This window comes from Ursus maritimus, unplaced genomic scaffold, assembly GCF_017311325.1.
Source record: "Ursus maritimus isolate PB19 unplaced genomic scaffold, ASM1731132v1 scaffold_18, whole genome shotgun sequence".
Taxonomy (NCBI): Eukaryota; Metazoa; Chordata; class Mammalia; order Carnivora; family Ursidae; genus Ursus; species Ursus maritimus.
The window spans coordinates 15,078,710-15,150,798 of record NW_024424230.1 but is presented as its reverse complement, the minus strand read 5'-3'; the positions used below and the strand labels follow the sequence as shown (position 1 = coordinate 15,150,798).

The 72,089-nt window shown below is 37.2% G+C and overlaps 1 protein-coding gene across 1 annotated transcript; it reads left to right on the top strand.

Moving 5' to 3' along the window:
- Positions 1-20,421: 20,421 nt before the first annotated feature.
- LOC103676246 (glutamate decarboxylase 1-like) lies at positions 20,422-64,704 on the top strand. Its single transcript, XM_008705411.2, has 16 exons — positions 20,422-20,523; positions 21,739-21,892; positions 37,445-37,561; positions 38,184-38,426; positions 40,884-40,974; positions 43,799-43,911; positions 44,439-44,554; positions 46,135-46,214; positions 49,180-49,234; positions 49,751-49,867; positions 51,025-51,089; positions 51,192-51,270; positions 55,233-55,382; positions 60,531-60,638; positions 62,479-62,568; positions 64,531-64,704. Exons 1-16 carry the CDS (start codon positions 20,422-20,424, stop codon positions 64,702-64,704), a joined length of 1,854 nt encoding a protein of 617 aa, XP_008703633.2.
- Positions 64,705-72,089: the final 7,385 nt, after the last annotated feature.

Below are 72,089 nucleotides of genomic sequence, written 5' to 3'. Positions count from 1 at the left end.
CACTTCAGTGGAGATGAACTAAAGGCCATTTTGTCACTGACATAAAGCAAGCAATATATCATGTGTACCCAGATATAAAGGGTACATTTCAAATAATGTTATCTATCACACACATTGTGTCAGAAATCAAGATTCTTAGCAGTGGAGGAAAATCAGCAGGCAGTCAGCAAATGGGCTTGTTTTCAGAACAGAATATTACCCTCCTGCTCTGCACTATTAACTTACACACACTATTTCTCAGAATTGTGTAAATGCTACATATTTGTTGCCTTGCAAATGTGGCTTTGTAAAGTGTCATCACATGGTGTTCCCTGAAATTCAGTCTTAGAGCCAGCCATCAGTTTCACCGCATTAGAGTGGTAAAATAGTCTTTGTTACTTCTCGTCCTACTGCTTTATCCAAGTGCATTACTAAAGGGTGATGGTGCTCTATTTATGATTATATCCACTTACATAACCCATTAGCCGTAGAGAACAAAATGGTTAGAATCTTAGTGTAGTCCCATTCATTCACTTCATGGATTTTTAGGTCCCTGCAAACATCAAATTGTTTTCCTTATAAAAATAACTGTAAAGATTATAGAGGCAAGCCTTTTTGTTATTACTGGCACTGTCACAGAGTTGTCAATTTCTTGAAACTTTCAAGGTGCTCCTACGTTAAGGGTAAATAATTGAGGCATTCACAGTGGCTTAAAAGAAGTGGCTGACTTCATGAGTCAAACCTTTGATCACCCATTCTTATGTATGTAACCTTTTCTTTCCCATGACACCACTGTTGGACAAGGATGTTGGAAATCTATTCCCCTTCATGAGTGTGGCCATTATAATGCTTTGGAATTAAGCAGATAGGGATTTTAATCCAAGTTTCACCACTTACTTATGTAAATGGTTATATCTTGGGACCTCATCTTTAAAGTGGAGAAAATGGCATATAATTGGAAGAAGTGTGTTTTTTTTTCAGCTCTGAGGAATCAGTTTAATAACTAAATGAATTGATTAGTAATAAGTTCTTATCGTCTTAAAATTCACCTAAAATACTGGAAAACAAAATATCTTTAAAATAGCAATGTTTGGAGGGGGGGGCGTGCCTGGCTGGGTCAGTTGGTAGAGCGTATGACTCAATCTCAGGGTCATGAGTTCAAGCCCACTTTGGGCAAGGGGCTTACTTAAAAATTTTTTTAAAAATAAAATAGCAAAGTCTAAAATAATATTTATCTCTTCTTTCTTGTATGTGAGATTTAATTTCAAATTTACCCCTTTACTAAATCTGTGGCTCTCAGTTTATGAAGTCAAGACCATCATTTTATACTTTGTATCTACTAGAAAATGTGTATGTCTTTAGGATGCATATGGAGGCATCATAGGGAAATAAACTGGCAGTTATAAATAGCTTTATAGTTGTCACTGCTATTTACAGAATGAGTACTATTTATTAGTAATTCAGTAGCTGATATAATAATGTTAAGGAATTTTTTTTTAAAAAAAAACAACAATCAGAATACTGAATAGCACAAAATAATCACTCATTAATTTTTGATCAAATGAGTGAGTGAATGTGGGAATATTATTTCATTAGATCTTCAGAATGATGGTTAAGGAATATATTCATCTCTCTGATGTTAATGAAGTTTTCTAACTGACCCAAATTCACACCGTAAGTCACTGTTGTTGTTGTTGTTGTTTTTGCAGTTGCCTATTGACATCCTCCAATGTACGAACAAGGGTTCCCTTCCCCAAGGAACAGGGTTGGTTGCTGTGGTTGGGTCAGCAGTAAAGTCCCTGATGGGGCTGTTTCTCCAGTAGGTGGACACTCTGTACCTCCACAGGTTACTGGAAGTAGATTCTCCTACGCTCCTGTGAGTTAGTGACAGGAGGATGGAAAGATTTTCTCCTTGAAGAGTCTGTTACTCATTTCCGGTTCTCTCCTCAGTTAACAGAAAACAAAAGACAAGGTTACTTGGCTTCCATTTGCTATTGTTCCACAGGCATATGCATATTACCTCCCTCAGGAACTCCTGTATGTGTGTGCTTGGGGGGCCAGTGAGGCCCTGCAGTTGGGGTCAAGGACCTCTCTCAAGCTCATTTATGAATCTCAGGTTAAGTGAAAATGTTACTCAATTAAATGAAATTCAATTTATTAATGCAACTTTCAAGCATGTGTATTTTTAGGGAATTTAGTTTAGGCAGTTGTTCTTCCCATCCATATTTCATGTCATGTATGAAAAGAAAAAGTATAAATCATGGATTTCACTTTGTTTGTGGTTTGTCTAAGGGGGAGGAACAAATTTGTGAAGCCATTTAATCTTACTAAACAAAGTTGTTTTAAATTTGCAAAGCAGACTATTTCATGCTGTGCCGAAAGACCTAAATTAGAATTTCTGTAAAACAAAAGACAAGAATTTCTATGAGCTCATGAAAATAATTATGCTATATCTCATCATTTGAACCAAGCTCGGGATGGGTTGAACAGGAATGGAAGGCTTCGTATCACCCATCATTCATTAAAGAGCTCCAGGTGACTATAAACATCATTATTGTTTCTGCTTTGTCAGAGGAAGAAACATACTCAGCAAGTCCGAATACCGTTTTCATATGTCAGAGTAATTTCAGGGAGAAATCTAAACTAAAACCTCATAGTCTTTTATTCCAATTGGGATTCTCATTAAATTGTTTCAGTTTTAAGCTTTCTGTTATCTGATTCCTGACAAATTTATCCTAAAATACCAATTTTATTATCTCTTTCTCCGACCGAAAAAAGTGCAATGCTCTACTCTTTTTTTTTTCAGCACTCAAGTCAAGGCTGTCTATAATCTGACCACAACTTTTGTAGTGAAACTAATGTCCCACTAAGCAATTTCTGGCCTGTTTGTTTCCCATACACCATGTATCATTTTGTTTTGGGTTTTGTTTTGTTTTGTTTTGCCTTCCTAAATGCTATTCTCCTTGGTTCTTTTACCTTTTGTTACCTCCACCACATCATTAAAAATAACATTGAACCAGAAGTCGTGATGCCTTTCAATTTTACTTTTACAATTTGCAAAATGAAATTGAAATCAACCTTTCCAAGTTGTTAATAAGATCAAATGAGGCAGCGTGGATGCAAGCTCCTGATAAACCATAAAGCACTCTTGAACTGTAAATTATAATTATCGGCTGTTACTCAGATCACAGCACAAACCCTCCTTGTCTGGGTGGGTTTTCCGTTTGCTTCAGGTCACACTGATGGCAGTAATGGTGCTCTTCTAGACACTTACTGTAGCCCTGACTAATGCAATGCCAGACACCATTCTAACCGCTTTACATATTTGAACTTGTTCCTTCCTCATAACAGTCCTCGGAGGTAGGTCGTATTACTATCCCCAACTTACAACCAAAGAATCACAGCCACAGAGAGGTCAGTAATTTTATACATCTACTAAATGGTGGAATTGAAATTTGAACTCAAGCCACCTAACTAGAACTAGTCCTGACGCAGGACTGGAATGTCAGTGTGATCTGTGCCCCCCCCCCCCTTGCACAGAAACACGTGAAATTCTTCAGAGAATGCTGCAATTGACCTACCCAGTCACTTTATACATCCTTGAGAAGAAAAACCACGTGTTTCTTCTCTATAGCCCATACGGCAGAGTGTGTAGTGTATGCACATCCATTACTTTATAAAACTAACTGGTCAGAGGAAGACACTGGCCGAGGTTGAGTTCCCTGGGAAACAGGTCATGAGATAGAAATCTGAGTGTGGGAGGTAAGGGGAACACTCTGGGGGGCATCTGTGGAGTGAAGGGAGGAGAGGTGGGTGGAGGGAGATTAACAGCAGTGCAGTCACAACAAAGGCTTTAGCAGATGCCCAGGAGAACTCTGAGTTGGTCCCGGACCAGGACTTTGAACGCCTGCACCTAGCAGTCATGAGATGTGGGTGTCCTGCACCCTTACCCTTGGGAAGTCCATGACATTAAGCAAGACAGCTTTCTCTGGCCAAAGGCAAGTGACTCAGCTCTAAGCCATCAGCTGCCAAGGCTGCTGGCAGCTGGGGTAATTAGTGTTTCCAACGGGGGCGGGTGCCACGGTGTCCTCGCCGGTTGATCTCTTGCACCACTCAGATGGCTTTGTATAATAAGTCTGCGCCATCTGGAAATAGCTTCTTCAGAAATCTGGTTGGTTTCATCTCTGGGAATCTTGCAGGAGTCATAGAGTGTTCCACGACTCTAAGCACTACAACTGGTCTGAGGACTGCCCCTGTCACTTCTCCCTGTCTTCCATTCTACATTCCTTCTTGCCATAGTGGGCACCTCTTCCTGCCTGATACGGTGGCCCAAGTCCTCCTACCTGAAGGCGCAGATCACAATGCTCTTAGCAGACTGTGGCTGTGGCATGTGTTCGTTTACCCTCAAGATCGAGCAAGGGGGTAGAAAGAAATGACACATTTGGTTACCTAGATGTTAACCACCCCCCCTCATGGGACAGCATACCTACCTCATCCTGATGGTCAGGGTCGATTACCACGGTCAGGGTAGTGACTGCTTTCTTTGCAGTGGCCAGGTGGCAGCTGTAGTTTGAGGGCATCTTGCTACATTCCTTGGTTAAGAATTCTCCCTCTGGGAGGTAAAACTTCCCACCCTGCACAGATAAGAGTTCCAGGGGAGGAAGCATAAAGTCTCTAAATGGCTTACTGGAAGCGATGATAGTCTGGCTACTTCTGCCTGTTTCAGAACTTTGTGTTCTGATTGGTGACATCATTTTGTAAGAGAATTGTTGACTTATAGTAGACACGTTCCCCCAAAGGAGAACATTAACCTCACAGGGTATAATCTCCTAGCTACCCATCAGCTGGACCTTGGACAGATTTTCCCCCGGCTCTCTCAGGCTAGAAGCTGATGGCTAATGCAGTGTGTGATTAGAGCGGCAGATCCCCTGGTGGCATGTGACTGCTGCCCCTCCTTTGCTATATAAAGTGGGTTCTTGGGTTTGACGAGATGTTATATGGAATTCCATGTCAACAGAGAAAACACTTAAGACAGTAGGGCTGATGGAGGCCCTGTGACTGAGAAGGAAAACCCTGTAATATATGTCTCTCCCAAACAAAACAAATCACTGCCCTTTTGAGGCTAGAAGAGGTCCAAACTGATCGACTGCCATAAAGAGATTTTTAAAGTTCTCTAAAAGTTCTGGGAATAGAATAAGGGAGATAGTCATGAAAAATAAAAATTATGAGACATTGTGATTGGTGAACTAAGTTCATGTAAAGAAGAATTAATCAATCGAGTTCAAAAATTCAGAGAAGTGGAGGTTTATGAGGTGGGAACTTTAATTGGTTAGTACTCTTTTTATTTTAAAGATTTATTTATTTTATAGTGAGAGAGAAAGAGAAAGTGGAGGGGGAGGGGGAGAGGGAAAAGGGAGAGAGAGAATCTCAAGCAGATTCCCTGCTGAGTGCAGAGCCCAATGCAGGGCTTGATTCCACCACCCTGAGGTCATGACCTGAGCCAAAATCAAGAATGGGATACTCAGCTGACTGAGTCACCCAGACATCCGTGTCAGTACTCTTGGTGGAATGAATAATTATGTTGAGAAAATGAAGTCTCTTACATTTTCATACCTGACTTTCGGAATTCATCAATACTGAAGGTTCTAGAATGTAAACATACTTAATTCAGTGCCTGGCCAAGTAGCTGATGCCCCATACAAACCAGTCTCCTTTTTCTTGGCTGTTGCTGTGATAGGTTCTGTTAACAAATCCTGTATTGAGTAGATCCATTAACAAAAGTGATTATTCCCCAAAGTGGAAAGAATTCATTCTTATGGTTAGAAATATGGTTTGGGGGAAGCTGGTAATGAGATAGGGCCAAGAAAGTCAAGCTTATTGAAATAGAAATTTCTTTTTGACTCAGGATTATATGCTGTGTTGACAAAGTCATTTTATCTTAAATTTAGTTTTGAACCTAAGTTTTTGTTTTCTAACGTTTTGGTCTGAACTGGAATTTCTGAGATCTATAGTAATTGTAGGTGCTGAGTACAATATGTTAGCATGAGTATCCACCTCACAAAGAATATAATTGTATCTCTAGAAAAATCTAAGAACTACATGAAATAAATTTAAAAAACAAGAAAAAGATCAAGAACAAGACAAAAATGAAATCATTTTTTTCAGTTTCTTAATTTGAATGAGATGTGCACATTTGTGTCTTATTAAAAACTTGACTTATCCATTCATCAGTTTTGAATTAGTATTTTTGTATTCTTGGTGTAAATACCTAGTAGTGCAATTGCTGGGTCGTGGGGTAGCTCTTGTGATGAGCACTGGATGATGTATGGAAGTGGTGAGTCAGTGTATTGTACACCTGAAACTAATACTACACTGTATGTTAACTCTACTGGAATTTAAGTAAAAACTTAAAAAAATTAAAAATTCATTTATTATATCTGTTAGAATAATAAGGTATTAAATATGTTTAATTAAATAATATATTTAAGCAGAAAGTATTGAGGAAAAAAGAAATGTAGGATTTCAGATAATACAAAATAAATGCTTTCAGGTTATGTATATTATAATTTTTAGAACGCATAAATTTAACTTTAAATGGTAAAATTTGAATAGTCAAGTCGCCATATTTTTTGTTTGTTGTTCAATTCAACATGGATGAAATTAAATAAAAATACTTGAAAATGTAAAGATCAGATAATACATTTATAAGATTTTATATCAATAAGTAAACTTTAGAAATAAAATATTATAGTTTTTACATGTGGACTTTTTCTTCATTTAATTTGTGAAATTATACAAATAACTCATGCTTGTTTGTATAATTGAAAATTCCAGTTTTGACAAATACGGAAATACATAAAAATATGTAATCTCTCTCTAATTCTAGCTCATTGGAGTTAACTGTTTTCTATCTACAAGATTTTCTCTACCTTCATTAAAATGTACTCATTTTCCCTCGTCTTTCCCTTCTGTCCCCAAAAATGTATTTTATTAGAAATATTTAACCTGAACTTTATTTCATCCTTTCAGATATATGTATTTAATAAGCAGAATGATGTGCTTGATGAATTTTTTAAAGTCATGCCTTTTAAAAACTGCATAGTATTCAATAATATGAAGCTACCACTATGTATTTAACCATTTCCAAACTGATGGAAAATTGGGCTGTTTCTCATTTCCTGCCACTAGAACAATTTATGATAAACACCTTTATAGATCGTGCAAAGTGGAAAGGCATTGCATATCTAGATATTCTTTTTTTTTTTTAAGATTTTTATTTATTTATTTAACAGAGATAGAGACAGCCAGCGAGAGAGGGAACACAGCAGGGGAGTGGGAGAGGAAGAAACAGGCTCCGAGCAGAGGAGGCTGATGTGGGGCTCGATCCCATAACGCCGGGATCACGCCCTGAGCCGAAGGCAGACGCTTAACCGCTGTGCCACCCAGGCGCCCCCAATATCTAGATATTCTTAACTACAAATATTCCTTAGTACAAAGAGCGAAAGAACAGAGAGGCTTCATTTTGACTATTAATGCCAGACAGAAACAAAAACAGTCTCTCACTTTGAGAATCCAAAAACATCTGCAGAACAGAAATAACTGTAGTAATTATGTACATTTTGAGTGCATAGGGTCAAGTCCTATGCTGGTTCCTAAAATCGTAAATATGGGTAATACCTAGAAAGAAAAATCTGTTTAATTCGAGATAAAAATTGTGGTAGGAAAAGAAAAACAAGAAAGGGCACACAATTTTATTTCACACCTGCTATTCTGCACCAAACACTCTCACTTACGTGAAGTTAGACTTCATGGTGACCTAGAGGGGATGGTATAGTCCGCATTTTGGAGATGGGAAAACACGGGATGTGAGTAATAGAGGTTAGGGTAAGAACCCAGTTCTGTCGGACTCCTGAGCCTTCCTCTTCCGCAGATTCCAAGACATCATTTGTAAAGGCTGATAAGGCCGTATTTAAAGTTTGTGGTTTCACATTAAGATGGGATGAACATCCATCCCATGGCCCAGGACAGTTCTGATTTATACCTATCATAATTTTTAACAATATCCTTTCTATTCTCAGAGTGTTTAAATGAAAAATGGTCTATTTCCTTTACATAAGGAGGACCATCCCAGGTAAAATACCAAAGTGAGATGTAGGTCACTCAACTGGTGGGAGAGGGAAGAGAAGCCTCTGGATATGATCACAGGGGTAGAATAAGGGGGCTAAAAATGGAAGATAGACAGATTCTGTTTTACTTTGGCAGATGTGGGCCTTGCCTGGGCCTCTAGTCAGGAAGGGCTCTTAGCTAAGCCCAAGAAGCACACATTTCTGATGTTGGTTCTGGAGTCTCTGGACTGAGGCTGTGTGAGGGTGGCTCTCAGGAGTCTAGCAAGAGGCTGACACGTTCACAGATGACAGTAAACAGCAGACATGCTTTGTGAGAGAAATAAAGGAAGCATGATTAGATTGCAGTGAAGAAAGAGACTTTGTAAGTCACAGGTACCAAAAGAGTTGGGAATTAAGATGGAATTTTCGTTGACTATTAGTGGTTTGGCAGGATTTTGGAGTAAGGAGAAGGGATGGGATAGAGAACACTCATCTCCATTAAAGGGGGCACTTAGTTTCTAACACCTGCATCAAGAAATGAGTGTTATGAACAAACTGAAGATTTTACTAGGAGTGGATTCAAAAAGGATTTATCTTATCGTGGAGATCCTGGATCAATCATATCGCTTCTCCCTGAATTTGACTTCTCCAAGCCAACACATATCTTACCCTGGATTGAAAAACAGTACTGCTTGACTCACTGTAAATCTCACCACCTTATTTTATTTTACTTTATTTTATCTAATTTTATTTTATTTTATTTTAATTTTTTAAGTAGGCTCCATGCCCAGCATGGAGCCCAATGTGGGGCTTGAACTCAAGACCCTGAAATCAAGACCTGAGCTGAGATCAAGAGCTGGATGCTTATCCATCTGAGCCATCCCTCACCACCTCATTTAATTAATAATTTTATTAATGATTTCATTATGTTGTAAGAAAATTCCTGTATAACTTATACAACAATTTGATTTTCTGACTATACTGTAAGAGTTAAAGTATAATTTGACTATCAGATAGTCAAAAAATACTTTTGCCTTTTGTTCTGGTAAACAAAGTAAAAGAAACTGATCCTGCTGAATTAACTCCTTGAATTTTATTATGCATGGGCTTCCTACGTCTGATTGTAAGTACAACAGTGCCCTCTACATCCCATTCTCTGTACAGAATTCTAACAACATATAAGGATCAAGGATCAAAACCCTATTCTCAGATTTACAATTTATGTCCTCTGTAATAAGAAATAATAAGAAAATTTTAGTCATGTAATCTTTAATCCAAAATACATATTCTCAGTATTTTCTTTCAAAATAACAATACCTTCTGGTTTCCTAAGAAGACAGATGCCAGGTAGAGCTTATATTTTGTATTTATTTATTACTTATAATATTTTCAAAGCTGTATTTGAACTTCTGGAAATTTTGGAATTTCTTCCTTTAAAAATATGATCTCTAAAATTTTTCACTGCTGTGGAATGAATAAGTCTTGGGACTAAAAGGCACAACATAAGGAATATGGTCCATGGTATTGGAGTAACATTGTGTGGTGACAGCTGGTAGCTACACTTGTGGTGAGCACAGTAAAGTATAAGAAGCTGAATCACTACATCGTATGCCTGAAACGAGTATTACATTGTCTGCCAACTAACTCAGATAAAAAAATTATGAAGTTTGTCACTGCTAAGAACTAATGGAACTGGATTTTCAGAAATTCGTGAAGTTGAAATTAGAATGTAAAAAACCAAAGATATCAACTCAGACTCTTTTCCTAGATGTAGTATTTCAACTTACTCTTTAGTTCTAACCTTTGGTGGATTAAGGGAAAGTGATTTTAATATTTGATCTGATAGTTCACTCGTTAAAAGAAAAAACAACAACAACCTGTTTTTAGCCTTTCAGTTGACAAGTCTCCACGTTGTTGGGTGGGAAGGAGATGAAGGGGACATAGGAGATGTAGACATATTTGTAAAGCTGTCTTCCAATTGTAACAACTTTGTTTTGTCTGATAAGGACACCAGTTTGACGCAGCAAGATATTTTGTTTGAAGCTTACCGTATGGTAACCGAAGTGGTTGGTTCTATATGATGAAGGGTCTGAACTGCTAAAATGCCATTTGTTCAAATTTTATTTGAATAGTGACTAGTTTCGAGATATTAAAATTTCTAGTTGTGATTTATCTGAAGGTAACCAAGTGGGGGTAGGAGGAGAGAATGCGTAAAGAATTTGAATATCTCCCATGGATTTTGTAAAAGTTTGGAATTCAGATATTTTAGCAGTTGTTCAATTATCCTTTTTGGGGGGGGGAATAATTCGTAACTAGATTGTTAAAACCACATGTAAATGGTTTGACTGAGGTCTTTCGTTTGTATTGAATTAGTGAGTTTTAACTAAAATCTGGTACCATAACATAGGTAAAGCTAGGTAAATTTAGATAATCTAAGTAAACAATCAAATATCTAATACTTATTCTTGCTTTAATTATCCTCTATTTATGTTTAGCTTCAAAATAGTCTTTTATTCTTAAAAATAATGTTTGAGTGTAACAGCCAAATGGAAATTTTTTGCCATTAGCCACACCTACTCACTGATAAGGTTGTAAGGACGGATCTGTTGCTCATCTGTAGACATTGTGCTTGACGTCAGCAAAGTGCCTAAGTAAAAGACATGGCTATTTCTATAAGACCCACAGTTTACATTTTAAGGAAAAGAAGCCTAAATTTAGTCCCAGCATTTTTAATACATGTTGAAATTGAAGGTTTATGAAAGTCAAACTACAATCCTTTCATGAAAACCAATAATTTATTCTATATTTTTCTAGGCTGATTAAAAAATTACAGCTATTCTCCAAAACAACCATAATCCACCATGTGGAAATTGAGAGTTTCAAGGGGAAGACTGATCTAGTATTCTCACTGCTGCGTAGAGGATGAAGTTGTTTGGGTACCAGAGAAACTAACAAGAAGGCAGATTCTGGTGTAAGAGAGGATGATGTATCATTTGACATCAAGTATTTCAGAGGAGATGCTTTATCTTTGGTAGAATAATTCAATGAGATTGATCTCATGACAAAATGTGTTGCTAACTTATTTATACTAAAGATATTGGCTATAAAATACAAGCTAAAAAACTTGCTGGGTTGATATAGGTGACCTAATCAAACTATTCAAGTTTATTCTGTTCTATTATTCTCTCTCTCTCTTTTTTTTTTTCTTGGAGACCAGGCTTCAAAAAATAATGGAATATAAAGCTAATTATAATTACAGGGTAACAATGCCAATTATATCTCTCAACTGGGAGACACTCTATTTCCTTTTCATTTGTTAAATTTTACAAAAGAACAAACTTGTATAGTTCAAACAATACTTGAATGAACAGTAATTGAATTTCATGCCCCATCAGCCAGTCAAATTTAAGGATATTCCCAATTATTGTCCCCGAGCACAAAGCATGGATTTCATTATATTCAACATAGAACAATGTCCTTTAGTGCTGCTAACCTGAGCTTTGAGAGACTGCATAAGGACAATTGCCTTTTAGAATTCAGCAAGCCTTCTGATGTTTCATCTAATAGTAGCCTCTGGTAGAATTAAACTCCACCCCAACATTCATCCTTCTGACACTGAAAAAGTTAAGATAAATGCCTGTGTATTTTCAGCATTAGCTGTAATTTGAAGATAAAATAGGCTCTAACTCTCTGACCTTCCAGACACCCGCTTGCACGCTTTCTGTCTCTCCACTCTGTGTGTGTGTGTGTTAGAGGTCACTTCAGCTTTGGTCTTCTTCTTGGTTCTCATGGTAAGAAAAATGATTATTGGGACACCTGGGTGGCTCCGTCAGTTAAGCGTCTGCCTTTGGCTCAGATCATGATTTCGGGGTCCTGGGATCGAGTCCCACATTGGGCTACTTGCTCCGCAGGGAGCCTGCTTCTCCCTCTCCCTCTGCCAGCCCCTTCCTCTGCTTCTGCGCTCTCTTTCTCTCTTTCTCTGTCAAATAAACAAATAAAATTTTTGAAAAAAGAAAAAAGAAAAATGATTACCTTGGCTCTACAAACAGACTAATCTCTTCTTATAAGGACGCCAGTCATGCTGGATTGGGGCCCACCCTAATGATCCCTTTTAACTAAATCCCTCTTTAAAGATCTGTTTCCAAATTCAACTCTAGCAGGGTTTAGGACTTTAACATGAGTTTTATGGAGACACAGTTCGACCCACAACACACTTCATTGGAGCTCTGTTTCCAGTAAAAGGGAAGAGGTGGGGGTCATAAGAGAAAGAGGGGGTTCATGAGAGTGAAGTCCCTGCAGGACGTAGGCTAGAACAGGGTGCTGAGGAGGGTCACCCATAGAGGAGAGACGTTGCTCTAGATACTAGGGATTGAAAAGTAGGTAGAGGCGAATTCAAGCTTATGGAGAAATCACAGTCTGATGGCTTTTATCTTTGTTGGGAGAGGAAGTATGGTAGTAGTTGGGGTGAAGTTTTGCGGAAGATTTGCTGAGTGGGAGAGGGCAGAAAACAGTAACAAGAGGTTGAGACTCTTGGCAGGAAGTAAAACCATGAGCCATGGGCCTGATGCTGGCTGGGGAAGGAATGGAAGATGGGAAGACATTCAAGGGAAGGTATTGACAAGAGTGTTGAGGGCCTAGAGATCTCAGGATTTAGGATTAATTTGAAAAATAAAAACCTAAAGGATGATGTTTTCTCCTTACTTTTATTATTAGCTAGATCTGTCCATGTTTTATCTTCTCCAAACATCGTTAAACTTTCTACATAAGAAAGTTGCTTGTTCTTTCATAGAGGTTAATATGATCACTCAGTACATCCTTTTATACCAGGTACAAATATAAATAAATGTTAGGCATGTTTACTCACTGTCTTATGATGTTTTGAAAGATGTTGCCCTTGGGTAAAAGAATATAATACTTATTTTGAAGGAATAGAACTGAGGGTTGACATGTCCGTGACTAATAGAATGAGGATTGTTGCCAAGAACAGATTGCACAGTATACCTCCAAATGGAGAGCAGAAAAACACTTCTGGAAGAAATGTCTGGAAAAGAAAAGAATGGTGCGTGGGGGAGGGGGGTGGTCAATCTCACTTGCAAGGGCACCAAAGTAATTCAAATGAGAACTGATGAGTGATCACAATGATGTCTGCGTTATAAAGGGTCTATTTTAAAATTTCTGCCTATAGTTTAAAATGTTTAACTGTTTCCTATATGCAGTAATCATAAATCAGTACTGCACTATTATGAAAGTCTCTTAAAATTCATATACTTTAAAGCAGGAAAAGTAACAGGTGAATTTATTAAATATGTAAGTGTCAAATGATGAATTCTGTAAAAAAAAAAAAAGGCTTTATTTTCCAAAAGTATAGCTAATGTGTGATGAGATACAAAAAAATCACCCTGATTATTCATCACTCCTACCAGCTTCCCCTATGGCTCACCGCTGCCTTTACATGTGATGTAAATTCACAAAACGCTGTAATGAAATATGGATCCTTCCGCAATCTATTTAGTAGCTCCACTCCTGCTTCAGCTGTTCTACAGTGAAAAAGACCAAATAAATTATTTTGATGATTTAAAATGGAATAAATGAATTGTACACATTCATGCTCATTCCAGTCTTTCTCCCTCAAGGAGTGTCACTTCTTTTTTTTCAAATCGGTAGTGAACTGCACTGTTAGCTTTTACACAGTGAAAACCAAGCAGCCTGTAGCTCTGATCATTCTCAAAGAGCATCACTCATATTTTCCACGTTCCTTCAGATTCCTTCCTCCTGTCTTTTCTTTGCCACCCTTCTTCAGCCTTCCTTAGACACAAGGGTACCGCGAATCTGCTGACATGGACACAGGTGGAATGTGAGACTCCAGGTTAAGTAATTTTGGGAGCCAATGTTCGTTTTAAAAAGCGGATTTAGGATTTAGGCCCAGATCTGTCTGGACACAACCACATTTGCATTATGGTGGCTGGTTTGGGAGGGGGCTGCTTTGGGAAAGATGGAAAAAGCCAGGTAAAACTCGTCAATAAAAAGAGGATGACATAGGGACCCTCCTAACAGCTTCTTTGAGGGGAAGCGATTCTTACTGTCAGAGATTCAGTTCTGAGGCTAAGATAATTTTTTAATTCATTTTGAAGGAGTCTTAATGGAACACTTATTATGTGCTAGGCATATGCTGGAGGCCAGAAATACAGAATAAAACAAGCACCCTTCCTAACCCTGAAAAGATCATATTTAAGTTGGGGACATTATTAGGTTTGTGCTTTCTGGTTGGTATGACTCAATCAGTTATGTGATTGTTGTGGTTCGAAGGTCTCTTGGGAGAAGTGGGTAAAGTGCAAGTAATTCTAGGAGAGGTAGGGAGTTTTCACAAATATGATAAGATTATGATTTTGAAGTATGAGCAATTGGTTTGATATAAAAAAGGGAAAAGTCCAGGCAGAGGCACTAATATGAATAAACACGCACAAGGAGACGTTTAACTGCTCAAACATAATTTACATCTGCTCTAAATGGGTAAGATTTTTATTTCCCCCATGATTTTTCTCCAGAAAGAAACAACTAATCTTTATGTGGCTGTTTGGATACATTTTAAAAATCTTTAAGATGATTCTCTTTTGAAGAATTAAACGTAGCAGGAAGGGAAAACTGATGGGGGCGCTATAACAGACTGGTGGAAACTAATCTGGAATAAAATCAAGCTGATGAGTCCTCTTCTAGAATAAATTGTGATTTTATCAGTTAAGTATATAAAATACTATCCATGTATGGAAGTCTCTCCTAAATATAAGGAAAAAATGGTCACTAGTGCATTTACAACACAATCACTTAAATAATATTTACTACAATTATTTTGTATGTTTCATAATTAAACTTGGCTGTCAATAAAAGCCACAATTAATCTAAAAGCAATATGGGTGGGAAAGTCTAGATTCCATGATTGCCTGAGGTAGGTAATCAAAGAAAATCGGTGTAAATGTAAATGTCACTATTTGACTGATTAGAGTGTCTCTGGTTTATAGTAGCAGCAAGGAATTCTACATATTTGATGTTATCTATTTCAAAATTTTGAAAAATCAAAGAGCAAATCTATAGCTGTTTTTGCAAATCTATAGCTTGTTAGGAGGAAAATAACTGCTCCACTTTGCATAAACTCCAGGTTGGTTTCTCATCTGGAATGCTCATTGCTGCTTTCTGTGAAAGTGAGAATTTGCTCAGGAAGTTTGTCAACAGGATAGTGTCAGAGGACGAGACCTTTCCAATGGGAGGGTGTGGATGATGAGACAGAAGACTTGTGGCAGAATGAAAAAAGTAAAAACAAACAAAAACCCTATATTTTTTGGTAGCAAAGGGATAGTCATAATAATAATCATGGTAGGAGATTGGAAGCAATCTGTGCTCTCAGATCCGAAGAACTCCAATATGGAATGAAACAGGAAGACAAGTTCACCTTACATTTTTTTGAAGGATAATGATGTAATTCTTCAAAAATTAAAGAATTCATTGATTTGCATTGTAATAACTATTTCCTTTAACCTGTTTTTTAAAAAAGATTGATTTATTATTTAAGAGGGGTGGTGAAGGGCAGAGGGAGAGGGAGAGAGAGAATTTGAAGCAGATTCTCCAATGACCACAGAGCCTGATGTGGGGCTTATCCTAGAACCCTGAGATCATGACCTGCGTCAAAATCAAGAGTTAGATGCTTAACCTACTGAGACACCCAGGTGCCCCTTCTCTGACCTGTTTTTGAGAGCAGGGTATTTTCCCTGTTAATTTCTCTTCATCTTGTTCTGTAATGCATCTGATAAATTGAAGACACGTTTCCATTTAATTATCCCATTGCAGATTCCAGCTCAGTTTCATTGGGTGGAAATTTCTTGCCACCACTTGATATTGCCAAGCTTTTACATTTCTGCCAGTTTAGAGTACAACATTTTATCTTCTATGGGTTTTAACTTGCCCTTTGACTGATCATTAATGAGAATGAGTAATTTATCAATGCTATTGGTATTCAGGTTTTTGTTCTATGGATTATCTTTTCATATTTTATGCATTTTAATTAAACTTTTCTCTTTCATACTTAAGTCATTAATAAGTTCCATATTGTTATTTGTGTATTGTGTAAAAGATCTAACTTCTAAGTTTTCTATTTGAATTTGACTGTTTCAGCCTCATATTGTTGAATAGCCCATCCTTTCTCCACTGATATGCAGTGTTGCCTCAATGGTGCGTCAAATTTCCACGTATGTATGGGTCAGTTTCTTGTCTCCTTATTCTATCCCAATTGTTTGTGTATCTCCACATGAGTAAGATGCTTCTGTAATGTTGGCTTTATAATAACTATTTCTGCTAGGATAAATTCCCTTGTCTTTTTCTTCTTTAACATTGCCTCATCCATGTTGGATCCTTTGTTCTTCCTTACTAATTTTAGCATTAGCTGGTCAAGGTAAGATTTTATTTTTATTTTTATTTTTTGTAGAGCGGGCTTCATGCCCAGCATGGAGCCCAACACAGGGCTTGAGCTTACGACCTTGAGATCAAGACCTCAGTTGAGATTAAGAGTTGGACACTAAACCGACTGAGCCACCAAGGCACCCCTGGTCAAGTTAAGTTTTTGTTTTTGTTTTTTTTTTTATAATTTTTATTTTGTTATATTAGTCACCATACAGTATATCCCCAGTTTTTGATGCAATGTTCCATGATTCATTACTTGCATATAACACCCAGTGCACCATGCAATATGTGCCTTCCTTAATACCCATTACCAGCCTATCCCAACCCCCCACCCCGCTTCCCTCAGAAGCCCTCAGTTTGTATAAAGAAAGGGGGAGGGGTAATCAGAAGGAGGAATGAAGCATGAGAGACTATGGACTCAAGTTAAGTTTTTGATGATAATTCCAGTGAATGTATAGATAAATTTGAGAAGAATTGCCATCACGAGACTAGGTCATCTTGTGCATGAGGCAAATAATTCTATTTATTTAGATCTTTCCTTATGCCTTCCAGTAAATGTTTATTATACTCTCTCTAGACTAATTGCATCATTTCATTAGATTTCTTCTTAGGTAGCATTTAATTTTGTTGCTATTATAAACGTCTTTTTTGAAAATATAATTCTTAGGAGTCATTTGTGGTATATAGGAACATAACTGATTCCTGTAGATTGATTTTAAATGCAATAAACTTGAATTCTTATTAGCTCTGATAGTTTTTCTATATATTTGATTGGATTTTCTGTATTGACAATGATACTGTCTGTGAGTAGTGTAAGTTTTAATCTTTAGAACTTATTTTTGTTTTACTATGTTTTCTAGGACCTAAGAAAACTTGGAACACAGTGAAAAAATTCATCCTAGAAACATCCGATTATTTTTTCCCCTTACTCTAAAGCCTATTTTATCTGATACTAATTTAACCACACAGTTTACTTGTAATTGTCCTCTCCTAGTTTTTCTTTTCCTACCTTTGACTTTTCATCTTTGGTATCCCTATACCTTTATGTGTGTTTCTTGTTAATAACACATATCTGGATTATGTTCTTTATCCAATTTGATTAACCACTGTCTTTTTTTAAAAAATAGTTTTATTGGGATATAATTCGTAGAACCATAAAATGCACCTGTTTAAGTTTACATTTCATTTTTTGTGGTGAATTTATAGAATTGTGTAAGCATCACCAAAATCTAGTTTTAGAGCATTTTCTTTTCCCCTGAAAGATCCCCTTCAGTTGTTATGGGTAGTGCTGCAATGTACGTTCACATACAAAGCTCGTGTGGACATACCTTTCATTTCTTTAGGAAAATGCCAAGCAGTACAGTTACGGGGTCTGATGGCAAGTTTATGTTTCACTTTTTGAGAATCTGCAAATTGTATTATGAAGTCACTGCACTGTGTTACATTCCCATCAGCAACATAGGAGGGAGTCTCATTTCTCTACATTCTCCAACATTTGTTGTTGTCTGTCTTTTTGGATACAGCCATTCAATTATTTGTGAAATAACATCTCATTGTGGTTTTAACTGGAAATTCTCAGATGACTCATGATACCAAACATCTTTTCATGTGTTTATTCACCATTCAAATACTTTTGGTGAAATGTCTATTCAAATATATCCCCCATTTAAAACATTGGGTTGTTGTCTTATTATTGAGTTGTTAGTGTTGTATGTTTTACAATAAGTCCTTTGTAAATGATATGATTTGCGAATATTTCCTCAGAGTAGGTGGCTTTTTTTTCTTCATCTTAATGGTGCCTTTTGAAGAATGTTGTACTTTTGATGTTATATATTCAAGAGCTCTTTGCCTAACCGAGATCACGCAGAAGGTCCCAGAAGGTCCTGTATTTTCCAGTGCCTCTCTTTGGCTGATGACTTTAGTCCATCTATTTTCATTTTTTTCCTGTCAGATTAGTTTTTAGATCTATCCTTTATCTTTTTTGTTCTTTAATGTCACCTTGTCAGCAGTGAAAGGATTCGTGAGTTGGAAGGATGTTCGTAATATTATAAGAGAACAATAATATTCCCTATTGTTCTCTTACAAGTGGGCAGCACGGGTTTTTCAGAGGCCACATGACTGATACTGAAGGCAGAACAACATGTGAGGATCTGTTTCTCTTCTCTTAAGTCATCTTTAAGGAGATGGGCAGAAATGTGAAACAATGGCACCCTTAGTAGTTTTGGAAAATATAGTTATTTTCATATGAGTGTTTGTGTTAACATGGAAGAGGCTTGTTTTGTTTTCTCCAGTGACTTGTAACACTGCAGGGTACTGAGGCCAAGGTGTTTGAGAATTGCTGCACTGCTCGTGTCGTGCAGAGTGGGCTTTGTTTGTGTGTGTGTTTGTTTGAGTCCTGCTCACGACGACATGTTCTGTGGTATGAGGGCCCAGAGCTTCCTTCTCTTTCTGGAACATCGGCCGTGATCTCTTCCAACAGCGTCTTCCCCTTTCTCCTCATTCTAGTCTTCCAGCCTATTTGCTAGAAATATTTAAACCCTCACGTGCTGCCTTCTGTACCTCCCCATCTCTGTTGTAGTTTTCACTTCCGGGTCTCGGTAATACATCTCGAGTGATTTCTTCATGTCTGTTTTGAAATTTGTTAACTTGTCATTTGTTTTTTTTCAACATTTTTTCTTTGTTGAGGTGCAACTGACAAATTAAAAAAGTATATATTTAAGGTGTATGCGGGGTGGTTTGATATCCGTATACCTTGTGAAAGAATTACCACAGTCAAGCTAATCCATCCATCACCTCACATAGTTACCTTTTGTGTGTGTGTGGTGAGGATCGTTCATCATTAGCGGAGCTGTATCAAATATGTTGTTTAATTGTTCCACTTGATTTTAAATGACTGTAGATTCACTTCTAGGAATAATATTTGGTTCTTATGAAAATCTGGTTGTTTTGGTAGTGTTTTCTTTTGCCCATTTAAAAAAAAAAACTTCTATTGAGTGATTTTGACCCCTTTAAAAAACGTTAATAATTTAATTATTAAAATTCTCAAAATACAATCCTTTTATATATCATTTCTAGAGATTACCATTCACAGTGGGCTGTTCTTTCATATTTGTTGCAATTTGAGACTGGAACTCATCTTCTCTGGGACTTAATTTGGGAACACTGCATGGCTGGAGTGAGGACTTAACTTGGGGATACTGTGTGGCTCTGAGTGAGTCTATCTCCATCCTTAGGAGTTTTGCCTTTGCTTCTGCCAAGTCCTCTCCAGTTATATCCTTATCCAGGGATTACTATCCTATACGTTTTAGGCATTGTTATTCCTATCAAGTGAATTCAAACCCTAAGCTCGAACATAGTCAGGACTGTGGTTCTAAATTCTCAAAGAAGACTTTTTTCCCCCCACAAGAAGCCCAGGATGAGAAGGACATTTTGTCTTCTGAGCCTGATGGACAAATAGTTTCTAGTTCATCTTTTACTGAAGGCTTCTAAGGGTCTCAGGTTTCAATGATGGTCTCAGTTTTAACTTGCAGCCTTAAGAGGAGTCTATCCCTACCAGTGTGCGGACATATAAGCTCTTGGTTCCTGAGATGAGCAAAGGCCACATCCTCTAAACTTCCTTCCCAGTGATATGACATTGTCAGCTCATGTGCATGTCTGTATTCTTTCCAGACCTGCAAAAATTTCCCTAGTTCTTTGAAAGGGCTCATGAGACTCCAAAGGCCATAATTATGTAAGGCTTTTACTTAAAGGCAGAGAATGTGGTGTAATAAGAGAAAGAGAATGCAGCAAATATCTGAAGTCCTAGACATCTCAAGGGCAAGATGTCCAAGGGTCCTGTTCACTCCTACATGGACTGCACCGTGTCTCCAGGTTGAACCCCAGAATCAATATGAGAAATCATGGCTTTGTGAAAGTTCAAAGAGAAGCTTTCAAGGAGGCCCTGCAAGTCATCAAGCCAAGCTTATCAAAGCAGGTAGGCGACCTGCAAAAGGTAGGTGAAGAAGCTGACTCTGAAAGGTACCAGGGAACCTAAAATAGGGCATCCTAAACAGTGCAATTAAATTCCACTGCCCTGATTGTGACTCAGAGTAAAAACCAGACATGCACACTTCTCTTGAGATAAGTGCAGAGCTTTTTCATTCTATCAGAATGAAAATAGATCTCCACAAGTTCTCTCTTTCCTTTGGTTACTGGAAGTTTCTCTTACTTTCATATGAGCTCAGTTATACAATTAAAGGTATGATTGTTGTATTTTATACAGAACTTGTAGGTGATTTTTAATAGGGGACTTTCCAAGTTGTCTTGATGTTACTTAAATCAATAGTCCTCCATTATTTTTAACAATGGGAGTGACCACAGTTCATTGGGTTTACTATAATCCCAGTGGGCTGCAACACTTTTTGGAATCTGTATACTTTTTTTTAAGGTTTTGTTTTTAAGTAATCTCTACACTCAATGTGGGGCTCGAACTCACAACCCTGAGATCAAGAGTTGCGTGCTCTACTGACAGAGCCAGCCAGCGCCCCTGAATCTACACTCTTTATTGTATGTCTAACCTTCTAAGGTTACTAGATCCTGTTTCTTATACTTTAGGCCACTGGCTAGATTGCTACTTAAAAGAACTGTTTGCCATCTTACCTCACCAATTTTATTAAACTTCTGTTAGTAGAACTTGTCTCAATTATGCCTATTTCTTTTCTTTTCTTTTCTTTCTTTTTTTTTTTTTTTTTTTTTTGGTGTGTGTGTAGTGGTGGTGGTGGGGTGTCCTTGTAACTAGAACAGCTCCTTTGGTGCCCCAGCAGTCTCTTGCCTTCCCAGGCCACCACTGCTGACATTTGATTCATTGAGCACACTTTATAACAGGGAATTTAAAAATTAAAGTTTCAGTGAAAGCAAATAACATATTTTGATCTGTTTTTTTTCCTGTATGAAACAAATGTTTTTCTTCATTTATCTTGTTGGAATTAAAAATTCCATTAACAGAGATTCCTCTACATAAATATGGAAATAAAACCGATTTCTTGTTGAATAAGCGTAAGAGAGAACATACATGTAGGTAGGCCATAAAGACTATAGAGCCAAAATAAACTTCTACACAATTTATTTGGCAAAGCAGGTACAAAGTTCGCTTGGGAATGAGATAGCTATTTGTTTAGTTAATTGACCTCGTCCAAAAGAATAATAAAACTTCTTTTATCCTCCCAAGAAACTAATGGTTACACCTGACACTGTGCACCTAAAGATAGAGGAGCGAACGAATGGCAACATTTTTTCCTACACTTTCATTGTCATGCCCGAGCCTTACAATTGCCCAGTGAAGGAGGAAATCACCCCATTTCAGACCGCAGAGACCCCAAAAGGTTGAAGTGACCTGTGCTGGAACATGCAGTCAGTGGTGTAGTGTTATGACTCCCCTCCCTCCCTCCTTCCCTCCCTCCTTCCTTCCTTCTCTCCCTTCTTTCCTTCCTCCCTCCCTCCCTCCCTCCCATCCTTCTTCTTTTCTCTTTAAACAATAAGTTGGAGTTTATTTTTTTCACATCAAAGTAGCACACAGGGATGTAAGTTTGGTAAAATACTGCATTTGGCCACTCTTTCACTGTTTGGTTTTCTTTTATATCTTTTGTTCTCATTTTTATTCTATATAGTTAAGTTCATTCTAATTTTCTATACATGACTAAGCTTTTAAATTACTGCAACATGTTCAAGGCTCTCTCTCATTATTGGGAAAGTGGAATTTTCCCTAAGGGGAAATTATAATTAACTCGATTACCTTTTATACAGAAAATAAAAGAAAATAATATAGAATTATTTTTTAAGTCAGGTTTTTAAATAAACCTTTCCCATAATTGATTAACATAAGTAAGATGTTAAGTGTGCCTTGAGCTCTATATTATTTTTATAAATATTCAAAATTATTCTCTTTATAATTTTATCAGGAATTTTTTTGGTGCTCATTGATTCTTTATTCTATTCTATGTATTATATATAGATATCTACATATCCTAGGCCTTACATACACATGTAATTTGGAATATGTCAAGAAGCGATTTTGAGTGGTAAAGCTACAGCAGCAAATAAAGAAAAGCTCAGCTTTCAAAGAACATATAATTCTGGGGCGCCTGGGGGGCTCCGTCGGTTAAGCGTCTGCCTTCAGCTCAGGTCATGATCCCAGAGTCCTGGGACTGAGCCCTGCATTGGGTTCCCTGCTCAGCAGAGAGACTGCTTCTCCCTCCCCCTCTCCCTTGGCTGCTCCCCCTACTTGTGCTCATTCTCTCTCTCTCTCTCTCTCTCTCTGTCAAATAAATAAATAAAATCTTAAAAAAAAAACAACCTTATACGTCTTTGGGGGAGAGAGATAGTATACAATTAAATATATTTTAGGTACAATACTCTGCGGCAGTAACAAAGAGGAGCAAGTTACAGCTGTGCAACATAATAGAAATCTAGAGAAATTCTCAAGTTTTGCACAACATTGCTGCAAGCATGTTGGTTTATCCCTCTTAAGGGAACCTGCAATGGAGTCCAGTACCCTCTCTAATAATACCAATGGTCAAGTGCTTTTTCTTATTACCATACACACTTGCAACTCTGAGAACTCTGAAACACAAATCCGATAACGTCATTTCCACGAGAAACTCCACGATGGCTTCTTGTATCCTAGAATCCTCTTCTCAAGCTTTTCCCCCAAAGTACCTCAGTGAGTAAAGGATGCAGTGAAGGGTATGATAACCAAGGCTTGAATGATTGTTGAAGACTGTGAAAATATTTAAATCTTGTATTTTGATATAAATATACCAGCAGATTTACGCTCTATACATAATATGCTTACTTTAAAATAATATTTTGTTTAGAATTGCATAGTATAAGGAGAAAACTGTCATCTATTGATTTGTGGGTGCAATGCTGGCAAATTTTGCCTATTAATTTTAGAAAATTGAATTGAAAATTGACATATTTTCATTTCAGTTTAATTTTGATTCTCAGATTTTGTATTGCAATTTTGTATTAATCTTTGTTTATTAGCAAATTGAGTAACATTCATGATAAAGGAAGATATGTGTGACAATATGCTCCTTTCAAATACCAAGATTTTACTTTATCCTCTTTTAGCTTTATAGCTGTTAGAAAAAAGACCTTCAAGATAATTTATATTCTTTAGCATAGCAGTGTTGTTTGAACTAGCTTAGTAATAAAAATAAAAAGAAGGAAGGGGTGTTGGAAGAATATTAAGAATATTGGAATAATTCACAGAAGGAAGCGTTCTAGAAAGTAGGGCCACTCTGTTGCTGGGTGAAGTGGGGAGATACTGGGACCCTGGCCAGCCAGAACTGAAGGAGTCACCAAAGGTTCTTGGTCTTGTCATGAGAAGGAATTCAAGGACAGACATGCAGCACAGTTGATGAATAACAGAAGTGGGAATGTTTATTAAAGTGAAAAGTGCACTCTTGAAACATGACAGCAGGTGAGCTCGAGAGCCAGCGAGCTGCATGCCCCGGGGGTTGGGTTTCTTTTATTGACAGTTGTTAGTGGGGAGTGGAATATTGATTACTTGGGGCAGGGAAATAGTTTCTGGTTTTTTCTTCCTAATTTGGTCAGGGGTTTCCTGTCATGGCCACTGCCATCCTGGGCCTGTCTGGTTTGTTCCCTCTTGTGGAGGGAGGCCAGGATAAGCCTTGGATTTTCTAATAGCTGGCCATGACTTCCTCATTGCTGACCCTCAGAGTATCTTGTTAGAACCTAATTGCTTACTCTAACAACTCTAGAGTCCCTCAAAAAACTGAACCAGAGGTGCTTGGACCATTTTGGGGAATGACTCAGTTTCTCCTGGATATGTCCCGTTGTATAAAGGAGGTATGCGTGTTATTAAACTTCTTTTCATTTTTCTCCTGTTAATCTGTCTTTTATTATGGGGGTCTCAGCCACAAACCTAGAAGGGTAGAGGGAAAATTATTTCTCTTCTCTGAGCGATGCATCAGTAGAGGTCGTTTGACTAAATCAATGCAGGCATGTAAGTAACACTCACTTGGCTGTGGTTTGTAGGATGAGAAGAAAACAAGAGCATAGAGAAGAAATTCAGTTACGAGATATCGTTGGCAACGTAGAAGATGAATGAGACAAATTTGTGATTAGAAGTTGACTCCTCAAAGTGCGCCTTGATTGCACATGCCGTAGGTGTCTGAGCTCTAGGTCGCGTCTCTAACACTTCATCTCTCCATATAGCCTAGTACTTAGTAATTAGCGCTTTGACATAATTTAGAGGGAAAAAATAAAAGACTGTATTTAGTATTTATCCCAAGATTTAAGAACATAGATTTTATATTTTTTTCGTTTGCAATAGGAAGGAAGGTATTCTTTCATTCTTTTTCAATAATAATACAAAATATGACGATGGTACTCTTGCCACTTGACTTTCTCTGGGTCAGGTGTATTTTTTGGCCCTCACAGCAGGCGAGTTGAGCTGAGCTGATAGACCTTGCTGAGGGTGTTTAATTTGTTTTAACACGAAATAGCCATCTACTAAGTTCTTTGCTGTGCACCAGATCGATACAGACAGAGCTGAGTAAGGCACAAAGGTGGATAAGACACAATGCTGGTTTACTTCAAGGAACTGATAATGTAGTCAATGACGTAAAATGCATGTAAATAAGTATAGTCCAAGATATTTCATAAGCACTTTAAGGTAAAAACAGAATAAAACTTAAAATACTCCATGTTAATACTGAGGAAACAAAATTATTTCCTCTTAAGGTATTAAGAAGGACAGAAGAGACATAGGAATAAATAGGACTCAAATAATAAAGGAAATTTGAGGAAGGCATGCAAATTTGAGTTAGCAGTTTTCACAGAGCTTAACCTTTAATTTATGAGAGTAACTTTCACAAGGAATAAATGTATTTTGGACAGATACACAAGACCCGATCATCTGGTGTATACAGAGCACACAGGAGGCTAAGTGAATGAGTGTGAATGGGTAGATAGAACTCTGCCTCACTCCCAAAAAACTGAAGAGACGAGAGATAATGTACTATGCTCTGCTCTTTCCTAGTTAAGCATCGCCATCTCTTTCAGTTTTAAAGTTTCCTAATATGACAGGAGTCCAACTAATATCTCATTTTCAAATGGTTTTCAATTGTGTAAATCTCTATCTTTCATCTTTGCTTTTATTAGCATAGCAGTGTCCAGTGATTATAATGAGAGAGCATTTTTTTCAACTATTCAAATGTCATTTATTTAAGAAGCAAAATTTTTGCATAATACACTACAAAAGATCAAATAGATAAATAATTCAAGGAATATTTATGAGTTTATTCATTTGTTTTGCTAGTCTTCCTTCTCAGTAGGTGAATTAATGTGCGAATTAAATATTCATGAGCCAATTTGTGTTATTGGTTTATTTTGTGATATCCAGATGTTATTTTTTTCCCTCTTGTATTCAGTAATGATCATTTGAGATTCAAATGCAAACACTAGGCATAGTTGTCATACCTATATATCATTAAAAATGAATAATAAGGCACCATAAGAAAAAGCATTTTACTTATTGCTTTCTTTTCAATAAGACAATACCATTGGAATCTTATTTTCTACTTAAGAATAATTTTGTATCTACAACATCTATGCTTATAAAGGCAGCATTTTATAACATGGTAGTTTTAAAACTTTTGGTCTCAGAATCCCTTTTTATGCTTAAAAATTACTGAAAATCTCAAAGAAAACCCAAAGAATTTGTTTTATCTGGGGTATAACTAATAATTTTGGCTGTATTAGAAATATTGTAAATTAAAATTGGTAAAGTTAAAAATATTTATCAACTTACTTTAAAATAATAGTTATATATTATATTAACTATCATACATATTAACATTAATATCTTTATTTTATAAAACTACTCCTCCTTTCCAAGACCAAAATAAAAACCATACCACCATTCACTTGTCAACCCACCAGAATGGTTTCTGTTCTCAATATTTCATTGACACTTGTTTGGCAAGGACAACCAATATTCTTTATACTGTCAAATCCAACAAGTACTCCTTGCCCTTACGTTCTTATATTACAGGTTTTCTCTGTTGCACCTGAGGAAAATAATTCCTCCTTTCCAAGACCAAAATAAAAACCATACCACCATTCACTTGTCAACCCACCAGAATGGTTTCTGTTCTCAATATTTCATTGACACTTGTTTGGCAAGGACAACCAATATTCTTTATACTGTCAAATCCAACAAGTACTCCTTGCCCTTACGTTCTTATATTACAGGTTTTCTCTGTTGCACCTGAGGAAAATAATTAAATAAATAAATAAATAAATAAATAAATATATATGTGTGTGTGTGTGCGCGCACGCGCACATATGTGTGTGTATGTATATACATTATATATGTGTGTGTATATGTATATATATACACATATATCTATTTTTTGCTTTAAACAATGAATTGTTTTTTAAAACTTAAAATAAGAAAAATACCTTTACTCACGTATTTATCATTTTCAGCACTCTTCATTCTTTGTGTAGAGCCAAGTTTTTGAAAAATCTTTTCATCTTTTTTTTTACCCTGAAGAATATCCTTAATTAAGTATCTTGTAGTACTGTCAACAAAGTCCCATTTGTTTGTGATGGAGAATGTGACACAAAATTCTAGTTAGTGTCTAGTTAGTGTCTGCTTGGTTTCTTTCAGTACCTTAAAGAAGTCTTTTCTATTTGTTTATTTATTTATAACACAAGTAGAGGGAGGGGCAGAGGGAGAGAGAGAGAGAATCTCAAGCAGACTCCGCACTGAGTGCAGAGCCCACCAACACAGGCCTTGATCTCAGGACCCTGAGATCATGACCTGAGCTGAAACCAAGAGTCGAACCCTAACTGACTGAGCCACCCAGGCTCCTCTAAGGAAGTCTTTTCATTGCTGACAGTATTTCTGATGAGAAGTCTGGTCATTATTAACATTAGTCCCCTGTACATAATGAATCTTTTGTTGACTGCTATAAATTTTTTTAAAATAACTGCTTTCAGCAATTTGATATATGTATTCTGGTATGGCTTTCTTTCTGTTTATTCACCTTGGATTGTAGAGCATTCTGGGATCTGTGTGTTCATAACGTTGATCAAATTTGGACATTTTTTTAGCCATTATTCCTTCAAATATTTTTCTGCATCTCCTCTCTTTCTGAAACTCCAGCTAAGGATATATTAAAATGCATTATTTTGCTGCACATATCACTAGATTCTGGTCATATTTTTTCAGGATTTTTTATCCTTGTGCTTCAGTTTGGATAATTTTTATTGCCCTTTCTCCAAATTCATTAGTCTTATCTTTTTTTCCTGTAACCTCTAACCTTCTATTAGACCAAGCTAGTGAATTTTTCATTTCAGTTGTTTTTTTTCACCCCTAGAAATTCTATTTAATTTAGTTTATTGTTTCCATTTATCTTTTCATTATGTGCATGTCTTTGTCAAATCCTTGAATATATTTGTAGCAGATGTTTTTTGAAGTCCTTACCTGTTAATTTCAACATCTCTGTTGTTTCTGGTTCTATTTACTGATTTTTTTTCCTGGTTGCAAGTCACATTTTTTTTTCTACTTCTTTGTATATTTTATAATTTTTATGGGATGCTGGACATTGTGAATTTTTTGTTCCAGGCTGGGAGGGACTGATTGATTCCAGGTTATATAACCTGATAAACACTAATAACCCTTAGTTCTTAAAAATACCAAAAAAGTTGGTTGGTTTAATAGCCAGTTGTTCCATATATATTTCATTCAGTTATTGGATTAAGTTGTCTCTGAATAACAACAGTCATAATGAGATAGGTACTAGTTAGCTGTTTTATGGTTTACATAACTGGAATAACTCGAGGTATGCGTTGATTTTCCAAGGGTGCTATGAGTCAGTTAACGTAGATGTTATAGATCTGGTTCAGGCCAGATTATACTAAAACCTGTGAGATTCAACTTGGAATTATTTGTCCCTATTAGTCCATATTCTAAAATCATTCTTTGGGGCACCTGGCTGGCTCAGTTGGTTTCAGCTCAGGTCATGTGGGATTGAGCCCCACATTGGGCTCTGTACTCAGCAGGGAGTCTGCTTCACTCCCTCCCCCTTTGCCCCTCCACCTGTTCCCATACTCTCTCTCTCTCTAAAATAAATAAGCAAATCTTTAAAAAAAATCATTCTTCATAATTCAGGCTTGGAGAAAATGTGGAACTTCTGAGAAAAAATATGAATTACATGTGTCAACAAATAGAATGTGGAGTTATGAATGGCAGTTCAATCCCCTCAATGTAGACAGCCATTTAGGAAGGCTTCATCGAACTCAGGTGAGTGAAAGAAGTAATGTTGAAAGCAACGAATCAGTATTGCTTTACTTATTAATATTTTATGTTCAAGTAAAAGCATACATTATCTGAAAACAATTTCAAATTTTGATAACATCACAGGATCTATTTACTAAGTCACTAGATGGGCAAGAATAGTTAGTATGTTATGTTGTTTTAGCAAAATGAAGAGATTAAGGTTGGAAGATCTAGTTTTTGGTCAAAGATCTAGTTTTGGGGTCAAAACTCTGCCCTGACAGTTGCTACTTGTACTTTGTTGGGCAAACTCTCTTAAGTTTTCTGTAGGTTTCTACACTGTGGATATTGTGTTAGAATTATGTGTCTGTATAATGAATTATATATTTGTATAATGCAAATGGTGATCTACAAAAACAAAACAAAACTCTTTCTTTCAACTTTAAAGAGCAAGCTAATAAAAGAAAGATATCCTGTAGTTATCCGCAGGAAGTACAAAGAACAATATATCGTTTCGAGTATATTATATGATTGTGATCTTTTCTTCTTTCGGTATGTATAAACAGTAAGTTTACAAGTGCTTATGGGAAAATGAAGGTGAAATGAAAGATGAAAGAATCACATGAATGTAAAAGACCAGATAAAAGCATGAGTGATTTTCTCTGTACTTTGTGTATTTAGAATATCATGCTTCATGGTATTGTCAAAAACAATTTCTCAGAGATGAAAAGAAATTTTCCCAGAAGACATCAGTGACTTATGAAAACAGATGAAGTCAAACCCTACAAAGTAAACACGTATCAGTGTGTCTCTGGGTGTTTACAGAGTTATGTCTTTCTGTCCCACAAATTTAGCTGTTTACTCTATCTTTAAATTTGTCTTTCTCTTTGAACCCATATAATCAGAAATTATGTGGAAAGAAAGGCTGATAAATATGACCTAGGTGAAAGGAATGATGTAACCCTTCTTTGGATATTACAGTGTGACAACACATATAAATGTGTGAAACATTACATGATATTAAGCACTGTGAAAGTGTATAAGGAATTGAATTATACTTTTTCTCACCTTCAAAGTTTATACAATCTAAAGTCTCTAGAGTATCGACATAGGTAAGTTAAGAAAGAAGAAAATATTAGGTAACAATTTTCACAGTCTTCCATGCTTAACATGTTGTAATTCAAAAAATTTTTTATATCATGGTCCAAATATAATTTTTTCAACTTTAGTAGCTAATAAATGCACAAATGTGGGCAAGGCGCATAACCTTTGTGTGCCTCCCTTTCCTTATATGAAAATTAGTACCGCAGTCTCTGCGCATGGCCTGGATTGTTAATGCTTCCCAATATCCGTCTCATCTTTGTATTAGTAATGGTAAATCTCCTCTTCTCTGCTCACCTCTTCCCTCCCTTCTATACAAAGTGTTAGCAGGGAAGATGTCCATCCAGCAGGAGACTATCATTTCTATGCTAACCTCCCAGCAGCTCTGTGTGGCCATGGCCGCTCTCTGGTCATGTGACTAAGTCCTTGCCAATAAGACGTGCACTAGTTCTAGATCACACCTCTAGCGATAGTCTAATTTCTCTTATTTCCCTTTCCCCCATCCCTTGGTTTAGAATTCAGATACAGTGCTAACAAGCTAGCTTTGTGGATGAAAAGTGTGTGAAAGCAACAGTTTTGACCCGAGCTGTCCAGTCAGTGGTTACCAGCCTCTTGTGGCTGTGCAGCACTTAAAATGTGGTTAGTGTGACTGAAGAGATGAATTTTTTATTTTATTTGGCTTTAATGAATTTAAATTTAAAAATTTATACTCTAGTTATCAAAGAACTCTTTAAAAAATTTTTTATTTATTTACTTGAAAGAGAGAGAGAGCACAAGCTGGGGGGTGGAGCAGAGGGAGAGGGAGAAGCAGAGCCTCCCACTGAGCAGGGAGCCGGAGGCAGGGCTTGTTCCCAGGAGCCCGAGATCATGACCCAAGCTGAAGGCAGCTGCTTAAAGGACTGAGCCACCCAGGGGCCCCTCAAAGAACTTTTAAGTATGTTTGAAAAACACATAAATTAATCTATTTTTTAATCTATTTTTTTTCAACTGAAGCTTTTATGAAATCTAAATATGGACCAAGTATTTCCCAACTAACATGTAATTAAACATCCACTTAACATCCAATCGAGATGCAATGCATGTTTGAATTATAATATTTTGGATATAGTGGGTTAAATTGAATGAATTTTTAAAGTTAATTTCACCTGTTTCTTTTTATTTTTTAAAATGTGATTAATAGAAAATTAAAAATTACATATGTCCTTTACGTATATTTCTCAAGAGAGCACTGGTCTAGTGGATTGGAGAGCCACAAGATAGAAGGAACCCTGGTCTTTGGATGACCTCACGGACAGAATAATACAACAGCCCCGAGCCATTTACCAGTTTAGACTTGTATGTAGGAGAGCAATAAATCTTCTAATTGGCTTAAGTCACTATTTTGGTTTCTGTTAAAGTAGCCATGTACTGTTTTAACTAATAAACTACTTCATAGAGTTTGGGAAGGACTAAATGAGTTAATTCTCATTTTTTTAGAACAGATCATGTCTCAGACCAAAGGCTCAATGCCTATAAATTATTATCATTATTATATCTCTCGTTTCAATGAAATTTTCTACCCCCTTATAATTCTATATCATTTTATGTATTTGTATAATATAGTGCCATCATCATGATCAATTCCATGCATTTTTTAAAAGATTTATTTATTTGAGAAAGAGTGAGTGAGAGAAGCAGAGGGAGGGGCAGAGAGAGAGAGAAGCAGACTTCCCACAGAGCAGGGAGCCCAACGTGGGCTCAAACCCAGGACTCCAGGATCATGGCCTGAGCAGAAGGCAGACCTTTAACCAACTAAGCCACCAGGCACCCCTCAAATTCATGTATTTAAATTAGAATTCACTTTGGAAAATTTCTCAGATGGCATATGTTCCTGTTCTATAAGCTGTTAATCTCACAGATGATAAACAGCTCTTGCTCAGAGTTTTACTAATACACTTACTATGTTCAACCACCATCCCTTCACCATTATTTCTACAACCATACGGAAACCACAGTCACGTCACTGCACACCTCAAGGCCTTCTCTGGTTTTCTTTTCCTCTAAGGATAAGCACCAAACACATTCACACGCTCTTCCCAGATCCCCAGGATTACGTCTCCCTGTTGGTTTTCTGGGCTGTTCTCTACCCTGATTTTCTCTTATTTCTTCAATTGACATCTCAACATCTTGTGGATTTGTTTGATTCTTCCTTGAATATGTTCTCTTCCTTCAACATGTGGTTAAATGATACTTATCCTCCATGTTTTAGCTCACATGTTGTTCTCTTTAGAGAGGCCTTCCATGTTCGTCTCCTGCTAAATGTTCGCAGAGCACCTTGATGGCACCTTCCTGTACCACCCTGTCCCATGTCTCTTCTAGAATCTATGATTATCATCCTTACTATAAATGTAGCACTTTTCCCATTATTAAAATATGACACTTTTCTCTCCATTACTCACTTTTCTGCCAAGTTATAACTTCTTTAAGGGCAATATTTAATGTATATTTTGTACTTCCCCTCCCACATCAAGACAGAACTTCTTTTGTTTTTCTTTAATGTAAGCTCTACACCCAACGTGGGGCTTAAATTCACAACTGCAAGATCAAGAGTCTCATGATCTACTGACTGAGCCAGCTGGGTGCCCCAAGACACAACTTCTAATAAATGCATTGAACTGACAAATAAACTATACAAAAATTGACCAATATTTGTTGTGATAATTCAGAGAAAAATAAAGATCACATCAGCTTAGTGATGGAGATAAGAACATATTTATGGAGCTACTAAGATGTGAGTTGGACCTTCTAAGATAGAATTCAGGATAGGGTTAAGAGAGTAGATTCTAGAACCAGAATGGCTGGGATTGAATCTTGGGTCTGCCAATTAGTAGCTATGTGAGTCTTAGCAAATAACATGAATTCTCGGTGCCTTAGGTTCTTCATCTGTAAAATGGAGAAGGCAAACAGCAGTGTTATTTGTAAGGTTTCAGGGAGAATTCAATGAGTTAATACAAATTGAGCTTAGAAGACAGCTTGACACCTAAGAAATACTTGATAAATGTGTGTTAAATGTGACCTTTGAATTAGAAGAAAGGAAGAAGAAAGGCATTTAAAACAGATTAAATTTCACAAAATATAATGAGGGGAAGTAAGAAAAAGAATGAATGAACTTACTTTTGAGATGCAGAAAATTTCTGTAAATGAGGAGTAAGAGGTAGCATAAGGAAAGCGTCAGTAAAGGACTTTATCATATAGTGGTTGGCAAGTCAGTGCACACTTTTTGTCAGAGCAAGTGGCATTCTTAAAATTATTTTTTGTTTGTTTTTGTCTTTCAGGATTGCCAGAGAAAAGAGTGACATAAAGAATTACTGTTAGAAGACCTTAAGAAGCATTATCTCTTGATACCGCAAAGCCCTGAGTAAGTATTAGTACCATGCCCGCCTTATTGATGGCAGAACTGAGGTAAGGAGACATATGAAACAGAACAAGCTAATGACAATACCAAAATCATAGACCTTCTATGGAGATTCAACATATGAAAAATATTTAACACTGTACGAAATACAGCAAGGATCCAGGGAAAGAAATCTATAGGTGTTAATATTTCTGCCAATCATAAGAGGGGAGTATTGTCCTCTTTTTCCCCTTTGTAGTCCCATATAATGTCGTGTAATGTAAGAAATCTTTCACATTCTTTGTAGAGACAAAGTGTGGGTTTTAATTTCCATTTCTATGTGTTTACAAACATATACAATTAGGATAAGGTGAAACAAACAACAACATTAATTTCCCCTTGGGCTGGGGAGGGTTCTGTGCTGAGCATGTCTACAAATACAAGCCTGATTGCCAGCAGTGAGGACATGAAAGGGAAAAAAATGAGTGACAGCTAGAGTAATTTATGGCTCAAACCCATTTCCTCAGAATTGGGATTGAGTCTTGAATATTGATTGCTGGTGGTTATTATGTGTGAGAAAGGAAGGGGCGGGTGAGGAGCTTCCGGGATGAGCTTGGAATGTGAGGGACGATGCACTGCGCGAGCAGTGGGCATTTGTGGGTGGGCTTATTGACAGGGACAAGGGCGAGACTTGGAGTCATGAGAAGGGTTCGCAGTGGGCATTTGTGGGTGGGCTTATTGACAGGGACAAGGGCGAGACTTGGAGTCATGAGAAGGGTTCATCTTTGCAGGATGAAGATAATGGGACAATCTTCCTTAATGGATGTCACGACACTATTAGAGCAAAGTAGCTCTGCAGAGCATTGAAAGAAATGGAAAGACAGCTGGGGACTCCTTGGGTTTATTTTTTCTATTTTCCCACATCTAGTCCACTTCTACCATCATCAGTCAATTCCACTGGAAAGCAATGAAAGGGGGAAATGGTTTTCAAATCATCAAATGTGTATACTTTTGTTTGTTACAGGCTCTAAGTGGACTCCTTAATGAGGAAAAAGTTGCAGTAACTGTCTCAAATTGGGTTGGAAGTTGTAAATGGCTTTTGATAAACCACAATGTTTTTTCCATTATTATTAGAATATATTAAGAGTTACTTAATCATTTTATAAATAGCACACAATAGCCTAGGATAGAGGATAATGTATTCCAGGTGATTTTCTTATGTGAATCATCAGTGTTTTCTTACTCTTTCATTAACATGCTCAAACTTGCTTAATAAAGAAAAATAATGTTGATCAGCACGTTATTCAATAGTTGTAAATCTCAAGGGATAAGTGGACATTTGATTAATTCTGGAGAAAATGTGTACTTGGAAATGAGGCTCAGAAGTGATGACCATTATGTATTTTTGGATTATTTAAAATGTTAAAGTTTTCAGGCATCTGGGTGGTTCAGTCGGTTAAGCGGCTGCCTTCAGCTCAGGTCGTGATCTTGGGGTCCTGGGATCGACTCTCGCATCGGGCTCCCTGCTTGGCGGGGCGCCTGCTTCTCCCTTTCCCTCTGCCTCTCTCCCCTGCTTGTGCGCTCTCTTTCTCTCTCTCAAATAAATAAATAAACTCTTTAAAAAAACCTAAAATGTTAAGGTTTTCAATCCAAAGGCAAAAAGTAATACCTGTGTTACAAGTGTGTGACCTGTATCATTAACATGCCTGTGCATTTTTTCATTTCTATCCTAGAATGTTAAGTACTTAACACTTCACCCTGCTGATAAAAGTTGTAATTGTCACAAGGGAAGGTGAAGCCATTCCTTTTTTGACATGAAATCATACTTTTAAAAAGCCGTAATGTTTAAACACAAATACATTGCAATCGTCTTTTGTTTAATTCTCTAAACAAATAAAAGCATTGTCTCCCTGCCCTTTTTACAAATAATGAAATTGCTTCATATTTCTGTGCCATCAATAAAAAGGGCTTGAAGAGAGTCTATGTTATAAGTTACAGCAGGTCAAACCTTTCATGTTCAGGTTCTTTTCCATCACATAAAAGCACGCTCTGGCCCCAGGTAGTCTTTGAAAGCAGATAGTATTTTTTCACAGAACATGGATGTCAAGGAGTGTGGATATAGCCTGACAAGTAAGTGGAAATTTTGTGAGAAGTGGGAATTCAGTGGCAATTATTATTAACTGAAAGAGTGGGATTTTGAGTGTTACTTGTCAAAAAGTGCAGACTGTAGAACAAGTCTTATTTTATATGATTATTAATCACATATATTAATCATATATCACATATTTTGACAAAAACATATTAGCAGTCTTTGTCTTACTTACATATTTAAAACAGTCATTTTGTTATTAAATATAAATTTAATATAGTTTTATGTTGTAGGTTCAATGTGTAGTTGCACTATTAATGGAGGATAATTCTTATGCCAATATATCAACTCTTGGTTTTTATATCATTTCTTTATAAACATTTCTTTATAAACATTATAAACATTCTTTATAAACATAAACATATTCTCTATAAACGTAGATTTTTTAAAAATTTCACTTTTTCTTGTAATTGTTTCCACTATTTATTTTTTTAATAAGATTTTATTTATTTATTTGTCAGAGAGCAAGCAAGAGAGAGCACAAGCGGGGGGCGCGGCAGGCAGAGGGAGAAGCAGGCTCCCTGCCCAGCAGGGAGCCCGATGTGGGACTCGATTCCAGAACCCTGGGATCATGACCTGAGCCGAAGGCAGATGCTTAAGTGACTGAGCCACCCAGGCGCCCCTCCACTAATTATTTAAAAGGAGTTATGCTTCTAAAACTTTAGTTACTTTAGAATTTATTTATGTTATTATTATTCATTCTGTAGAGCACTGAAACTTTAAAAAGCAATTTTCCTCTAGAAAAAAAATTTTATAAAGAATTAACCTAATATATGTCTGTCTACAGGGTCATTATGTAATATGGAAATTTGTTTTTAAGTACACTGCATGCTTTACAAATCATCTCATATTTCTGTAATTTCTGTCTTACACAGTTTTTTCATATATCAGGTTTTTATTCTTTATGGAGAAAGCTCTAATAGAACATTTTTATCTGTCATACATAAACACTTTAAACTGCTTAAACACTGTATCAAAACTAAACCAAATTGATTTTGCTACAGTCTGAAAAAAATGCAATCTGAAATATATAGGGATTGGTTTATTTTATTTTAAGAAATATCTATTAAAACTGGAAGCATTTAATACCACTAAGCTTATAAAATCAAAACTACAAAATTTAGCTAGAAATTATTTTCTGATTACTTCCTATTTTTCTGTCTCGCTGTAGGCAAACACCTTGATATTATGAATTATAGTTTATACTTCCTTTTCCCCCCCACATTGCCCAGAACATTGAAAGATACTTAAGAATGACTTGTTTGCTGGATTGGTTGTTTGGCTTAATATTTTTATTGAAGAGGACCTCAGGATGTACTAATTTTTAAAGGATAACTTAATGGTCTTTGGATTCAAACATCTGTCTATAAATCCTAGTTCTACCATATAAGCTATTTTTGTTAATAATAATAGCATCTATATCATAACCCTGTGTTATGAGGATTGAATAGAACAATACATGTGAGATTTTAGAATTATTTAGAATTATTTAGATTTAGGATTATTACTATTACTTAACTTCCTTAAGTTTGTTTCTTTATCCACATACTGGGGAAAATGGGATTATGTTGTAGGCTTATTGTGAGGATTAAAATGTGTGCAAGGCACTTAGAGCTCTTAATATATAGTGGACATTATTACGCATTGTTAAATGTTAATGACGGGATCTTATTATGAAGTAGGCATTGTTTTTTATAATTAAACATGAAAGGTCTTAATTACTAAATTCTTAATCCTGTACACTAAGCTAATATGAAACTAACAACCACAAGTTGTATCATTTGTTCTCTATCTGGTTATAAAAGAGCCTTACATAATTTCAGTAGTAGTAATGCTTCGCTCCAGTTTATACCTACCCACCAGAGATCACCTGTGGATGTAAATCAGAATTTCAATGATTATGAATTTCTTGAAAGCATCTATTTACAGATAAAAGCACTACATGCATATTATCAGCATGCTTAAATAATCACAAAATATTTCCTTTTTTAACTTAGATAAGGAAGAGATGAGAAAAAGTTCTGGTCATACTTTTCAGTCAACTGAGAAAAATGTGATAAAAGGTGCTCAGACTGAGACTGTAACGACTAATTTATCAAACGCTTATGCTTCAGGTATGGATGTCAGTAACATGTTGTCTCATTCTTTCCTTCTTGTCATCTACTTACTGAAGCAATTGTAATTTCCTAAAGATCTGATGTTTAACTGTTTTTTGTTTTTTTGTTTTTGAGAGAGAGAGAGAGAGCGCGCATACAGGGAGGGACAGAGGGAGAGGGAGAGAGAATCGCATGCAGGCTCCATGCCCAGCCCGGAGCCTGACTCAGGGCTGGATCTCACAACGCTGAGATCATGACCTGAGCTGAAAGCAAGAATCAGCCGCTTAACCAACTGAGACAGCCAGGCGACCCTTGATGCTTTAATTTACTTATAAACGTACAACTACCAGCTCATTTTTTGACAAGGCAATATAATAAGGTCCACCTGGGGGATCTTGAAGGTTCGATTACTCCAATGGCGTTAATCTAAAATGGCTTTGTGTGTGTGTGTGAGAAAATTGTTATCCAGTGGGACTTTCAATGAAGATTATAAGTAAGATTTGGACACATGTTACTTGTTGTTTGACATGGCCTTTTAATATCTTTAATTTCCAATGATCAAAACTCTATCCCCATGGTGATTTTCTTTGGTTCTGTAGTTACTGATCTGGCTGTTTTATCTGTTTTTTTTCCCCTCTAGATTTGTTGCCATCCAAGGATAGTAAAGATTTAACAAAATGTTTTTTGCTACAAGTGGTAAATATTCTTCTGAATTACATCAAAAAAACTTTTGATGTTAAGAGTAAAATACTGGACTTTCATCATCCTCATCAACTTCTTGAAGGTTTGGATGGGTTAGACTTAGAACTGTCTGACCACCCTGAATCTTTGGAGCAATTACTTGTTGACTGCACAGATACCTTAAAATATGGTGTTAAAACAGGTGATTTTCAAATCGATGTGTTTGAACTGGAGATGTAATGAGTAGTCTTAAGTTTATGTGTATGTTGAAACTGGTCCAGTTTTACTCATTTTTATTTAAACTATTTGTCTAGTTTATTTTCAAATTGGTGTTATCATATATGAATTGTTTATTAATTAACAAAGAAAGGTAAAAATAGTTTTGTTTGGGAAGTTATATCCAATGGCAACTAAATGTACCATTTTAACTTATTTTCACTTACCTATTTCATTTGGTCATATTCATTTTTGATGCTCAATTGATTATCCTTTTACACCAATAAAATATATAGATAATATATATGTATATATTTAATAAAATATATATATAAAATAAAATATAGAGATAAAATATATATGTATAATTATGTATATATACATCCCATATTTTAGAAATTGTGTTTTCTGATTAACTTTATTGTAACTTTATTCTTAACCACTTAAAGCAATGATACTTTCAGGAGCTAATACTGTTTGAATAGGCTCTATGGACCCTTTTCTCTAAAATCTTAGATGTATACTAAATAATGTATCGGAAACAACATAATCTTTGGAAAGAGGCACACTTAAAATAGTGTATTTTTGACATCCCAGAAATTTTATGCATCACAAATATTTAATCTTCAAACCAAACTGATCAACCATGCCAACAAACAAAAATGACTTATATTTAAGAATGCTCATTTCTACATCAATTTTAATAATAAAAAACAAAACAAAAGTATACTCATTTTGACATTTACCTTATATAAACTGGATATCCTTTGAGAGGATACTATGCAATGTTACCATTTAAAGTCCCAGGAAAGTCATGGGGAATTTCTCACAGAATTTTAATCCTTCTAAAAAGACATACCACAAAATAATATGCGCTATATGATTTCAATTATATTTAACTATATTTTAAACTCTGTGTGAAAGTGTATATATGTATACAACACATATAAAACTACCTATTTATAAAAATACATTCTTAAGTTATACCTTCCAAATGTATTTATTATAAGTATTTGGATAGCTATGTAGATAATTTCTCTACATATACGCATAAAAATTCCTGTTCTGTATGTATCGTTTTCTATTCTATGCACTTGTATAACATATAGTATATTTACAACTAGAAAAATATTATTGAATAAGGCAAAAAGAAAGCCTCATAGGATTCTGAAATAAAAGGCATGTTTTAAGACTAAGGTCAACCATATAAAGTAAATGTGAAGTGGAAATAAATTTTAGTTAGAAATAAAAATAGAGAAAAAATTGCCCTGAAAAACAGCAGGGCAATTGGGAAGCACTCTGACAGATGTAAATCAAGTTCTTTTTCCTTCCCTTATTCGGCATCGCAAGTGTAGATGAATCCCTAGGGGCCCATTCCCTGCGTTTATTTCCCAGTATCAAGCACGGAGGGAAAAAGCAAAGATGCTGAGCAAGCGAAAAGTAAATAATAGAAAGAAACACTCCGTGATGCAGCCACAACTTCCAGGCATTCCGTTCCTTCCAATTTAATGAACATTTACTGAGCACCTACGCATTAAAAACCATGCAGATGCTGTGGGAAGAGGGGCGCTGCAGGTGGGGGAGAGTGACCGGAGAGAAAAGGTTTGCAGAGAGCTGGGAGGCAAGTCATCCTTGAGCTCTGTTGTCAAACAAGTGTCAAGCGGCTAAGGAGGCATTAATTTAAACTGAGTTGGATATAGAATGTTCAATGTGGCAACTAATGCTTGGTGATTCTTTATTAATATAAAACTTCAAAATATCATTGTGAATATCAGTCCAAAATATCAGTCCAAAAAACGTGGAAGCGGTTTTGAGAAAAAATGATTGAATTTGGTTTAGGTGGTCCCTTCCTCACTCACTGAGGTGGTTTCATGCATTCCGGCCTGGGTCTTTCTACTTTCCACCCAGGATGGGTTCCTCCCCCCAAGCTTATGAGCTCTTTCTCAGCTCGGTGACTTCTCCCAAGCTGTTCCTCCTACCCATGATGCGTCTCCTCCTACCCATGATGCGGCTCCTCCACCCTCTGTCTGGAAGCTAACTTCAGATCTTACCTGAAAGATCACTTCCTCCAAGAAGCCTTCTCTAAAGATTGTCCCTGCTCCCCTGACCACCTTAGGCCCCCCAGGAATGGTCTTATAACATCCCGATCTTTTCCTTTGTGGTGCTTTTCACAATTGCAGTTGAACAGATTGGTGTTTGCCTCCACTGGTCAGTAAGACCCGCACAGCGGTGGCTCCGTTCAGCTTGTTAACTACCGTGTCCCCCCATGTTAAGCACTGCCCCTGCCTGTGAGAGCTCTCAGTAGTGCTTATTGGATGAAATAATTAGTTTATGTGTGCGTGATCCCTGAATACCTGTTCACTGAGAAACTGCTAGAAAATTGAACCGCTTTTTAGCCTTGTATTTTTATTTTGGCTCATTTATAGTTTTGTCTGTTTTCTAGGACACCCTCGCTTTTTTAACCAGCTCTCCAGTGGCCTAGATGTCGTCGGACTTGCCGGGGAATGGTTGACCGCCACTGCCAATACCAACATGTGAGTGTCCTTCTGGGCCAAGGAACGTGAGCCTCAGAGACATGCGTAAGCAAGAGTGAAGGTGTAGATTGTGTATTTTTGCTGGATACGATGCTTGCCGTATCAAAAGCAAATAGCCCGTACCCTGCGAGAAATGCAGAGAAGCTGCTCCATGTTCCCTGGGTAAGGCTGTTTGAGGTTTATCCAGTCCTCTGGCCAGTCTCCAAAAACTGGCAGGATCTGAATTCCTTGGTGAGGAGTAGAGGTCAGTTGATCAGTCCGGGTTACTAGTGTGCAGACTGTGAGTCCGGTTCTAGGGTTGGAATCACTTAAACACTACCCCAGAGAGCCCCCAGCATCCCATAGCCCAAAACACACACGAGTGTGTGGGAAGCTGCCCGAATACAAATTAGAACCTGAATCTGATCAAAGGTGAAGAAAGTAAACTTCTAAAGGAAATCTAAATCCAACTCCAATGTGACTCTTTAAAAATTTGACCTTTGCCACAGCAGAACCATTGGTCATATACAAATTAGATCTGCTGCCGCCGTGTTTTGAAGTAAAGTTAATTTTAGGGCAATATTTTTCAAGGTTGAAAGGACAGGGAAATGATTGGGTATGAAATTGAAAGGAACAGTCTGTGTCAAATGTTAATATAATTTAACTAGCAATCAAAAGAGAGAGCTGGTAGGAATTTAAACTTTAAAACCAAGAACTAAATGTTTATGAGGAGAGACTGCTTTGCGATGTGGAAAAAGTAAGGTTTACTTTAACTGTTTAGTGATCATTGGGGTTTTAATGATGCATGGCTCCTGGTAGGATCGGCATTTTATAGGTATAAAGTGCAAACATCAATGGCTTACACAAGCTACTGCTATTTTTAATTTTCACTGCTTGATTATGAACTTTGAAATATGCACAGAGTAATATGTTACTAAAAACACCTTATCTTTGGAGAGAATATGTTTCTTTGCTATATAAATGATTACATAAGACTTTATTTATAAATCTTACTCCATTGTTTAGAATCCCATGGTTATTAGACTTAATCATTCTCTATTGAGGCAAATACAGGAGAAGAGTAGAAAGAACACATGGGCAATGCAGAGAGAAGGGATTTCAGAGACTCTTCTTTACCTTCAGTTTCTTCCTTGTTAATGAACGGAGATCTCTTACCATACTCTGAGATCATAGAAACATGCGAGGTGGAAATAAGGAGAACCAAACTCCAGTCCTAATTCTACCCTGTACAGTGCTGGGAAGTTAAATGAGTCTCTGTTGTCTGAAAATAATGATGCCTACTCCATGGCACAGAGATAGCATCGGAGAGGTAATGTGGGTAGAGGTGGAAGCTGGCACAGCACGTGCTGGCAGAAATGAGCCGGTTGAAATACCAGTGTATGAGGCTTGCTTCCTTTGTTTTTCTTAGAACTAGAGTCTTAATTCTCAGAGGCAATGGGTTTCCTTACTGGGTCTCTGTGCGGGGCCCCTGGCAAGAGCTTATGCGTGACGACTTTATTAGGCCACGCCACCCTGAAGAACAGGGTTGAGGACAGATGAAGGGAGTCAGGACAGGGCAGAGAGCAACATGAGGGAGGTGATAAACCTGCTTATACCACTAGTATGAGCAGAAGCGAACGGTCCATCGTCTGGGAGGCAGTGCCCTCCCGTAAACGGGTGCTTCAGAGGGCGGTCTATCTGCAGGGAACAAGGGGACAGAACTGATTTGCCACCAGCTCTCTTATGGCCAAAGGACTGCACCATGGGATGTTAACTCCCCCATGGTTGGGCATTCTTGGGACTCCCAGAAGATTCCATGGCTTGTCATGCCTGGATGCAAAAGGCGACCCCTCCCCCAGGCTGGAGGTTAGTGCCTGCCTTGTAGGTGGGAGGCGAATCTCTGCTGGGTTGTGAGTGTGTCTGAGTGAAAGTGGTCACAGCAGTGGCTGGGCCTGAATTATGTCCAGAGGCTTTCGAGACAGAGCAATGTGAGAGCATCTCGAGTGGCACGTGAATGGTGTCCGGTATTGCTGTCTCTATGTAACAACACTTACAGCAGTCTTTAAAAGGGTTTTGAGGACAAATAAAAGAATTTCTTAAAAATAACTGAACCAACTGTTTGATTTCAGAACGCACGGTAAGTACTTCATTGCGTACTATATACGGTATGTAGAGACAAAACTTACAGACTTCTTTTTCATCTTAGCTGCTTCGTTTTGTGGAAGGGACTCTGAGGAGTGACTCAGAGGAGAGTGACTCAGAGGAGAGTCCCCATTGCCACGCTCTCCGAATTCTTGTTCAGGAATCCTATGCTGCCCTTGCCTTTCACCGTCTACTTGCTTCGAGCGGTTACTGAAAATATAGGAGTTTTTAGCCTGTTTTTGGTGTGCTCGTCCAAAGTACAATTTTTAGGTAGAAAATCATTATCAATCGATTTTGGGAAAAGGCTTTTTCTACCTGTTTCATGTTCTGCCCAATATCATCTGTAGCTCTAGATCTCTCTCTAACTTGCCCCATAGAGATATAAAACGGCATTTTCTGGCCGTAAGAGTATTGTGTATGCGCTGAGGGCTAGGGGTTGCTTTCAAAATTCCTTTTGGTGGGAAAGAAATTCCCAGTTACTGCACAAAACAATGGAGTCCATGATACTCTCTTTGTAGATCTTTGTAGAACTAATATACTCTTAATCTGGAAGGGGTGATTTACAGCATGTAAGTTTTAACTATTTCTTCTACAGTTTTCTGTAGAATACCAAAAAATGTGTATAACCTTATTTAGCACATGATTTTATTTATCCTTTTCCATTTTATATGATTCACAGTAGAAATCTATGTATGTAATATAGGTTTACCTATGAAATAGCTCCAGTATTTACTGTCATGGAAACAATTCTTCTTAAGAAAATGTATGAAATTATTGGCTGGCGAGAAACAGAAGCAGATGGAATATTTGCACCTGGTAAGAAAAAGCAAGAAATCATTTCTCCCAAATAAAATATATATTAGGAGGCACTCAAAATATATTTCAATGAGTGCTATTATTTTTAAGAGATAAATGTTCATGAGCTATTGTGTTATTTATAATTGTAAACAAAATTTCCATAAATCTAAAAGTTATGAATTGTGGTGTTTGACATTTCTCTCAACACTTTCAAGGAAAGACATTTTAAAAATAATGTTGTTGCGGGACGCCTGGGTGGCTCAGTCGGTTAAGCATCTGCCTTCGTCTCAGGGTCCTGGGATCGAGTATCGCATCGGGCTCCTTGCTCAGTGGGGAGCCTGCTTCTCCCTCAGCCTCCACACCCCCAATTGTGCTCTCTCTGTCTCTAATAAATAAATAAAATCTTTAAATAAGGAAAGCAAAGGAAAGGAAAAAGTTGGTGATTTGGCACTGTTTTAGTTTCAGAAAGCTCTCAAATTGTCATGATTTCAATAAACATTTCTGATGTTTGAAATTACGTTAACGTTACTATTTCTCTTGCACAGGTGGAAGTATATCCAACCTCTATGGTATATTAGTAGCCCGTTATAAGCAATATCCAGAGATAAAAAGACAAGGCATGACCGCACTCCCGTGCATCGTGTTATTTGTTTCTGAACAAGTAAGTATCAAGTCTAGATTTTTCCAACTTTTAAGAGTCTTCTGGGATCAACTGTAAAGTAATTGGAAGTCAGAGAATATTAGCTTCACTATAACAATATATAGGTTCAGTAATCTCTGTGTCTGGGTCTTCATATTGATATTGGAAAGAGAAAAAACAACTTTCCAGTCAATATAAGCTCTAGAGATTAGCAATACAGATAATTCAGGATTAAAATTTAATTTCAGAATATGAGAAACTAACAAAAAACGGGATTATAAATATAAAGCATTGTGCTATCTTTACCAAAAAAACAAGCTATAAAAATTATAAAGACTTAATGATTCTCTTTATCATTGAAGGTATAGAAGAATGTGATTGATGTTTTATTTTTCCAGTGAGGATCAAAGGAATCAGTTAAAGAGAAAGGCTTATTTTTATAGACTAGGTCCTCAGCCAAATGTGTCTGATATTGACAGTGTATCCACTGATGTCTTTTTGTTTTAGTCTTCCAATCTTGTGCACAGCATCAACCCTACTTTTTAAAAAAATCAATTCGTCCCTTTAATAAATCTGGTCACATTTTTCTTTACCACCTCAGCAACATTTGTGATATTAAAATGTAATAGTCATCACAGTTCGAGAATTCCATGTAAAAAGTGCCTGGAAACACAGGGTTTTCTTTGAAATGTCTCTGTGTTTGTGATATGCTTCTCTGACCAAACTCAAATTGGTATTATATACAGGCATTTTATCAAGTTGGAGACCACTGCTGCATAATTAATGTCATTTACTGTAAAACTTAAGATGCTGCTTTACAAATGTCATTTTCATTATCTGACATATAATTTTTGCACAGAGTGAGTAAATATGCTGAATTTCCATAATGTAGATTAAAAAATTCATTTCCTATTTAATTGGTGCATTCTCCATTGAAATGAAGCAGAGTTAAGGTTTTAAATTTCTGCATTTTTTTTTTCTTTCATGTATCTGGTCCTTTCCTGGCAACTAAAAATAACCAGGTCCAAGTTTAGATCTTGAGCCGCTAATACCTCCATCTTACTGATATTATTTACAGCAGGCAGAATGATACAAGGAAATAGTTATCTAGGAGGCAAGAAATCAAAGTTGGTGTCAAAGTCAAAATTAAGAATTGCAGGCATCAGAAAATCAATGCATTTCTCCAAGCCTCACGCCTTAAAAAAATATATATATATGTGTGTGTGTGTGTGTGTGTTTGTGTGTGTGTGTGTGTGTGTGTGTCTGTAATGCAGGAGTTACAAATGTCTGAGAATGTTAGGATTTTATCACCGGAGAATATTATTACTAGATTTATAAGTGACACGACTTTCTGCGCATATGGAGCACTAGAATGTTCAAACTCCCACTGCATGTGAAGAGTTGTGTGATGCTTAAAAGAGGCGTCACAGCCTCCTTCATCTGAACAGATGTCACGATGAAGGTCTGGAAATATGCCTTGAGACCTGTATGGGTGTGTATACCCATTCTAATCTTTGTGTTTGTGCCCCCAAATGCACTAGTGTAAATGATCATGGAATGCAGAGAAATGAATGCCTTTCCTATTTTCATTTTTGCCCAAGGGTCATTATTCAGTAAAAAAAGCTGCAGCAATCCTTGGTATTGGAACTGACAATGTAATTGAAGTAAAATGTGATGAAAGGTATGTTTCTAACATATTCTCAAAAATCGTTATTATCATTATGCTTCGTAGATTAAAATCCTATGTCCTATTCCAATTTTTAGCAAGAATACTCTCCCAGTTTCAATAAATTTTAACTGCCATTAGTATGAGAGAAGCGCCAAAATTATCCTATCCTATTCTTAAAATTTCTTTACTAAATTTGGTCTTATATGAGTGGGACTGTCAACGTATATTCCCGATTTTAAATATATTGAATTCTTTGCAGTATAACTACACACGAAAATAGGATAATATTTGTAGAAAAAATTCAACTGCTTTAGCAATCTACAAGGGGAAAATATGTTTCCATTTTCCTTGAATACGCTTCCGAAGTAAATGATATGACAAATATTACATATATTCTGAGGATCATTTTATGCACATCAATTCTGTGTGTATTCTGTAACTTGCTTTCATAGTTTTTTTGGTTTTATAATATGTTTTAGAAATCTTATCCCATGAATTCAGGCAGACTTTATTCTTTTTTAATTACTTCTGAGTTTTCCATTTTATGAATGTCACAGAATTTCATAAATCTTATTTTAAAAGACACTTAAGGGTTTCTCCCTAGATGTTAGTGTTTAAGAACAATGATTAAATGAATATAATTGTATAAAAATATTTGAGAGTCTGTGTTTGAAAATCTCTCATGAATTCCTAGAAACAATAATTGATTCAAAGAATGTCTAGATTTACAATTCCATAAATATTTTTTATTTTCGAACATTTTTAAGTTAATTGATGCTTTTATCTACAATGCTAACCCTGAATATTATCAGTATTTTTATCATTGAAAATTCTCACCAGCCAATTCTATATTACCGTGATTTGTCTGTTCATGTTCTTTGCCCATTTTTTATTGGTTGTTTATTTGTTATTGGCTGGTAAGGAATCTTTATGTATTTAGAAATTCTGAAATATATAGTAAATGAATATAAAATATCTTGCAAATGTGTTTTATAAGTTTATTTTTCAGTAATTTATCACAAGTTGTTTGATTTTCTTTATATATTCTGGGTACATTTCCTGAGAATCACCCCCACCCAAGATACTTTATATCTTTTTTTATTATTATGAATGGGATATTCTATTATTTATTCACAACAGTTAGTTTTTTAAAATAGGAACATGATTTACTCTTGTAAGCACCCAGTTGCTCAACATTCTTATTTTTAAAAGCTTTTTAACACATAATTTTAGATATTCCTGGTACACAGCCATACGTACTCCCATTAGGCTTTATTCCTCTTTTCTTTTTTCTTCCCCTTCCTTCCTTCCTTCCTTCCTTCCTTCCTTCTTTCTCTCTTCCTTCCTTCCTCCCTTCCTTCTCTCTTTCTTCCTCCCTTCCTCCCTTCCTTCCTTCCTCCCTCCCTTCCTTCCCTCCTTCCTCCCTTCCTTCTTTCTCTCTTCCTTCCTCCCTCCCTTCCTTCCCTCCTTCCTCCCTTCCCTCCTTCCTTCCTCCCTCCCTTCCTTCCTTCCTTCCTCTTCCTTCCTTCCTTCCTTCCTTCCCTCCTTCCTTCCTCCCTCCCTTCCTTCCTTCTTTCTCTCTTCCTTCCCTCCTTCCTTCCTTCCCTCCTTCCTTCCTTCCTTCCTTCCTTCCTTCCTTCCTTCCTTCCTTCCTATCATATGTTTAAATAATAGATAATTTCTTCAGAAAAAAATGCTATGATACTGATGGTAGTGAACATCCTTATCTTACTCCCGATGTTAGCANAATGCTTCTAGTGAATCATCAGTAAGCATGCTGGGTTTCAGTCTGATACTCTGATTGAGTAGAAACGTATTGACTTTTTTTCTCTCACATATTTGCTGTAAACGAATGTGAAGGCCATCTGAAATTTGCCACCCTTTTCCCTCCCTCCCCAATTGGATACCTGATTTTTATACTTCGATGTCGAGGCTTTTACTTTTTTTTTTTTGTTTTTATTTAAATTCATGTTAGTTAACATACAGTGTAGTGGTAGTTTCAGGGTACACTACAGTGATTCTACACGTCCATATATCACCCGGTGCTCATCACAAGTGCCCTCCTTCATCCCCAGGCCCTATTTCCCCCATCCCCACCCACCTCCCCTCTGGTAACCACCTGTTCGTTCTCTAGAGTTGAAAGTCTGTTTCATAGTTTGCCTCTCTCCCCATTTGCTCATTTGTTTTTTTCCCTAAATTCCACATATGAGTGAAGTCAAGTGGCATTTGTCTTTCTCTGACTGACTGACTTTGCTTAGCATAATACCCTCTAGCTCCGTCCATGTCATTGCAAATGGCGGGATTTCATTCTTCTTTATGTCCGAGTAGTAGTCCATTGTGTATATATACCATATCTTCTTTTTTTTCCCCCCCAGACTTTGGGTTAAGTTTAGGGTTACAGCCAGGGTTAGGGTGACAGTATGTGCCAGAGAAGAGGTTTTTATTTTAAATTGAAGTTTAGGGACACCTGGGTGGCTCAGTCAGTTAATCATCTATCTACCTTCGGTTCAGGTCATGATCCCAGGATCCTGGGATCGAGCCCCACATCGGTCTTCCTGCTCAGTGGGGAGCCTGCTTCTCCCTCTGCCTACCGTTCCCCCTGCTTGTGTGCTCTCTCTCTCTGATAAATAAACAAATAAATAAATAGATAAATAAATAAATATCTTTAAAAAATAAAATAACATAAATTGAAGTTTAATCACTTGAAAGAAAGAAAAATTATCATTCTGTGTCTTTCTTAGAAAGTGCAAGTAATGCAAATTTTAAGATGACTGAATAGCACACTAAACATTCTTTAATTCAACATGATACTTACTATTAGTTCTTGGGAACTGAATGTTTACCCAGTATCTGTTTACAGACATACAAATGCCTTTGGGAGACACTAAAAACTATTTTTTTTTAAACTTCTCATTGGTAGAATTGGTATGTGTATTCGAATGCTCATAAAAAATCAATGTGTATTTGTATTTTTAAGGGGAAAGATGATTCCAGCTGAGTTAGAGAAAAACATATTACAAGCTAAAACAAAGGTATGTTCTATAGCTCCATACTTAACATGTAAATTCATTTTTGTTTTCTTTACCTATTTTCATTAGTGGAAAACAACTGGTAAGGTAATTGCAAAGAGAAATAAAATAATCCCTAAATGTGGGAAATTCCTTATAAAATTAAAGTGAAATAATTAAGTTAACATTGCAGTATTTCTCTCATAATTTTCTGTCAGATATCCCATGAAAAGTTATCAGGACATGGACTACATAAAGGAATTTGGTCATCTCCATTTTTCTGGTGTTATTTTACAAAAATAAATTTGGAGAGAAATGTAATAACTGAAACTCAGAGGCAGTGATATGAGTTCCTCTTATGGTTACACTACTTCCTCCAGTCCTGGAGGTACCTCAGAATATTTGAAATTATTAGGTACTTAGTGTTCGTGTCCAAGTCATCCAGCTTCCTGATGCCCAGGAGTGCAGTGGTGAAGTGACAGGACTATTTCCGTGCGCCTCCCAAGGCTGTTCTCACGTCTCAGCTTGTGTCATCCCCAGGGCCAGACTCCTTTCTGTGTCACAGCCACAGCCGGCACCACAGTGTTCGGGGCCTTCGACCCTCTCCACGCCATCGCCGATATTTGTGAGACACACAGACTCTGGATGCACGTGGACGTAAGTCACCTCCTTTCGTCTGACTCATAACTTCCCTTTTAAAAAATGTGTCCTATGAGCCGTCCTTAGAACCACTTCATTGGCATTGTAGGCCAGAGTAAAGTTTCTCTGGAAACTGATTTTTTTTAAAAGATTTTATTTATTTATTTATGTGACAGAGAGACAGCCAGCGAGAGAGGGAACACAGCAGGGGAGTGAGAGAGGAAGAAGCAGGCTCATAGCGGAGGAGCCCGATGTGGGACTCGATCCCGGAACGCCAGGATCACTCCCTGAGCCGAAGGCAGACGCTTAACAACTGCGCTACCCAGGCGCCCCTGGAAACTAATTTTTGTAATGAATAAAATAGACTTAATATCTTAGCCTGGAAAGAACTACAAATGTATCGATTGTTTTACAAAAACCTCTCTTCAACCAACAATTTAGAAAATCAGTTTGAAGAAATAGTTAAACCTGATTTTATTTATTTATTTTTATTTATTTGAGAGAGAGAGCACTCTTGTGTGAGCAGGGGCAGGGACGGAGGGAGAGGAAGAGAATCTCAAGCTGACTCAACGCTGAATGTGGAGCCCGATGTGGGGCTCAATCGCAGGACCCTGAGATCATGACCTGAGCCAAAATCAAGAGTTGGGTGCTTAACCAACTGAGCCACCCAGATGCCCCTTAAACATGATTTTAAATCAAAAGAAGATTTAACTTATTACTCTATTAACATTTTTAAATTAGTACCTATAAAGGAAATCACAGTTTTTGATGCTTTTAATTTAATACGATGACTTTGGGCAAAACTTTCTTCAGCTTTGGTAAGAGTTAGACAAATTTAAAGTTATACAATATGGTAGAGATGTTAATTTTTCTGTGGTATTGCCAAATTTGATGCCAACTTTTTTTTCTTTCTCTGGAAATTATACAGAAGTTGTTTGAATTAATTAGAAACCTAAAAACTTTACTGTGTCACGGATAGGCAATGAGAATTCGTAGGAGGAAATTTTAAAATGCATTGTTCTTACAAGTAGTATAATGATAGCCAAGTTTATAATTATCTAACATCGCAATTAAAGCTTCATCAACTTTTGAAATAAATTTAACATGGGAAAAAGTCGCCAATGCTATTTAAAAAGAAAGCATTAATAGAAGAACACACACCTTCTGTGCCGTAGGCAGCCTGGGGAGGTGGATTGCTGCTGTCCAGAAACCACGCCCATAAACTCAGTGGCATTGAGAGGTGAGACCTGCGCGGTTACTGGCGAGAGCAAAACAATCTGCCTCGGCTTCTCTTCTCTTGCATTAAACTCTGAGCACTAATTGGAGCTGTTTTACCACCCAGGGCGAACTCTGTGACCTGGAATCCACATAAACTCATGGGTGTCCCCCTTCAGTGCTCTGCCATCCTGATCCGGGAAAAAGTAAATGATTTCTATTTTTAAGTAGTGCTATGACGGATGTCTTGGTAAAGACTAGCTTCATTGTGAATGTTTAAAACCAAAATACTGATGGCCTCATTGAATTAGCACAGTACAGCACAATTTGCCCTCCTAAACTGGTTTTTCCCCCTTGATCTTTAAGTAGCAGCACTAGGTCATTGAGGTGTCACAGAACCAAATGACTGTAAGCACAGGTGATAACGAAGTGTGTGGGTAAGATCTGGGATGACGCAATGGGCAGTGAGAGGTCTATAGAAAACCTCATCATTCATGTCCCACTTCTTAAAAAACACCACGAACAAACAAAATGTCTCTTAGGGATCAGATTTGGCCCACTGGCCCATTTGTTACATTCAGAGTGGAGGGCCAAAAATGTCGCTCATTTTCAACGTAGACAACTGTGAGTGACTGCAATATATTTTTAGCGTAGAAAGCACAAATTTATGGGTTGTATGAAATTATTATCTGCTTCTACGTTTGTGTATTTTGTCTCCATCAATAGTAAATGCAGCACTACACAAGGAGATAAGCCCATGATCTCCTCCAAGGAGGGAGACAATGATAAAGTTCAACCTAGGAATTCTTATCTCCATGTCGTTATCATAAATGCAAATGCATTTTATGCAGTATCATTTATAGCTTTGTTTTTTCTCTTACTCATCAGCAATCCAAAGAGTTTGGATGTAAAAATAAAGTGTCTGTGTTCTTATTACAAACTGCCTTAACTGGCACTCCTCATTTACTCTTTTTTTACAAATTTAATGTATTTTTAAATAGTATTTATATTCCAGTGTGGTGAACATACAGTGAAATACTAGTTTCAGGTGTACAATATAGTGATGCAACACTTCCCTACAGCAGCCGGTGCTCACCACAAGTGCCCTCCTTAATCCCCATCACCTATTTCACCCATCCCCTCAACCCGCCTCCCCTCTGGTAACCGTCAGTTTGTTCTCTACAGTTAAGACCGTGTTTCTTGGTTTGCCTCCCTCTCTCAGCCATAAAAAAGAATGAAATCTTGTCATTTGCAACAACGTGGGTGGAGCTAGATGGTATCTTGCTTAAGCAAAATAAGTCAGAGAAAGATAAATACCGTATGATCTCACTCATATGTGGAATTTAAGAAACTCACTCTTGAGTACTCAATGCCCACTTTGTCTCTTCTGAAAGAGTCTTTATTCTCTCTTAGCCTAGGCCTTTCTCAGCAACGCAGGCTGGAACTTTTAGCTCTGCTTCAGACTGTTGAGTTGGCCACATGGCAGCCATATTCCTTCAATATCCCATCAATAAAAGGGCAGCTGCCTTGTATTTGAAGCCTGCAGGTTAATAGGCTACTCCTTCCTGTCCACCCCAGTGTGTCCAATACCCGGATATTATAGTTTGACTACATTTGTTTTCTCCAAGAAGCTTCTGAGTTTGTTCCCTCTTCCTGTTGCTAACAAGTCTGTCCTCAACGTTCAGATTTCTGATTCCTTTATGTTTAGGACTCAAAAATGAATGTTTTGCAGTCTTCCCTGATTTCTTTACCCATACTGACTATGCTGAAATAGTACATTTTTTTTCTGTTATCACATATCATGTGTTCCTCAAAGAAGTTAAGCTTTTGTTTTCCTGTTTTATACTTCTTTTTTGTCTTTTCCTAAAGACGGATGGTCAATGGAGGGAGAACAGAATCCGCAAACTACTAAAGCTTTCACTATTTTTAAGGTCATCTCTGGAAAATAAGCCTGCTGTGGTGTAGCCTTAAATTAAGAGGAACATTTGATTCTTATCTATTAAACCATCTGAAAGCCTAAGTTTGCACATTAGACCATTTTGACTCATGCCTTAATGAGCAGTTAAAGCCAAGTATATTCAGTATTTAATGAATGTATTTTCTGATGCTGAAAAGGCACGTATAGGCACTATGTAAGTATATATATTTTGCTATAACTGTACATAAAATACAATTAAGCTAATTTTAAATCTTTTTTTTAATTGTTTAAGGGAAAGGAAATGCCGTGTGTTTTTGAAAGAAAGTGCTAATCATGTCAGTCTCTTTCATCCAGAACGGCTTTTTCATAATGAAAAATTGAAACCCATTCAGTGACTTCTCATTGCTTTTAGGATGGGGATTTAAATCCCTGACATGGCCTACAGGGCCTGGGAGGTACAGCCCATACCCTTGTCGGCTCTCCCATTCATCTTGTGCTTCCTTTTGCTTTCTGCCCTGGATATCCCTTGACCTGCCCTTGCTTCCAAGGAGTCATGCAGCTCATCCCCTATGACCTTGGCAGGAGTCTGACTCCACTTTGTCTCCCACACCCTCCCCTAGCATCTTTCTAGTTTAGCTCCTACTGAAGTCGAAAATGACTTTTACCCAGAAGCCTTCCTAGACCTTCAGACTAAGTGAAATCCTGGATCCTTAGAGCAGAATATTCCAACACTGTGAAACTCCTTCATAGCATTTATCCTGGGTACAATTTCACATTCACATATGCCATATTTTGTTTAGTGTCCACCCCACCCAACCTCCAGCAGCCCAGGTCGTAAGTCAGGGGGCAGAGCTTTTCCACCCTTGCTCGCCACAAATCCACTGCCCCGGCACAGCGGGTGACAGATTGGGGCCAATAGACTAATGGGAGCTTAATCGTCACATGAGAAGAGTAGATAAAACCTATACTGACTCTACCGTTTTGAAGTATTTCAGATAGTCTCCAGCTCTTGTCCAACATAACATTAAAAGGGAGTTTGAAGTAAACTAAAAAGAAAATACTTACATGTATAAAGAGGACCCCTAACATATGGGTAGATATGTAAGGCGCTCTTTTCAAGGTCTCATTTCTTTTCCTTTTCCCCTAAACACTTCCGTTCTTACCACCACATTGTGCCCCTTTGCCTAGCTCCACAAATCTATCCTAAAAAAGAAAGCAGTGTGAGATTTTTCCTTTGAAGTTGGGTTTCCACAAACTCCAAGACAAACCGCCCTTCTGTCAGATCCCAGATTGATCACTGGTTACGTGAGCTTGAAAACTGCTTAACATATTAATCTGCTTCCTCAGTCTACAGAAACGATACAACAGGAGTACCTCCGCTGTGAGTTTTCTGTGACGCTCCGATGATGCCATTTGTGAAGCGGCCAGTTGCTAATAAACACATAATAAATAGATGGTTATTTGCTTCTCGTACAAAAGTTCTGCTTGGTGCAAATGTCAACGGCACTCGTCAGCGCGCGTGGATTTAGCCTTGGTTGTGCTCTCTCTGCACACACCCTTCGAGAAAAGCCTCTCTGTAACTGGGTGACGGGAAACATTTCTTTTCTCTAGTGATTACTTCTTAACCATCCAAAGCAAACGTTTCTCCATTCTTTCGACACCTTTTATGGGAGAAGCACAAAATTAAATGAACGGATTACTTTATTCTCTACCTACTGTGACTCTCAGAGCCCTTTGCTGCCTGGCACCCAAACGGCTGATTCATGGGATGGCTCAGTTCAAGTGAGCGAGGGCCTCAGTTCTCAGTAACTTCAATACGTCGTAGCAAGAGCAGCAAAACTTCAAGGACTTTGAGAAAAGTTAAAGAAAAATAGAGAAATCGTGTTAAGCCAATGACACCATCTGTTGTTCCAGATAAACTCAAAGAACAACTGGATATACTAAAATCCTAGAAAAATAACCTATTTTTTATATAAGATAAACAAAATTCTCTTTAAAAGTTCATGTACTGAGTCACATACAGAATTGCTGAATCACTAGATTGTACACCCAAAACTAATATACCGCTGTATGTTAACTATACCGGAATTAAAATACAAAACTTCATAAAATTTTAAAAAATAACATAAATGAAGGTAACCAAAAAAAAGTGCATGTAAAGTAGAAATGCTGAGTTAATTGAAATAAATAATGGTGGTTTCTTATTGAAATGTATATAACCTGCATGTAGATATATTATTCCTTCTTTAGGGTCTTCTGGAAGCATGTAACCAGATGCGAGCTGGATATCTTTTCCAGCCAGATAAACCCTACAATGTGGACTTTGACACTGGGGATAAAACTATTCAGTGTGGCCGACATGTTGATATCTTTAAGCTCTGGTTAATGTGGAAAGCAAAGGTAGGAATTTGCCGTCCCTTTTATTAGGTCCTCTTCATTTGGGTAAAGAGTATAGACTATTCCATTTTTTTTAGAGTTCTATTTGGGTGTCTTTTCCAAAGTTTTAGTCTCATTATTTTCCTAAACATCTCTCAAGAAAACCGCAATATTTCTAATTACCGATGACAAGCCTGGCTTCTCAGGTCTAGATTCCAGCTGAGGTGGAAAAAAATTTGGCATGTTCCACCGCTACTATTTACTCTACCAAACTGTAGGAATAAAAATCTGTTAAGAATATAAACTTGTCTGCAACTTTTTAAAAAACTGTTTTTTTCCCTCCTACTCATTGGAATTGTTAATAGCCAAGTAGACTTGAAGTCAGTGTAGATTCTCAGACGTGCACCCTTATGTATCACATGGACGTGCAATCTACCTTGGGCTCAAGGGCAGCAGATGGTCTCCCCAAAGATATGACAACAGCAGGACAAGTTCTGTACCCTTCGCCTGCCCCTTATTTGTAAGTTTTAACTTAAATAATTGGTGTGCTTTGAGAAACTGTCTCTATCACTCCATTCCCAGTCCTCTATAGAAAGATGAGCATTGGGTTCTGTGCAGATGAAAGCGTTGACATGAACTAACACTATCTGTAATGTATTACCGACCCTGCTATATAATTTGAAGTCTTTTTCGTTGCTGTTGTTGTTAAAAATCTGTTACCACAAAACCAGAGACATCACTTTTCATGGAGTCACCCAGCAACAACCTGATACAGAGTCAACACTCTGTTACAAGAATATCACTTACTCAGGAAGACAGTCAGCCATCAGTTCATCTTGGAGTTTCACTGATAATTTTCGCTGTTCAAAGATAGGCACTCTCTAAGTTCTTTTCCTGAAGATTTTTAAATATCCAGGAAATTTTGTTAAACTTGCTTTAAAAAATATTCCAAGTTCAAATTTTTGCAAACACAAAGCTCAAAATTTTGTGTAGATCTCTCAGACACCAATAATCCAGATATCCCTCGGTCTCATTCTGTATAGATTTTATTTAGGTAGATACTCTCATGGACCTCCTGGATTCTGTAAGAGGTTGCTAGTTCTGCCAAAGCTTAGCTGTCAGCCACGGCATATGCCTTGACTTACCTTAAATGACTATATACACCTAGATACTACAGGTTCATCCTTGAACTCGCATGTGCTCAATCTGTATCAAAACATTGATAAAAGAAATCATATGTATAGGGGATTATGAAAAGGATCATACAGTTCATCTATTCTTTTATACAATAAAGGAGTGGCATGTAACCTTTTTAATGCAATCCACAATAAGAAATACATTTTATGTTGTGGCCCAATAATACATACACACACACACATAATTAAAACAAAAGTTTCAGGAAAACACCTTCTAATATGAAATTCTCTATATGAAATTCTCTATGTTATACGCAACTAACGAATCATCGAACCTTGCATCAGAAACCAGGGATGTACTGTATGGTGACTAACATAATGTAATAAAAAAAACATTAAAAAAAAGACTAAAAAAATGAAATTCTCTAATATTTTCTATTCTACTCTTTCTCTTTGAAAGAAAAGCTGGTATGACCCGCTTAACTGGTTCTATTACCCGCTAATGGCCTATGACCTGAAGTTCGAAAGGTACAGATAAACACAATATGTTTGGCCTCGATTAAGCCAGACCATCAGAGAATTGTGTACTTGGGCCACCTTGTTTGGCCTTTTATAAAACAGATGTGACCAATGAATATTTAGTATCTATATTTACGTACTTCATCCTTCCTGTAAACATAAGGTTTTTGAATCAGAGGAAGATCAACTATTTATTTAGAGAATATCTCAGTGTCAGTTTCCCATACCCTGGTTCCCCCTCAAGGCAACATGGTGACGCCATGTCACATCACCCTATGTGTGCAAAGGAGATTTCTACCACAGGAGAGGGACCCTGCAATTGGGCAACCTTGTACATGAGCTGGCACATCCACTCTGAGAGAGAGGGAGGGAAGGAGAGAGAGCTCATGTTTACACCTGAATGCTAAAGAATCTTCTTTCGGTGGAGAAAAGGAAGTCTCTATCCCATTCCAACCCAGAAAGAAATCACTTCACTCCTGGGGAGGTAAGAAAGATGTTATTACTCTTTCAATGGGCATAGATGATTACATAAAAACTCAGTATACACTGGAATGGAAATGCTTTTCCAATTAAAAAAACACGTCTCACACTGGAAATCAAGTTCAGGAAATATCCGTGGCAGGTTTGAAAGGGAGGAGTTGACCTGCAAGTTTGAAAAATTCTGTTTTGTCCTCCTTTGCTCTAATTACACAATGAATACTTCACTGATGGTAGAAAGATGAGCCATTGTTAATGAAATTCATATTTCTTACAAATAAAATCAATTACATAAAATACTGTGATAGGTTATAAAAATAAGGAGAAAATCATATAATAATAGAAGATGCTACAAACATTGACTATATATGCAAAAGCAAATATAACCCGAAATCTTCCTTTTACATGGATTTTTCTACATGGGTTGGACTGGTTTTGGATTCATAAGAGGAATCTGTTTTGGCAATGAGAATGCTATAGGGAGTTTAATTGTCCAAAACCCCATCTGCTTCTCTTAAATTCATAATTACATTTGCCCCTGGGCTGTTTCCCAAAGTTTTCTCCCAGCCAGTGACTGAGCATGTCAGGGATTCTAAGGCATTCCCCTTCCCAAGAGGCCTAAGGCTCTTCTGACAGCTGACTTGGTGTGAGGCCTCCCCAGTGGCCTTTCTGAATTTTCCTCAGACTTCATGGTAGCCTGGGGAGTTCCACCCCACTTAGCCCTCCCTTTCCCCTTCACTTAGGGTCCGACTTCTTCACATACTTCTCGCAACCTAACCAGCTCTTACTGTTGTCTTCCACCCAGCTACTTCCACTACTAAAATCCTGTCACCTTTAATCTCATCGTGATGTCTGCTTTTTGGAGAACATGGGCTAACAGGGGCCAATAAAGCTTAAACTAGAAGTGCCGTTGTCTTTAATATTCAACCTTAGTAGATTTTTTTCACAGAGCTTAAAGATGCATTTGCAATATGGACACATTGCTTGATATTTTTAAATGCCAGGTCAATATGCATAAATGCCACCTAAAGTTCTGTGTGGAAAATTCCTGGAGAGTAGTAAACTCCATGGTAGTCACTTCAATGATCCTTGGCCTCATTTCTTCAGAATCAAAAGTAGGAACATTCTTCATCAATAAATTTCTATTAACTTTTCTGCAAGCTTTTCTCCTTCCCTTTTAAACTATTTATAGCTTCCCCTGAACCAGATTGCCCTCAAAGAAAAATTTCTGGCATAATATCAGATGATAACGTGGTTACCAAAGAAATCAGTCCACTGATATTGAATCATTCCTACCCTTAAGCATTTCAAATACTAACAATACCTTTTCCAAATGAATGTTCAAAATTGTGAGAGTTGTTGGTTCTAACCACATATTCATGTAATTAAATTTTTTACATATATTATATATGTGTATATATAAAATATATATATTATAAATATCACACAAAATATACATGTATACTTCCTGTGGAGAAAGACATTGAAGGCATTGAAAAGGATAACGAGTGAAGGAAACAAATTCTGTTGAGAACACATTCTGGTTTGAGCATAAAGTGTGGTCTCCTAGGGCTCTTAGCATCCACGCTTGCTCAGTTGTGTTCACCTGTACTTGTGTTCAGGGTCACGGAGATCCCACATATCACAGGGCCAGTGGAATTCTGTGCTCATTGAGCATTGCAAATGCTGTGTGGGGATAGGGTGGCAAGACACGGATGTTGCCTGTATCTCCTTGGCTCACATGCATAATCCATTGTCTCATTAGGGACACTTTACTTACTTTACTTACAAACAGGAGTCCAAGGCAAAATTTTAAAGAATTTCAAGACAACGATGGCAGAGAATTAAGCACGAAACCCTTCTGAGTATAGAGCCTGTGTGACCACGCAGGTCGTATGCCCAGGAAGCCAGCTCTAATTACAGAGGATTACATGTTGAGAATTCACTAGTACCACTTCATATGGCTGTAAAGCCTAGAGTAACTGTGAGTGCGTACCCGCAACTTGGGTTATAGGTGTATGGACAGACACAGAGATCAGTTAGGAAGCAATTTCAGTAATGAGGGAGAGAGTGACTGGGCCAGCAGAGTGGCAGTGGACTGGTTAAGATATATTAGGTTTTAATTACATTTTGAAAGTAAACCTAATGAAATTTACCAAAATATTAGATGTGAACTAGGAGAAAAAGCAGAAGATCAAGGATGGGAGAGCCTTAACGTTTTGGGCTTTAGCAACTAGAGGATCAGACTGATACATTATTGACAATGGAAAGACTGTGGGAGAAATAAGTTTGTGTAGAAAGATCAGGAGTTGAGTCTTGGACATGTCATTTTGAGATGTTCATTAGTCATCTCAGTGGAGATTTGAATAAGCAGTTGAATATATAAGTCTGAGATTCAGAGAGAAGGTCTTAGATGAAAACATTTGTGGGAGAGTCACTCCCTGTATAGTGTTGAGTACCACGAGATGAGCAGAAATCACCAAAAGGGAAAGAAGGTGGGTGGAGACACAGACTGGACAATGCTTCTGTGCCTCGGTTGCCCACCTTATAGGGTTCTTCTAAAAGTACATTAAACCAAGTGTATAAAGTACTGAACTACATGCCTGTGACGTAGCAGAAGCTCAACAGTTGTTAATTTTTAAATACGTTCTGCCGGCAAGTATGCCACGGGCTTTATTTGTAGTATTTCTCCCACTCCTCATAACATCACATGTCATTTTTAAGAATTTGCTTGACATACAAGACAGATGAAAATACATGTCAAAATATTTAGCAAACGTGTAGATTTAGGCACTGAAGTATGGAAGGCTAAGTAATTGGCCTTAAGTTCACAGACAGTAGGGATCAGAGTGGGATGAGGATCTGGAAATAAAATGAAGTGATAATGGAGAATACCTACTAGTAGTAAGATAATGATCACATTATTTATGTAAATAAGTACATTTAAATAATTTTAATCAATTTCAGGAACTTTTTCAATGTAATTTAAAGGAACTTACTTTTGAATCGAATTTTTTTATTTGTTATTTTTTTATTATAGGGAACCCGTGGCTTTGAGGCACAGATCAACAGATATATGGAACTTGCAACATACTTCTATAAGATTTTGAAGAAAAAAGATAACTTTAAGCTTGTGTTTGATGCAGAGGTAAGGATGTCTTTTTTTTTTTTTTTTCAATGGATTTATACTTTGTTTGCTGAGTATTCTTACCTGAATCTTACCTGAGGTAATTTAAAAAGTAAACTTAACAATTATCACAAATATTTTATCTTATCTAAATGCAAATCATTTAGATTTTAAAACCGGTTTCATTTAAATTTTATGTCTCATAAGTCAAGGGTCCAAGAGACTTTTATTTGATGAGTATATTCAATATTTTCATTTTTAAGGCAAAACTATTTGGTTATAATTGCTTTTTTGATTTCTCTGGCACAGAATAGGAGTAATTTAATTGTTTCTAGCTTTTTTCTTATATGTTATAATATGTAGCTGGGTTTCTGGACAGTAGATCATAGGAGAAAGTGGACTTCAAATTATGATAATCTTTGGTAGATAATTATTAAGCCACTAAGTAGATATTAATGAAAAATTGAGATTTTTGCCAGCATTATGTCCATTTTCCTCTCCAAGGCCCACTCAACCATCCAATGGCATGAAGCCATGCTAATAAGAACAACTGTTAGGAAAAAAATGTGCTTTGTCTGTCTTCGAAATTGTCTTCCTCTGACTACATTATTATCTTAATTTTTGTGACTCTCTTGCAATCTTAAGTAGAAACTAGAAGTAAAGAAATCTGTTTTTTAAATTTTTAAATTTTTTATATTTATATTTTTATATATATTGTATATATTTATTTATTATTATTTATTTATTTTTTTAGAGAGAGAGAGAGGAGGGGAAGGGGCAGAGGAAGAGAGAGAATCTTAAGCAGGCTCCACACCCAGTGTGGAGCCCCACATTGGGCTGGATCTCACAACCCAGAGATCAAGACCTCAGATGAAATCAAAGAGTCAGACGCTTAACCAACTGAGTCACCCAGGCCCCCAAAAGTCTCTTTGTTTTCAATTATACATCCTCTATTTGTTTATTTTCCCCTCCAAAATGAACTTAAATTTAAGGAAAGTTCTCTTACATTTTTTATCTATGTGAAAGACATCCAGTCACTGAAACCAGAAAACTTGAATTCATCTTGAAAGGCTAGCAGAGGTTAATTATCTGTTAAAAATCTGTTGAAGATTCTGGAAACATAACCCTCCCATCTGTACCCACAGCCACTGCTTTAGCGAAGTCCTCTCCATTTTCTCTGACTTACTATCATAGCCTACTATTCTAATATCTTTTTTTAAAGATTTTATTTATTTATTAGACAGAGATAGAGACAGCCAGCGAGAGAGGGAACACAAGCAGAGGGAGTGGGAGAGGAAGAAGCAGGCTCATAGCAGAGGAGCCTGATGTGGGGCTCGATCCCACAACACCGGGATCACGCCCTGAGCCGAAGGCAGACACTTAACCGCTGAGCCACCCAGGCGCCCCTCTAATATCTGATATTCTTCTCTCTTCACTTGTTCTCTCCTCTAATCCATTGTCCATATTTCAACCCAAATGACCTTTCTCAAATATGAAACTGGAACTAGCATTATTGCTTAAAATATTTTGAGGAATGGTCATGGAATGGGTGGCTGAAGATCTTTGAGGGAACTGATAGATCACAGCACATCAAGAATGACCTGCACAGATAGGGAAATCATCAAGAATTGTGGTAGGAGAGGTTTTCGAGAAAGACAGCAAGAGCCTGTGCCAGACTGGGCACTCTGTGAGGACAGCGACCGTTTCTGTTGTCTCTGTGTCTAATGTCTGACATATATTCGGTCCTTAAATAACCATTTTAAAATTAATTAACAATGAAATTCATTAAAATACCTCTGAAATACCTAAGGAATTAGGCAAGGTTTTAAGGATACTTGTAAAATTTTTATGTTTGATTTAGCCTGAGTTCACCAATGTCTGCTTCTGGTATTTTCCACCAAGACTTAAACGTATCCCAAAAGGTTTTGAAAGAGATCAGGAACTCCAAAAGGTAAATGTATGTGTGTGTGTGTGTGTGTGTGTGTGTGTGTGTGTGTGTGATTTTTAATTTTAATATTGCCTTTTAAATAATGTGTCTGGTTAGTTTGATTGGCTTATACATGGTGGTCATGTGGTCCCAAGCCATTAATTTAATACTTCTCTAGAGATGAGCTCAGTCTCAACGTGTCAGTCATTTTGCAAATTAATCCAGTCATAATTTATATAATTGGAAAATATTTACTGAGTGCTTAATATGCAATATGCTGAGTTTCCTACTCTTTGCCTAATCCGTTCATCAACTAATGCATAGCAGGTGTTCCAATAAGAGTTAGAGGTATAAAATGAATTAGATAGAATCCCAGTCCTAAATTGGCTAAGAAAGATTAGTAGGGGAGAAGACAAGAATATAAATAATCACAATTCCTAACAGCAATAGAAGAGGTAGTTGGAGAAGTGTTACAAAATTTGAAATACTTATCAAAAGATCATCTGAGCAAGAATGTGAGATTTTATTAGAGGACAATGAACAATAATACTGAAAAAAGTCCAAATGAATATCAAAGAAGGGGGATATTTCATCTTTACCTTAAGGATCTATGTTAAAATAAAGAGGATCACCACGGTTTTACGTAATTTATCACATAGACCTACTGTAAGTTCTTAACTAACCTTAAGCACGCATCACAAATACACATTTTACTTTGAGTTATGCCAACATCCTAACCACTTACGCTGGGTAATGTAAGGTACCCTAGCGTACGCCGAACACAGACTCTCTGATATCAGTGTTGAAGAGCTTCAACTTTTTCTATCATCAAAATTTCACTGGGCTTGTAAGTCCTAAGCAAAAATAAAGATTGTTTTGTTTTGCTTTTTGCTTCTCCTACTACCACTTGTTTAAATACTTTATGGTTTGGGGCAAGTTTTAAGTGAAACTTCTCATAGTTTATTCTAAATCTGTAAGTGTGGTCTGCCACGAGGGCAGCTACTACCAGCTGAGAGCAGTGAGGCACGTACTTACACAGACTTGTAAGCTGGCCCCTGAGGGATATACAGCTCATTTACCAGACAGCTGCCCCTCTTAGGGCCATGTTCCTGGATGGCAGGCAAGGGGAAGACCATGAAACAGTTCCTTAAAATATTGCAGGCAGTAACGAATATCTATTATTTTATGATCTTCTTGATTAACTAAAATATTAAATAGGGAAGGACACTACATGAAATGTCCAACTACAAAGGAGATAAATACATATGTATTGGCTTCTTTATATAAGACTTATGGGGAAGTTAAGCCATGGATAGCATCTGCAGCATTTTAAAAGTGAACCGTGCAGAAGCAGAAGCTTCGAGAAGAGGAGCAGGTTGAAGAGTTCTAGAATGCCCTCCTCTGGCTTTCCCAAGCGTCAGTGACACTTTGTCCTATAATAATAACCCAAGAATGTACTAATGTGATCCAGTCTCACCTGTGTGCTGTCGTTGGCAGAGCCATACAGGACCATTATACAGACGGAATTTGGTTCTGTGAAATTTACAAAGAAACTGTGTTTTGCTGCAAAACAGTGACCTTGTAGAAAAACTCAAGATGGAGTACAATAATTCAAATAATGAAAGTTGTAATACCAAAATATGCTATTTTTCCATTTCCTATTTCCTCTCACCTCTTTCTCAGATACTTCTATTTGAATTGCCATATAAATATAAGCAAAATGTCATACAACCTTCCTTAATGCATTCTAGCACATGTATATTATTTTATGCATTTGGTCATTGTGAATCATGAAGTAACGAGAGTATGAATATGCTGGGTGTATTTCTTTTTTCCTGTACGAAACCTCTTCTTAAAAATTATCCCTGATAGTTTTAAATTGCCTGCTATTTACTTCAAACTAATGATAGTTACATAGCCATCTCGAATGTGGGAGAGCGTATATTTGTAAAATTACCTTTTAATAATATTTACATTTACACACAGATTGCTCCGAAGATTAAAGCACAGATGGTGGAGGAAGGCACAGCCATGATAAGCTTCCAGCCATGTGGGGACAAAGTAAATTTTTTTCGAATGGTTTTTTCTAACCCTGCCACAAGACAAGCAGATGTTGATTATCTTATTGATGAAATTGAAAGGCTTGGAAAGGATTTATGAGACTTCAATATGAGCTTGAATACAAGTGTGAACAGCAACTTAAAAAAATCTGTTGCTGAAGGTAACAAGAGAGGAATACTGTAAGTGGTACCCTCTCTTTTAGAACTTACGATTCTCTTTTATCCTTCGCTATCTAAGATGATGAAAGGGAAGCTGGTTCACTGAAGATAAATAAGTTCAAGTTCGTTCATGTATTTGTTGTTTTCATTAATTTGATCAAAATTATTGAAAATCTGTAAATTTCGGCTACTTTTCTTGGTATGTTCAGAGTACACCAGTGAGTCAGAAAGACAAAAATCCCTGTGTTAGACTATTTTTGTAAAGGAAGAAGTTCCACTGTGGGCATTCAGTAACTTGGCATATAGTTACATGTTGGGATTAACTGAAAAAAGACTTCCTGAGTTGAAATCATATTCAGTATCACATGGTAGTATTCTGTCCCCGTAAAGAATAAAGCCCTACACCGCATGGTTCTCTTCTTCAAACAGATCAGATGAATAAAGTATTCTGTGTTTTGGAGCAGAGAGTCAGGAATGACAGGGGCTGACGTATCTCCCTTTCGAGCCTTGCCTTTTTATTTAGAAGGGACTGTGGGTCTAGCATGTTTCTATGCAATACTTTAATTCATTTTTTTCTACAACACCATTTTTAATGTCTCTAAAGATCAGCTGCAGTGACATCTACAGTTCTCCCGAAGCGTCCCAGCCACATTTTATAAAGTGGAATCAGGCAGCTCCATATTGTCGATATCATTAGCGGTTTTCAGCTCCACTTTGGAGATGGTAACAGCTAACATTAATTGAGCACTTACTGTATATCAGCTTGCACAGTCTCATTTAGTTCTCTATTAATGCTGTGATTTAAGTGATTTATTATCTCCATTTCATGAATGAGAAGATGAAGATTTAAAGAGTTTAAATAATGTGCTTAACATCATGCTGCTGATAAATAATGAAACCTAAATTTGAAGCTACGTAGGTTTCTTCTCAAGTGTGCATGACCAAGAAGCTGCCAAATACCTTGCTGCAATTAACATTCACTACCCCCCAGGTGAGCTGTTGGTCAAATCACTTGACTTTAAGCAGTTCTCTTTGCTCTTCTCTGAAACAGGAATAATAAAGATGCCCATGCTACAGGTTTTTGTTAGAATACAATAGTTTTCTTAAATATTTTTTAAAATTGTGTCAGCTTTTTCTTTTACAACGTATACACGTATCAAGCCATCATGATGTACACTTTGAATATCTTACAATTTTGTCAATTATATCACAATCAAGCTGGAAAAATAAAAAGATATTTTTTTTAATATAGGAAAAAATCAAATGATTCTGTAACTTCAGAAGAAGCTGAAAACTGAAAACTTGCTTTCACACGCTGGGAAAAGTGGAGGGAAATATAGGGTTAAATCTAGAGAAAAATATAAAGAGGGAAAAAATTTAACATAGTGTATATGTAATTTCTTCTTTACTTTCCCCCAATAGACAAAGAAGAAGCTAGAAGAGACCTATAGCATTGACTGTGTATAGGCTTGGTGCATAATTAATGTTAGTGTTGCATATTTCATTTTTTAGTATGCCAAATAGAACCAGAGACCTAAAAATATATACTAAGTAAAAATAAAGTTCCATAACACTGGATTTATCTTTATTAATCATTCAGGGTTACCATCAACTACTGTCACGTCTCGTTACTACAGAGGACGTTGTACCCTTCTGTTTTCCAAGCTGTGTTGCATTCATTCAAGTTAAATGTGTAAGAACTTCTATATTTTAGAAAGAAAAACACACAAATTGGGATAGAGATTCTTTTCAATTGTTTTTCTACCAAATAAATAAGACATTACAGATCGAAAGTTTTCCTCAGAGGAAACATGAAATTGATTATGCTACAGACTTTGCTAGGCTGTGTCTTTGTGAGGTATAGGGAATGGCAGTTTAATTATCTAAGTGCAAGGTATCCCTTGGTAAGAATCACTGCTCTAGACAGGAGCGTTTGTTCCAAATGTGATCGGATTTGTCAGGCTTAGAAACATAAATCTGTTTCTTCCCTCTGCATTATGCATGATTGCCTATCATTACATTAAGGTTATCAAAGAGAAGATTAAACGTTTCCTTTTCAAAAGTGCACCTCAAGTTCCTTTGTCCCTATACTCACAATTGTCGGTACTGGTTTTATTTCTTAATAAATACTTGGATATAAGAGCATAGTAAATCATAGTACTACTTCAGTATCATATGCAGAGTGTGTGGGTTATATAAACAAGTTAGAACAGTGCTTTCTTCTACTATCTATGAATTAAGCAAATATTTTTTGTAGCTTTTTTGGTAATCTACAATCTGAGTTTTTCAGTAGTGCCCCATTAATAGCAACTAACCTAATAAGAATTGTTCTATTATTTTGAGGTATGCAAAACTTTCAATTATTTGGATACCTCTCTGGCACAGTGTTAAAAATTTGTGACATTTAAATTAAAGGATAACATTCATTAACCTATGTCACCCCATACCTCCTTGACCTTGGATTTATTTTTTATTTCCTGGTCAGTCAAAATTATCAGCCACAGAACACTTAGTAACTTCTCCCATGGCTATGTTCTCTCAAACAAGCATCTGGCATTAGCCTTGAATTACATGAAATTGCCTTCCATAACTTACAGACATTCTGTAGAAAGGCCCCCTTCTTGCTGCTAAGAGATTTAGCTTAACATGAAATCCTTAAAAGAATATTACCAAGTTGATTTTTTTGAGCTTTTACCAAACACAATATAATATGTTTTTAATAACACAACGAACGTCATTCATTTAACCGACAGAGATGACTACCAGAGAGACTATCTTCAGAATTCAGGCGACAGCGCGGCAGACCAAAAAAAGAAGCTAATGTAGTTCTTAAAATTATATATTCGAATCAAAGTGCTGCTGTAGAATCCTGCACGACGTAGAGGCACGTACTCTGAGAGCAGTTTCAAGGGTGCATTAGAGGAGGGGCAAGCCTTGCGCTCCGAACCCTAGTTTTAGAGGTTACTGCAGTAAGCCAAGGAAGGACAAGGGTCTAGCAGTGCCAACCAATAGGGAATTAAGAGCCATTTAGGAAGTAAAATTACCAAAATGTATGGGGAAGAGAAAAGTTGAAAGAGCCTGCAGTTAAGTTTCTAGCTTGAGAGACAGCTGAGATCTTAGAAGCACAGGACTCCGAAAGGGGGAGCCTTATTAGCACAATGTCATTGGTCTATTCAGCTTGCTCACAGTAAATAAACGGAATTTATGAATTTAGAGGGTTTCGCGCTCTAGAAAATATCACATAAACTATGTAACTGTCGGAGTATAAAGTGGAGATGTTTCATGATTGAATAAGCTCCATTTGTGTAATTACCGTAGAATCACACATGACTTAGAGACTTTATATGTTAATGCAGGTCCCAGAGCATCCTGAACCAGCACGAGACAATCTGGGAAACCACTGGATAATTCTACACCCCTTCCTACTCTGTGCTTCTTAATTACCTCTGTCCTCAAGATTCTTAGTAAGGCTTCGCACTAGACAAGATCTCTGGTTCGATTGAGTCTGATGTGACAGTTGGATTCCTTGTATTATCTCAGTGATTACCTGACCTAGGGGATTGAGAACAAATATTTGAAGACTCTGGTCTAGTTAACTCTTAAATATTTCCAGTGCAGCCCTCAGATGTGGGCCTGGAACAGGGAAAAGCCACTGAGGCCCTAGATTAATTATAAACAATCTCTCTTTTGCTGAAGCACGTTACTCTATATCCTTGCGTTCTGCAGTTTTCTGTCTGGCTTTGCCTCAGCTCACTTGGTCCTTTAACTCCCTTTGATTGAAGGGTCAAGGTTTGGGGCTTTTTTTCCCTTCCCCCCTCAAATGTCTGACTTTGACATTAGTCCTCTATCTAGGTCACAGCTTTCGATGTTTATTCTGACCACCCAGTCCCTTGCTTTTCCTCATGGGCTCTTTGTCAGACCCTTAACCGCCACCCACACCAAGGGTCAGAAATACCAACCCCCAAGTGTGTGTGCTCTACTCGGCACCTTCCTCGTTTGCTTTCATTGGAATGGGACCCAGTTCTTTCCATCGAAAGTGTACCTATCCTGCAAGGTTCAACCCAAGGTACCTCCTTCTGAGTCTTGTTCCTCGTCCAAACTCTCCAGTATGGAATGTGAGTACAAATTCAACAAAAATTTTGTAAGAATATTGGAATTGATTCCTCCAGTCTCATGTGAGATATCTTATCTCTAGGTCTCCATTATAGTTTTCCTTCTTACAAATATAGCAGTTGATGGACATTAAATCTTTCTCATCTTCACTCTCACATGGAATGTCCTTTCAACCTGGGAAACAATTTTGCAAGAAGCTTCCGTGATACAGTGATGATAGCAGCTATGCTGATGTTATTTATACTATATACAGGAGTAATAGATGTCCCATTAAAGCCATATCCATATACCCCCAAATTAGTGAACCGTTTATAAAGAACATGGATATGCCTTCAATTCTGCACCTCATTGGATATTTCACAGTCTTATCATCTCTCAACTTCCACTCAATATTCTGAAATGTCCTGTTAAAAATAACTTAATTTTCTTGAAAAAGTAATTTTGAGGGATGCTTGGGTGGCTCCGTCGGTTAAGCATCTGCCCTCAGCTCAGGTCATGATCCCAGGGTCCTGGGATCAAGTTCCACATTGGGCTCCTTGCTCGCGGGGAGCCTGCTTCTCCTTCTGCCTTCCATGGCCCCTGCTTCTGCGCTCTCTCTTTCTGACAAATAAATACAATCTTAAAAAAAAAAAGTAATTTTGGCATATCTATTTGCAAACCTTGCCATGTTTTTAATTATAAATAATTATATTAGCTTTGGTCAATAAATTCTAGCAGAACCTTAGGCTACAGTTCCTTGAAAGGCCATGAATATTTTTGCTGTTTTTACTTTGATAAAAACAAATAATCAAACTGGGTTCTACAACTGCCTAAGTTTAAATCACTGGTGAACTGCGTTATGAAAGTCCTATGGGACCACATCAAAATAAACAGTTTTTGTACAGCAAAGGAAACCATCAACAAAACAAAAAGGCAACTTACTGAATGGGAGAAGATATTTGCAAATGATATGTCTGATAAGGAGTTACTCTTCAAAGCATATAAAGAACGTAGACAACTCAACACCAAAAAAACAATCCAATTAAAAACTGGGCAGAGGACCTGAACAGACATTTTTCCAAAGAAGACATACAGATGGCCAGCAGACACATAAAAAGATGCTCAACATTGCTCATTGTCAGGGAAATCAAATCAAAACCACAATGAGAGATCACCTTACCTGTCAGAATGGCTAAAATAAAAAAGGTAAGCAACAAGTGTTGGCAAGGATGTGGAGGAAAAGGAACCCTTGTACATTGTTGGTGGGGATGTGAATTGGTACAGACACTGTGGAAAACTGTACGGAGGTTACTTAGAAAAGGTAAAAATAGAAATATCATATGATCCAATAATTCCACTATTGGGTATTTACCCAAAGAAACTGAAAACACTAGTTTCAAAAGATATATGCACCCCTATATCTATTGCAGCATATTTACAATAGCCAAGATAAGGAAGCAACCTAAGGGTCCCCAGTAGGTGAATGGATAAGGAAGATGTGGTGTGTAATCACAGCGGAATATTATGTTGTCATAAAAAAGATGAGATTGTGCCATTTGAGACAACACGGATGGACCTAGAGCGTATTATGCTAAGTGAAATAAGCCAGACTGAGAAAGGCAAATATCATGTGATTTCACTCACATGTGGAATCTAAACAAAACAAAGCACTAAATGAGTAAAACAAAAAAGAATATAAATACAGAGAATAAACTGAGAGTTGCCAGAGAGAATGAGGCTAAGGGTTGGGCAAAGTTCATGAAGGGCAGTCAGAGGTACAGGCTTCCAGCTAGGGAATGAGTAAGTCACGGGAATAAACAGCACAGCATACGGAATATAGTCAATGGTATCGTAATAGCGAGAGAGGACATATGGGACAGATGGCAGCTGCACTTGTGCTGAACAGAGCATAACATGAACGTATGGAATCACTAAGCTCTACACCTGACACTAATGCAACATTGTGATTCAACTCTATGCAAATAAAAATAACAAATGTGAACGTTTGTTGAGAATGTGATAATAGGTAATAATAAGACCTAATCTTTGATAGCCGTTTTCCAGTTTAAAATCACGTTGGCATAATTTATTTTAGCTGATTGTTTTCTAAAGAATGCAGGTCACAAACTGTGAAAATACAGAGTACAACCAAGAGGTTAAGAGCATGGAAGCTAGAACCAGGCTGCCTGGGATCAAATCCTAGCTCTGTCCCTTACGAGCAAGGCAAATCAGGCTAGTTCCCTGCTGTATTCACTTCCGCATCTCTCTACTAAATACTAGCAGTGCTTCCTCACAGGTTGTGTGAGAATTACATGAATTACCCTGCATATGTTACATTCTTTTTAAACAGTGCCTGGAACGTACTAAGCCCCCAGTACATGTTATTATTAATGCCACAAAACAAGCTTTATGAGTGTTTTTGTTTATTTGTTTGTTTTGTCTTTTAGGTAGGTTTCAAACTCATAATTCTTTTTCAAAACTTGGATTCTTTCTAGTTTGCCGTGCTGCTTTTCCATGTGCAAAACTCGTGTGAAAGGCATGACGTGGAACAGAGAGCCTGGATTGGGCCTGGAAGCCTCGGTAAGAATTTGGCAGATGGCAGCATCAAGAAAGGTGTGATCTGCAACTGTTGAAAGAGGAAAGAAGAAAAATGTAAAGATGTAAAGATTATGAATCTGTTACTTAAGTTAAAGGTATTTCAAATAATTCAACAACACCCCCAAAATGGAAACCTTTTCAATTGTACTGTGGTGCTATGATTTTATTTCCTAGGTGCCAAGAACACCACTTTCTGATAAAATGACCAGACTTTATCAGAAAATGTAACATTAATCTAGATGGAAGAGGTATAGCCTTATCTGGGGAAGAAATTTTATGCAGAATTTCAGCCCTGCGTTTACCAATATAGAGAGATATGTGAGATATTTATGAGAGACTCGGGGATTATTTTTTTCTCATTTACCAATTTAAAATTTTTATTTCTTTTAAAAAAAATTCTATTTGAATTCTAGTTAGTTAACATACAGTGCAATATTGGTTTTAGAATTCAGTGATTCATCACTTACCTGCAACACCCAGGGTTCAGCACAACAGGTGCCCTCCTTAATACCCATCCCCCATCTAGCCCCTCCGCCATCCATACCCCACCATTAACCCTCAGTTTGTTCTCTATCATTAGGAGTCTCTTATGGTTTGCGTCCCTTTCCCTCTTTTCTTTTTCTCCTTCCCATATGT

Bases quoted from the DNA above. Each gene is read 5' to 3' on its own strand.
- LOC103676246 (XM_008705411.2), top strand. From the start codon at position 20,422: ATGAGAAATCATGGCTTTGTGAAAGTTCAAAGAGAAGCTTTCAAGGAG. The intron at 21,893-37,444 runs GTTGAAGTGACC...TTTTTAACTTAG, and splicing joins GACCGCAGAGACCCCAAAAG to ATAAGGAAGAGATGAGAAAA. The intron at 44,555-46,134 runs GTAAGTATCAAG...TTTTTGCCCAAG, and splicing joins TGTTATTTGTTTCTGAACAA to GGTCATTATTCAGTAAAAAA.